The sequence below is a fragment of the Eublepharis macularius genome, chromosome 10 (assembly GCF_028583425.1).
Source record: "Eublepharis macularius isolate TG4126 chromosome 10, MPM_Emac_v1.0, whole genome shotgun sequence".
NCBI classification, from domain to species: domain Eukaryota; kingdom Metazoa; phylum Chordata; class Lepidosauria; order Squamata; family Eublepharidae; genus Eublepharis; species Eublepharis macularius.
Window position 1 is genome coordinate 12,171,797 of NC_072799.1, and position 72,089 is coordinate 12,243,885.

Sequence of the window (72,089 nt, forward strand, 5' to 3'; positions counted from 1 at the left end):
AGTGTGGTCATTGGACAACTATTAAAGGAGGAGGTAGATTGTCTTTACCGATGGAAATAATATTTGGAAAGTTAAAATAAGTTAATAGTGTAAAAACAATATTCTTTTTTTAGACAATGTATTGGTTAGAATAATAGATATAATTAGATAATGGGTTGGAAAGCTGTTGGAAGTCTAACAAGAAAAGGGGGAGGGAGTGGGTGGGGGAAACAGGAATAGGTGGGGTAATAGAATGTATATTAATTAATTTGTATGTTAACTCACCCAATAAAAATTATTTAAACAAAAAAAAACAACCAAAAAGCCCAGTGACAAAGGAATCAATCAAAAAGCAATAAACATATCTCTAGGAATTTACTAAGTAATCTGAATGCAAGGATGCTAAGAATATTTTACAAATGAGGATACAGTATACAAGAATATTAACCAAGGTATCCAAAAGGAAGAACGAAAACAGACAATTTTTTCATACGCACAGTGGCAGGGTCAGTACATATTCCATTGCACAATTGCCCAAGTGGTGATAGTATATTCCAGAAAACATGAGAGATGACTAGCAGGGTTTTCCTCCACAGCCAAAAGAGATCTATCTGGGTGTCCTCCTCTGCAGACGTCGCTTTCTGCTGACGGCAGTTCCGTTGTCGTGAGGGTTGAAAGCTATTCAAGTCCATGTGCCAGTAGGTATTTTGCGCATTGTAAATTTATTTTAGCGTTATATTTAATGTGTGTTTATTCTCTTGAGCCCTGGAGTCTCTGCAGCAGCACGTAACAATTCTATTTAATTTTTTAAAAAATAATAATATATATTATGAATTAAAAATCAAATGTCAAAATTTCGTAAACCCTTGAAAGGAAAGGGGGTGGGGTAGAAAGACTGACAAAAACCCGTTAAAATTTCCAAAAGAAAAAAAAATTACAGATCTCTGAGATCTCTGAGAGATCTCTGTCTTTTGGTGCTACACCTCTGAAGATGCCAGCCACAGCTGCTGGCGAAACGTCAGGAACGACAATGCCAAGACAACGGCAATACAGCCCGGAAAAACCACAACAACCAAAATTACAGATGTTAGCGTTATTCTATGCCAAAAATATACATCTAGAGTTTCCCCCCACAAGAGTATCAACAATAATTTTAAAAAGCCGAAAGGCAGTCATGATGTTCTGTTAGTAATATTCTACATGGATAGAGTAAAATAATATTTTTATTATAATTAAGATACACCAAAAGTTGCCAACCTCCAGATGGCACCTAGGGTTCTCCTCGAAATATAACTGATCTCCAAACTACAAGCATCAGTTCTGCTGGAAGGAAATGGAACTTTTGGAGGGCAGACTCTATGGCAAAGGCCCCCAACCTTTTTAAGCCTACAGGCACCTTTGGAATTCTGACACAGGGTGGTGGAGGCAGCCACAAAATGGCTGCCGCAGGAGGCGGATCCAGTCACAAAATATCAAGGAATGAATTGCAAGGTCCCCTTATCCTCCCGATGGAGTGGGGAACCTAGCAGTCACCTTCCAGGAGTTACATTATTGTGCAGGCTGTGAGTGCCCCTGCACTTTGCACCCCCGTCGGGCCCCAAACTGGCCCAGCATGAAGCACAGGAGCACTTCTGTGACCTGTACAGTGATGTGACTCCTAGAAGTGACATGGTTGTGCTGCACCAAGAGAATACCCCAGGAGGACCATTCCCCTCCCTTTCCCCCTGCCAGCCAGGTGAGTGGTGGAGGGGGGCAGAGGGCTGGAGTAGGGGATCCTCCACCCCCACTGGGGGACCAGCAACCCTATGCATAACTAGTAATAACGCTTCAATATTTTGGGCATAAGTTCTGTTTAACAGAACGCCTTTTAAAATGAATATATTGTTTTAAAATATTTTCTTGCATACAAACAGCTTATCTTCAGTCACACAGTGAAGACCCATGAGTCAAGGGGCAGCTGCTGCAGAAGCCGTTTTTCTAAAATCTGCACAGCTAGTCAGAAGCCCTACTGGGCAAAAGCTCCAACTGGTCCCTTCCCACCCACTTTCAGTTCATGGCAGTAGTGAGAGCTGAACCAGCAGAGTGCTGACTCAGAACTCAGAGCGGGACCACAAGTGACAAATGACACAGGTTGGACACTTGTCAGCTTCCCTCAAGTTTTGATGGGAAATGTAGGCAGCTTGGCAGAATGTTGGACAAGTGACAGTTGAAAAGTCCATTGGACAGCAGTCGGAGAGCCCAGCTGCAAGACCAGGATGCCTACATTTCCCATCAAAACTTGAGGGAAGCTGACTAGTGTCCAACCTGTGTCAGGCGTCACTTGTGGTCCCGCTCTCAGCCACTTAACCACTAAGCTACAGCAGCTGTGTGGTATCACATCCTCACTGAGCTCGCTCCCATCCCCTAAACACTATCCTCCACAGGCAATCTCCAGGAATTACCCAAGCCAGAGTTGGCAACCCTATCTAAAACTCTTCTTTGGGCTGGATATTAAACAGGATGGAGAGGTGGGCAAAGAGAAAAGTGTTGCTGGGCACGAGGAAAGCCCTAGTCTTTGAATGGGAACAGGTGTTTTGGAGATTGCAGAGCTGTCTTGTCCCTGTTTACTCAGAAGTAAGTCCTGTTTATCTGATTTCCTCCCACTGAGTATTGAGATCAGACTGCAGCTTTGATGCTGTCATGTCCGAACTAGTGCGTGAGGTTACCAGTTACAGTAAGGCACGCTGAGAAAAATATTGGGATAAATATTTTGCAATTGTTTTGCATAGTCAGTGTGCAAAGCACTTCCCAGTCATTCTTTCAGTAACCCTGGAAGGCAGGCCAGTATTTTCCACATATTGCAAGCAGAAGTGGTGGTGGCAGTTGAGGCTGATAACTGCCATCCTATCTGGTGAGTTTATATTCGAGATTAAATTTGAAGGGGGAATACCTCTCAATTGCTGTGCTTATATCCCTTGCATCTTTCACTCCAAAGTGAAAGCTTTCTATAAAGTATGTCAGAGCAATAGCCAACCAAACAAAATAGGACAGCAAGATTTGAGTCCAGTAGCATCTTAAAAGACCAACAAGATTTTAAGGGCAAAAGCTTTTGAGAGTCAAAGCTCCCTTCATCAGATACAATTAGGAATAGAGATCCCTGAGTCTTTATATCCCAGTGAAAAGGTTGGAGGCATGTTGTAAGGATGCAAAAGTACAAAGCAGAGGTACAATCAGCTTAAACAGATAGGAAACCTAATCACCTGAAACAATCAAAAGAGAGTAATGCTGACAGTAATGTAGGACTATTTATAAAGAAAGCTAAATGAGGGGAAAGAATCTTTAGGAAATTATCCTTATGCTCCTAAAAACACTTTCCTGGGAGTAAGCTTCACTCCATAGACCTGATTATGATTTTGAGTAGTCCTGTTTGGGATTGCTTTGTATATCTGCCCATGTCCTCTGATTTATGGTAACCTTATGAATGAATGACCTCCAGAACGTCCTATCACTGACAGCCTTGCTCAGGTGTTGCATACTGGAGGCCATTGCATCCTTTATTGAGTTAATCCATCTCATGTCGGGTCTTCTTCTTTTCCTACTGCCTTCCACTTTTTCTAGTATCATTGTATTTTCCAGTGAATCTTGTCTTTTCATAACAGGGTGATAAGTATTATTAATCTCCAGCTTCTTGCTATTTATAGAGCACTGGGAAGTCCTCAAAGCTTTCCATAAACATCATTTTGGTGTAATCCTTACAAACAACCAGACAAAAGCAAGCTCAGGAAGAGCTGCAACTTTGTTTTAAAGAGAGTTCCCCATGTGCTATTTTAGGATATTCTGTTTGTGACATCTTGTTCTATTCCCCGTTCTAAGGCTGGTATTGAATTAGTGTATCAATCTGCATATCCTTGCAGTAGGCTGCAGGTACATGACCATGGAGCGGATGGTGGTTTTGGGATTCAGGGGTCCTAGGACACGGGTTAAGTTTAGGAGGAGGCCACCGTAAGCTGGAAAAAAATTGAGAAATGCCAATAATCCAAACTCAAATACCCCTTTGAGTGAGAACCTGTCCATAAAGCAGAGTAAATTAACTTGAAAGGATGGCAAGAAAGAAATGGAAATACAGCAGCTTCATGAAGTCTGAAAAGTTTTAACTCAGATCTTTTATACTACATCTATGAAATCTGCAGTTATCATTACAGACCTCTTTTCATTGCCAGCTGTCCAGGGAGTGCAAAAATGAGGGAAAGATAATTTAGCTCTTGTCCCTGGCTAGAAGGGCAAAGGTTATAGGAAGATTACAGCCCTTCCAATGGTACCATTTCAAGATCTGCCTGACCTCAGCCAGAAAATAAGCAGCTAGAGGAAATTTGCTGCTTCTCCTCTATCTGGAAGTCTGCTGTCACTGCCAGGGAAACAAGGGGGACGCTGCCGCTTCTGTCAATGGGCAGAGGTTAAAGAGAACACTGGGAAACTGCACCTTCTACCTTCCAAGAACACCAATGAGGGGGAGGATCAGCTGGAATATAAATTACGTCACTGCAGACTGACCTTCATCTTTTGTCTTTTCCTTCCCTTCACATACAGGACTCTAATCTGGAGAACCAGGTTTGAATCCTCACTCCTCCACTTGAAGCCAGCAGGATGACCTTGGGTCAGTCACCGCTTCTAGCTCTCTCAGCCCCACCCACCTCACAGGGTGATTTATTGTGAGGATAACAACAACATACTTTGTAAACTGCTCTGAGTGGGCATTAAGTTGTCCTGAAGGGCAGTATATAAATCGAATGTTGTTGTTGTTTTTAATTATTACCTTGTCTTTTTAGTTTGCAATCCTCTCTAGACTGACATAAGCCCCTTTGAGAGACAATTGTCTGAACAGTGGAATATAAGTATTTTTAAAAAATGCATGACATATATACATTGTTCTCCTTGTATTTCTTTATTAACCTCTTTTCAATAAGGACTGTGTAGCAATATTCAGGACTGCAAATCCATAAAAAAAAGCAAACGTGCTCCAGCAGGGTAGCACACATTTCTCCCTGGTGCTGCCAGCTTGGATCATTTAAAAATTAAAACTGAAGTAGCAGCAGGCCCAGATTTGGAACCAAGATATAGTTACCACTTAGCTTCTAATAGGTAATGGTTACCATGGCCTGTGGGATGTTACAGATGGCGCTACTCAACTGCACACAGATCTGCTTACAGACTGACATTTTCCTACTTTACTGAAAAGTTCTTTTGTTTGCAAGGCTTAATAAAGCAATAAAGACACCAATGTGCAAGTTAAACACTGAAGATGTAGATACAGACAATAGTGCACTCAAAAACAGATTGCCACATTAAAAAAACATTCGATCCCAAATACAATCAGTTCACCCCCAAAGGATACTAGACTCCTTTTGCAATGCTCATGTTATCTTTTGCCAATTAACATATATTTAAGGAGGGTGGGGGAAGTGTCTTGTATCTTGTCTAGAATGTAGGGCCACAATATCCAAGTTGTAACAGGTGTCTGAACCACAGCACAAGGCACTGTGAAGTGTGTAGGGTATAAGCTGGGAGTACAATCAAAATACATTTAGGTTCAAAGCAGAAGTATAAGATCTATTACAACAGTTCTTCCTTTGGCTTGGCAGCCATGGCTTTTTACATTCTTCTCAAGATGATCAAACACAGCTAATCATAAAATAATTTAGATGCCAGTGCTACCAGTTAGAGATGCAAATAACAGGACCGCTGAAATTTCTCCTGGATGATGTTCAGACCGACATATCTACAGATCTCTAGTGGGTAGGATGGAGATTACTTTTATAAGTCGTTTCTTTTTTAAGGTCATATGAACTCGGGGAATTCTGAGGAACCAACACAAACAGCTTAGGAATCTGTCTCCTTGGGCAAAAATTATCTGTGGGTCTCTTCAACCAGTGATGGATGGGCAGAACCTGCGAGCCAGCAGAGTTCTTCAATATGTCCACCGTCCACCTCAATTTGCATTCCCCACTGTCCATTCCCATATTCACTTAGTCTCTGTCCAAGTGTAGGATGAGATGCTGTCCCCTCCTCTGATCTTTCAGGGGACCAGGCACAAGGTGCTTTGAGTCATTCAGCTCAGCAGGCTTCCCACCAACTATGAACCCCCCTGGCATTTGCTTGACCAAGATGACCCCTGGCACTGGCTAGGTATACAATAGATACATCCTTGGCAATACCGTTTGGGATAAAACATAACAAGGATTTCTATTAAGTATCACTGGTGGACAAGTATTAATATCCTACATCACATTCTTTTAAAAACCAAGGTATTTTGAAAAATAAGCAACTGGCCACAATCTCTTATTGTGGAATAAAATATTCAGATCATATGCTAGAGGCATATTAATCAGCCCAATCAGGAAATTAGCTCCATAAATGTTCACTGAAAACTAGGCTAGCAAACCTGTTTTAAAGCTGGGGCTAAGGGAAAGCTGGTTCAAACACGCTTTGGAGGAGGAACATACAACGTGAACATACAAAATAAAAACCTGGTGAGACATACTGGCTACATGACAAGGACGTGACTTCTGTCAAACACAGCAGGTTATCCAGTTTCCTCTGATGTGCAGATCCTGGGGGGAGATTTGTTATCAGAGAAGCTGAACAAGAAATTAACAGCGGGTCTCATTTGCTTGCACCGAAAGGGCTTCTCCATTTTTCTGCATAGTATTCAACTCCACAAGTTTATAACTTGTGTCAAAAGAGATCCTCCAGAAAGAGACTGCAGCTTAAGAATTTTAAAAAATAAGGGGTAGTGTAATCTCATATCTATTGCAACAAGTTTCAGAAGTGACTTTGCTTTTTTGGGTAGTACGTACAAATAATTTTTACTTTCAGAAGAAATGGCAAAATTTGGTTGCCCAACCACAAAGGAGAATGTTAACAATGAGGAAAAAGGGAGGCTAACGATGCCACTTATGACAGGTTTATCCTATAGGTTTAACCATTATGGCTCCTAACTAACATTCCTGGAAATGTAGTTCTCTGAAGTCTTCATCAAAGAATTCCTCATACAGCCAGAAGACTAATTCTCAGAGTTATTAGTAGTGTGCAATGGTGCTCAAAAAGGGGTTTGTGCAGTCCCAAACTACTACGTCTCAAGGACCCCTGGCTTTGATGAAGCCCACATTAAGCGCCACTCTACTAACAGGACTGATGCTACAATTAGTGACGTCCCCCCCACACACTAATAATGCAATTTCTAAACCATGCAAATAACTTGTGAAAAATATAAATAAAGTATTTACAAATCCCTTTGAACAAAACCCAACAAAAAATAAAAAGCACCAATATAATTAGCTAATTCTAAACAGTGCAATCAAGATTTATGAATCTCAACAGCCAACCTTCAAAGGTGACCCACAGCTGTCTTTTAAATATTGTACACAAAGTTCTTCAAGATTCGGCACTTAAACAGAAACCCATTTTGAAGTAAGGTGACAGGGTAGGAAGACGCCATTCCTCCTGTACCCTTCTGGGTGGTACTGTCCAGAAACTTGCGCTTCTTTGCTTACACTTCCATATACCAAGACTGACAGTTCTGTGCACATTGAGACATTTTGCAAGCTCCATGCCTTTATGCCACAGGATAATATTCATTGAGCCAAAGCGTGCAGCAACCTCCAACCTACTTTGCCTAGTTCAACATCATCGTAGGACTCAAGGGAGACGTCTTACTGGGAATCATGCAGAATTAAGAACCCCTACATGCCATTCTGTAATGTAAATTGAGGGATTCTTTGCCCTATTAATCAGGTGGGGTGTTTCTGCGTGAAAGAGAATGGGGACATTAGCAGGCCAAATTGCCAGTTGTCCACTCTGGATATAGAACAGCTCACTAATACTGGGGGTAGGTTTTAAAACTATATTGGCTATACCTATCTTTTAAAAATGAGCTGCAGTAGAGATAGTGGAATTAGTACTTATCCATTAAAACATACTCTAATTTTGCAGTGATTGATGTTTTGAGATTGTGTTGCCCTTGTGGGGTGAAGCCTGACACCAAGTAGCAGAAGTAGTGCAGTGATGGGACATTGCACAGCCAGCACAATAATTTTCAGACCAGTTTCTGATAGGAAGCAAACTTTGTCAGGCTGGCTGGGTTTATTCATTCCCTGAGCAATGCTGCCTCCACTTGTCTTTCCCCATGCACAAAGCTAAGAGTCAATTCAAATATGCAGGGGAAAAGCATCTGCTACAGCCTTTCCAAGATCGTACTGCATCTTATCTGCAGGATCATTTGAATGAACGTGTCTTCCTTAACAGGAATTCCCTGGAAATCTTACGTAACATCAAAAAGGATTCTGCTTTTTATGCTAGCTTTCCACATGCAAGATTCCCCATTTCCCTTGCACTCCTAATGGGGAGTATTTAAAATGCAGTATGAAGTGGCAGCTGGGAGGACTCCGATATGTACTGACCTAGGGATATATGAATCAACTCTAAACCAGATGTTAAGATTGTAGTCTACGCCAAGCGTGTAATAATATTTTCAAGTGCAGCAGCAGCCTCTCATTTTCATGACCCTCCCAACACTCCTTAGCTGCATCTTACAGTGCTGAACCGGCAGCTCAGGAAACAGCTATTCATTTCTGGTTTTCAGGGACAAACTAAAAACATCCTCGAATCTGGGAAAAGGTAGGTTGCAGCGGAGGGGGAGAGAATGGGTATATTTCCCCCTAAAATGGCATGGTTTGCAAAAGGCTAATGTTGTCAAGTTCAGTCCAAAGTCTCTTTCTTGTCTAAGCTAAAGAACTTCTATACTGGCCATCACACTGATGAGGGTCAACAGCTTTTTATGAGCCACAGTCGACCCTGGAACTACACAGTTTATTACCGGTGGCAGAATTTGCCAGCAAAGGACAGTGCGAGGAATTCAGTGAAGACACTTTTGCTCCTATGAGAAAAACCAAAGAAATGAGACTGTTAGGATGTGAATGACTATGGTGTCAAGAGAGGGATTGAGAAGCAAAGGGGTTCAAAATCAACTGCATCAAAAAGGACCTTGAGCGCATGCAAGTCTTCTATCAAGTGCTTAATGTAGTGGTAACTCGCCCAGCCAAACGGGGAAAACCTTGGCTGTGAGCCCAGCACATCATCAGGGACTCTCTGGCATCCCATCATCCTGTGTGCTGTCATCTGTCTCCAGCTCCGCCAGCTGCCTCCTCAGCATATTCACTTTCACTTGAAGTTCCTTGTTATATTTGATGATATTGATCATTTCTTCATAGGATTCATCTAGAAATTTGGAGGATCGGTTCCAACGGAGGAAGACTCCTGGAGAAATAGTTGTGTTTTGTTAAACAGCAGCAGGCGCACCCACTCTTCCTCTAAACATGACAAAACGGCAGGGTAATAAAGTGGATGATACAGCTAATACAGAACGATGATGTACATCGCAATGTCAGTGGCAAGAACCCCCTGGCACTCGGCCTTTCTCGGCATTCTTAGGGAAGAAAACACCCCAGCCAAGTTGTGACAGGTTTTGCAGTTTTCCTTAATATTTCCCATGCAACAGGAAAAGATTGGGTGCAAGAACTTCAAACCCCTTTCTTTACACATCAGGTAAGCATCCCTGGAATCTCCATTTCAAACAAAAAAGATTCAGGTAAAAGGTGATGTAAAAGACCTTGAGCTGCAACCCTGGAGAGCTGCAGCCCATCATAGACCAAAGGTTCGGCTCAGTATAAGGCAGCTTCATGTGAACAGAACTGCTCGGAACTGCTTCAGACACATTATATAGTTCTCAGAACCATTCTATAATCCCCACAGGGCAGCAAGGGGTCTGATGTTAAGAGACAATGGCTTGCCTTAAGCCACCTAGGAAGCTCATGGTCGAAGCAAACCTCTTACAGTGGAATCCTAAACAGAGTTACTCCAGTCTAAGCCTACTGATTTCAATGGGCTTAGACTGGAGTAACTCTGCTTAGGATTTCACTGTTAGTCTGCAATTCAGTCAAGTAAGGTGAAATCACACATGACACGCAGTTCTGAATAGCATTCTAGAACTGTATTTATTTTTCAATGAGAAGCAGCCGCTGGAGGCTGATGTTGAGCCGAGGACCAGGAATGTAGATAAAGGTTCATTCTTGGCCTCTCCCACCACAGTCCCACTCTTCCAAGCTGCTTTCCCGTTATTTTTCCTCCAAGGAAGAAAATTGGCTGACACGTATGACTAGGAGTGGAAAAATAACCAGGAGGAAAAATGTTAAGACACACCGCTGTCTGCCTCCCCACCACTCAAAACGAGCCTCCCACCATTCTTCCCCCATAAAAAATAGGAAAGTTGCAACACATGGACTGATTCTTAACGGCTACACTACACTCTCTCTACATCCCAGTCAGGCCATCATACCTTCCCAGAGCTGCAGACTCTGCGGTGCAACTGAGGGCCAGATCACCAGACTATTGGCCTCAAAGAGAGGATTCTTGAACCTGTTGAGTTCTTCAGGCCGATTCACCCAAGACCACAAGGACATCGTCTTCTGGGGCAGCTTGAGCTTACACCTGGCAGAGAAATCTGCATTACCCAACTGCTCGTTTGACAAACATCACCTTAGTCCTCCCCCTCCATTCACCAAATGAATCCCAAGGTGCCTGACAACGAAAGGAGGAAAGGCAGGCAGATCTTCATAATCACTTCATTGGGCAAACTCTTACGGAGTAGCTGCCAAATTTCATCTGCACCAAAATTCAAGGTGAACTTTGAGGAACACCCGAAAAGCTGCAAGTGAAGTCAAGAGTTTTAACAATAAATGAAGTATCTGAGAGATTTTGTACGCATCCCTGCTTTATACACTAGCGGTTGTTCTGTTCCCACAGCAGGAAAAATGAGAAGAGCACAAGAGTATTTCTCTCTGAAGGGCTGTTGATTCCTTGACTCAGACGGCTGGTGCTTTACGATATCCAGAATTTTCCAGGGCACCCCAGAACCCCACCACCACACTGAGAATGATTCCTGCCTGTCTTAAAAGCAAACCATTATGTAAATTCCAGTATATGGACTACAGTCAGTGACCAATTGAAATATGAGGGAAGGGAGCTGAATGTTCCAAGACTGACACTAGAATATTCTTTACAGGGCTTCAAAATGTGATTACCAAAGTGATGGCCCTTCCCCATTATGTGAACCATTCATTCCAGCAGATTGCAAGCACCAAGCTTCCTCTCGCAAATCCTCTATGGACAGAAACAAACTCGAGAGAGTGACACTTTTACAATCTCTTTGTTCAGGGCAACGGAGAGAAGTTAAAGAAGTGGGGTTCCTCCCCGTTACTTCTCCGATACCTGAAATGGCATGGGCTCACTTTGCACTGGACATTGAGGGCAGGAGAATTATTTTGAGGATGGAAAGAAGCAACATGGCACAAAGAAGCAAAACAAGCAACATGGCACAATTCCACTGTTCTTATCTGAGTGTTGCACTTCATTTTGCACAAGGCGTTTGGGAAAGACAGAGGCGACATGAGTCTCTCACAGCTTCTGTATGAAGAGAGCAGATTACTGCTGTGAAAGAGTTCTCCATCATGTGTGAGAGCACTTGGAGAAGGGGAGTGGGAAGGATCGGTGATGAAAGCTTGTGAAATCACACCTCACACCTGGGAAAAGAGAAGGGCCTCTGCGCTTATTTATGCAGGCGCAAGAACTTTGCTCCATAATGGCTCAGACAGAAGCACACAATGCAATTGGCCTTAGCTTGTGTGTAAATAAAGGGAATAAAAGAAAAGAAAGCAGAGAGAGAAGAGAAAATGCAGAGACAGAATCCCTCATTCTTTGTATTTCCTGGGTAAACAGGCATGACCTTTCAATAAAACCATTCAGTAACACAACAGACAGGTTGCCTCTTGTGGCAGGAAACATCAGAGCACACATAGGAAAGCCAGCTGATTCACCAACAAAGAAGAAACGGCTCAAGAAGAAGAGCAAGACAACCTTGGAAAATGTTCGTAAGTTGTAACATATGGAGGTCAGTTACTAGGTATCATCTTGGATGCCATAGATGAGACGGTGATTCTCCCTCCCATGCAGTAGATCTCCAACTTCTCCTCCTACTGCTGTTCCTGGGAGAGGTATTTGAGTAGTATTTTGGGCCACAGTAAGATGGGGAAGATATACTCTGTTCATAGAAATCCCTTCCATCCATGGATATCCTCCACTGGACCTAATTCATTTTGGACTACAAACTCACATGCCAGTTAACATCCCACTAAAAGGAGGTTTACAGGATATAAGAGCCCACTTTTCAAGAGGCACATTGTCAACAGGCACGCCAAGGGTTCTTTTGGCATCTCCAGCCAAGCAATGCCTTGGGTGGCAACGCGAATACTGAGACTGGGATCTTGTGCATGAAATGCCCATTTCCATCATGCTCTGTCCTGCTCCTACTGGTCTCAACCCCCTCCTCTCTTTGCTCATTTAAATGTGTGTCTTGCACACTAAGCTCAGAATAGCTTGTCACAGTTTTTCCCAAATGCAGATAACTCTACCCTCAAATGGCTACAAGATACAAGAAGTCAAATTAAATTTAAAGAATGACATCTCAGAGATGCCTGTTTAAAATGAAATGAAGGAATATTTATCAGTGCGGTCCTCCTTTCTGAAGGCATCCTACTTCTTATCCGCTATTTGTTGAAGGAACACTGCATAATAGAATGGACTGGGTGGGAGCAAAGGTCAGTCACGGGGTGGCCAATATGGTGTACGGAGTTCTGCCCAGGAGGGACTTTGCTTTTCATGCCCAGCGCTTGGATTTTCTCCCTGACAACTGAAAGATAATAATGAACAAAACAAAGAAAACATCTGTATACTGATCCCTGCAAACACTTCCACTTGCTTGACTAGGGAAGGGCCACCATGGCAACGCTTGAGAAACCGAAAGGATTCTGGTTCTGAATCTAGCTCTGACAATTAACACAGAGCTCGGCATGTACTTTTGCAAATGCTGCAGGTGTGTATAATATTCTATTTGCTTACTGTTGGCAAAGAATTAAAGTACCAATGTCTGATAAGGATGCCCTTACGCACACTTATTCTGTTTCTAAACCTCCAAGCAAAGTGCAAGTCACTGGTGGCCAGCCTGCACAATATTTAGCAAGTCAGTGGGATTTGTGGTACACCTGCAAAAAAAGCCCCTGAGAACCTGTAGGTGCCACTATCATGGAGTCTTGGCTGAACTTTCTGCTGTTGGAACAGGGCATATGTATGTGCTGAACTGCACATCATGGTGTTGGTACAGCACTTTGGATCTGACCCGTAACACCATTTGCCATTAAGGATTTGTGTCTCAGAGGTAAACCACACTTATTGCATTTACCAGGTCCCATCTGTAATGATGTTAGGTAGCAGCTGATTAAAAAAGAATTGTGCCCACAACTCCAGAAAGTCACTGCAGTCAATCAGAGTAGAGAATAATAATAACATTTGATTTATATACCGCCCTTCAGGACAACTTAACACCCGCTCAGAGCGGTTTACCAAGTATGCTATTATTATCCCCACAACAATCATCCTGTGAGGTGGGCAGGGCTGAGAGAGCTCTATAGAGCTGCGACTGAGGTCACCCACTGAGGTCACATGTGGAGGAGTGGGGAATCAAACCCAGTTCTCCAGATTAGAATCCTGCCGCTCTTAACCACTACACCAAACTGGCAAGGTATACTGATACAGATTAAGGCAGCCTTGTATGTCCACAACCAACTAAAGTGTGGTTTAAAAATCTAAAGTCAGTACTCCTCTCAAAGAAGATGCTGTGTTCAGTTCCTCATACATGATGAACAGTGCAACTGTGCATGCCAACTTTCCAATGTCCCTTCTTCTCAACCTCCAAGAGACTCACCTACCTTTCATTTTCGTTGTTGCCCAGGAAAGTGCCAAACTGGGAAGCATAGGAATGTTCAAAGAGCATGAGGAGGAAGTGGTAGTTGAACTCAAAGGAACAAGGGAATTGACGAAGGATTTGCCAGACGCAGTCCAAGAAGAGCAGGAAGACGGGGGCCTCCCATTTCTGCTTGCTATTTGAGTAGGCTGACTGGGCACAGCGCAGCTGAAACGGGTGACCAGCCTGTAGGAGCAAGGCAAAGAACGTTCCATGATGCAAACAGGATGCATCCAAAGAAAAGGCAACAGTTAAAATTATGCAGCGTAGCAACTTGAATCTTTATGAACAACGCGACAAGAAAATTGGCTGGCTTTGCATATCAAACAGAAGTAAAATTTCTAAAAATCTGGAAACCATAGAGAAAAGGAACAGTTTTTTTTCACCACTCCTATGCTATGTATGGACTCTGAACTGTTTTGATTCACTGTTCTTGTAACTGCTTTGAAGAAGGGGAAACTGGAAACGGGACCTCTTGCTAGCTAACCCATTGCGGTTACAATTTGAATGTTTATATTACAGCTTATAAATTGATTTGTCACTGACCAGTGAATCTGGCGATGTATATGTGTAGTCCTGTGATAAGTGTATCAATCTTCATTGAATGTGAATTTCAACTTTGCATTTGTGATTAATTTTGTATGAGCTTTTTAGCCTTCCTACAATTGGATTTACTCTGTGGACATTGAGTGTTGATTGGAACGTTTTTTCCCTCTCCCTGGTGCGGGCTTAGGGGCATACGTTCTACCACTGGTTGTTAAGCAGTTTTTGCTTTATTGTCCACTTAGAGCTTAATTTACTTCACTATTAAAATTTTGTACGTTTGTATATAATTTTGCTAAGTGTCTTTAGTGAGATATTAGTTAGCTGGTGACGGTTATATTGTTTGTGTGTCCATTTTTTGGCAGCTCTCTGCAGTCTGAAGCATACAAAGGTATTTACCAACACTTCCTATCCCAGAAATTGTGAGAAAAGTCTAAATATAAGCAATGCCTCCTCTCTTATCAAACCTAAACTCACACTGTTTTAAAAGCATGAAATCTATAATCTATCATTTAGAATATGATGTAATTCTATTTGGCATATTTATGAATTCATATCTATAAAAATGCCTTAGTTCTCTACAAGCAGATAATGGTGAATAGGCCCAGGACTTAATGAGAAAGCTCTGAACTGCTGTTAACTCTATGCTACCTTAGCACCTGCATCTTAATGCTCGCCATGTGAGAGACTGGGAAAAAAGTAAAAGCTGAAAACTACTTTTATAGTAAACAAAACAGTGTCGTATTTGAATGGAAACAGCTCGAGGACTAGCAGCACATTTGAAGTTAAATTGTGTAATTTTTCACTGGCCTCTCTCCTTCTCCATATACTCTTCTGCCTAGAGAATGTCCAGCTCTTATTTAGCATATTTTAGATCATCTTTTCACCTCCCCCCCCTCCAAAGTCCTCAGGCTTTCATCAACAGAATCCTTAACAGTAACGTGTGTGTTACTGCCCAGATTGGGGGCCCATCTTAAATGGGGTGTAGAACCTAAGCCGTTAGCTTCTTTGCCATGGGAGTGAGGGAACAGAAAGAAGGTATTTTTCTTTACATTTGGGTTGTCCATGCATGAATGTGTATCCAGCAGTTCTTACCTGCAGCCACTCCCTCTCAACCAGAGCTTCAAAGCCACGTATGGTCCTGCATCTTGGATCTAAAATAATCTGAGCCAGAGAAGTCACCTGTAGTGTTGAGTCAGTTCCTTCACTCCCATGGACCAAGACAGATGCTCCTTCTCTGGGGGTTGGGGAGGGGGGAGAACACAGGAAAATTTCATAGGCATAAACTTAGGGCACCAATAGTCAGAGCAATGCAGCACACTGTGGTAGAACTGAGATCTTAAACCACCAAGATCTGGGCCGATTCCAGACGACTAACCTGAAGGTGCTGCATGCCGCCATGTTCTGGATCGCGACGGGGAAAACGCGAAATACCGCATTTTCCCCGTCGCGATCCGGAACATGGCAGCATGCAGCGCCTTCAGGTTAGTCGTCTTGAATCGGCCCCGGTTCACATCCTCACTCAGCCATGAAGCTCAACGGAGTGATTTTGCACCAGACAACACTTACCCTTCTTCGATATTTATAGAACACATTTCTGACAAGTTTCCCAAAACAGAAAAGAATCACATAAAACGTCGTAAGATGCTAAAATACCATGACTAAACATAAACAATTTTTTTTAATGCGAGGCAGAGTTACCTTACAGGATTTTGTTGCCACAAACCCCAGGGAAATAAGTCTATTGATGGCACTCGGTCGTGAGAGCTAAATGAAACCCCTGTGATCGGAGGCAGTGTGCCTCAACAGGAGATGCCAAAGAATTCCCAAGGGCTGCTGCCTTCATGCTTGTAGGCTTCCCAGAAGCAACTGATTAGCTAGTAGGACACAGAATGCTGGAGTAGATGGACTCTGGCTTTGATGGGTACTTTTAACATTCTTACTAAATTTCTGAAAACTGGGAAACAAAGAAGCCTGATTTTTGAGGGGGGGGGATGCCAAGTAATTACCTGTCAATGCACTGAGCAGCCAAGCAGGCAGTGGTCAGAATCTCCTTGATGTGTGTCAGCCAATTGGATGCCTCCAACTTACTCAGCCACCGGTCCATATTATGTGATTGGTCATTGCAGGCCTCCACCAGCTTGATGAGGCTTTCTTGAAGGATATGGTACCTGTAGGGAAAAAGCAAAAAAAAATAAAGAAAGAAATCCAAATAATGACAGGCTATTCCATCCCTTTGTCACCAGGAATCATTTTCCTTGATCAATGGGAAACAAACCCGATCCACATTCCTTTGATACGTAGGGACCTTACGGCAAACCCTATTGGTTGCTGCAAAGAGTGCCATTGCGACATTATGGAAGTCTAAGCAAGTCCCGACGATTGAAAATTGGCTCACAAAAATTTGGGATCATTTTATCTCTGAAAATTGGCTGATAAGATTTATCAGGCAGAGCATTTTCCATATAGTACGAATTTTGTGGAGAAGTGGTTTCCGTTTTTTGAGTATCTAGAAAGTAACAGTTCTCATCCAGGTCTAAAGTTCTTTCAGGTTTTAGAATATGTTTAAAATATTTGTAAGTTTCTGTATTTCATCACTTAGCAAACTTTTTCATAGTTATGTACTAGTTATCAACTCTCAGAAATTTTGTAATTATGAAAGTGCGACAGTTTGAAAATTTTGGAATGTTGTAATTTTGAAACTGGGAATTTTAAAAGTTTAAAATTTTGTAATTTGTTAGTTGTATTTTACATTGTACAAATTCTATTTAATAACTGTATGGAGAATAAGTATTATCAATAAAAAAAATTTTAAAAAGCACCAGCGCCACCCATGATGTAGTAATAACATTGCTGCTGACATAAGACAGTATCTGTGCGAAGAGAGAGAGAGAAAGTGCTTGGGAACCCTCACTGCCTTGAAGCTACTGAATGAACAAAAATGAGGTCTGTGCTGGAGGGGGAAGGCAAAGGCAATTTGTCTATGTGCCCTGTCTTGAAGTGCTCCTACATCTAGGAGGAGTGACTCAAAGCCTACTTGAAACAAGAAGATGGAGGAAGGAACTGATAACGGGAATGGAGAGGATGGAGCAATGGCAACTATGGCGAGCACGAGAGAAAGGTGAGAATAGTAAAGAGGTTGCTTCCTAAAGGTCTTATAAAAACTACAGTATGATCTTATCTACAAACACTTTACTCACACTATTGGGCTGTCTAAAGGTGAGTGGGGTGGGGAAGACACAGGAGACGAAAAGAAGGCAAGAGACGAGATTGGTATCCTAGAAGGATTTAACTTATCAGGAACAGGGGAAAGTTAAAGGCTATAGAGGTCTTAACTGAGGCCTCCCTCTCTATATTGCCTCTGCTACATCCAATATTCCTGGTACTTCAAATGGAGCAGAAGACAGGTAATAGGGAAGACTGAGAGCCAGAGTGGTTGAAATGGTGGCTGAAACACTACCCAGATCACGAGACATCCAGCTGTGAATTTAGTTCAGAAGCGCACCCCTGGAACTGCAAGGCAGAACTGAAAAAGAGCCACCTCCCTCTCTCTTTGGACTTCCTTCTTTGAAATAAGCTTGATCAACACTGTGTGGCTTCTGTCATTTTTCTGCTAACTCATAAAATTCTGTCTTAACTGTCTCTCTTTCCATTCTTGCAGGCATGGATTCCAGGGTGACACAAGAATCAGCAGAGTTACTGACATGGCAAACTACAAAGGAAGCAGCTCCAAAATAAAGAGATTCCCAAGCAGAGCCAACACTAAACTATCAAAAAGAGTCCAGTAGCACCTTTAAGACTAACCAATTTTATTGTAGCATAAGCTTTCGAAAATCAAGTTCTCTTCGTCAGATGCATAGTACAGAAACTGGTCAAATATAGAAGAGGAGGGGAGGAGAGAGAAGATGTAGTTGGGGGGGAGAGGGAGGGTGCAACCAAAACATTCCTTTGCTAGTAAATGTAAACATCTCCTTTTGGTGTCCTTTTAGGGTCAGTTGGCTTGGGTGAGGCTTCAAAGGAGTTTGCCCTGTTAGTTTGCAGCAGTAAAACAGCTAGACCATCCAATTCCTATGTAGTATAAGCCTTCGATAACCACAGCTCTCCCCGCCAGATGCATCTGACAAAGAGAACTGTGGTCCCCGAAAGCCCATGCCAGGCGCCACTGGGCTCCCCCAGACCCCGCCTCTGTAAAGGAAATCTGTTACCTGTGATAATGTGATAACCATTCATAGTCCCTATTCAGTCCCAGCTTGACAGAGTCAAATTTGCATATGAATTCCAATTCAGCAGCCTCCCGTTGGATTTTGTTTTTGAAAGGTTTCTGTTGAACTACAGCAACCTTTAAGTCTTTGATATGGAAACTATATCACTAGTGTTGGTTCAGAATAGAGGGAGCTAATCCCCTGCCTGCCACATACCCTATTCCCTCACTGCTCATGGCCGCTGCAACTGCTGTAAGTCAGGCTACCAAACTCCATTCAGCACTGTGTATGCCGTGCATGAGTCTGCTCTGCAGACCACCTTGTAAGAAAAAAAACTGTTTTTAATGTGTTGCTTTAATCGGGGGGGGGGGTAGGGTTTTACACTGTGGTTATGTACACTGAGTCCCAGGAAGCCCAGGAGAAAAGCAAGTATATACGTATTTTAAGCAATGAAGCAGAAAGAGGGATAAAAAAAAATAAGCAGCAGGCCTATTATTTTGGTCTGTCAAAGTAAAATCTAAAGGAATATATGGAGCACCTTTATGATGAACCAGTGCATTTTGCACAGTATTGATGGCATATGGTAACACTGCCAAAGGTTCTGGGAAAAGGGCTTTATTTTCTTCCACCCCTGCTAACACTAGAGCCTTTTCAATGGTGGCACCTAAGAACTGCGTCACAGAGCTCAGTGCTAGATCAGTTCTTATGCCCTTAGGATTACTGCACTGTGCCATTTACAAGCAGCAAACCAAACGTGATTGCAATACCTTGAAGATCTGCTTTACAAATTCAACATGTAAGGGCACACTAACTAAAAACCTACTGATTTTCAAGTGCTTGGGCTAGATCATCCCCAAATTTCCTTCCATGAACAACAAGCAATTCCCACTTAGATGTTTCCATAGTTGTTCAGCAGGCTAATCACAGAATGTCCCCCAAGATCGATTACTACATTTTTATCTCTAAGTAGCCCAGGATGGCTTACATATTTTCTCTAATCCCCTGCTTATTTTAGCTTCACAGCAGCCCTTTGAAGAAGGTTAAGTGGTGTGTGTGTGATTGGTTCTAGGATGAATAGTCGCTGAATAGGGATTTGAATATATGTCTCCTGGGTCTAAATCCAGCCCTCCAGCCAATTCATTACATGGACTCTCATTAGGATATGTCCATAGAAAGTGGGTTAGTAATTACATTTACAACCATATGCTTTACTTTCAGCAACCTTGTTTCAGCTTCCAATTCCGTGCACTGCAACTTCCGATCCTTAGAAATTGGAAAGATGTTCCCAACAGCAGATCATCTCTCACACTCACCTCTCAACAGATTTGTGAATCCTCCTCCATTGTGGATAATGGGCCTCCTGCTCAAAGCCCCCACCTTTGGCCCGGGCTTGCTGGGCAATGTTCAGAGAACGGGTGTCGATGATGTAGCCACGCTTTCCGGCCCTAAGAGTGGCGTTGATCAGCTTCTCGTCTTCCTTGCAGCGCCTCCCGTTGGTGCCTGTGAGTGGCTGGCTACTGCGCATCATCACCTGGAAAGACAGCAGAGTCGTGTTAGCAGCCATACATTAGTCTGACTTCTGTGGCCAAAGGACTCTATTTTTAATTCTGACATAAGAACATCAACCCAACATGGCAGCAGTAAAGATAAATACACTAGCTAAGAGCAGAACCACAAGTGACAAATGACACAGGTTGGACACTTGTCAGCTTCCCTCAAGTTTTGGCGGGAAATGTAGGCAGCTTGGCGGAATGTTGGACAAGTGACAGTTGAAAAGTCCGTTGGACAGCAGTTGGAGAGCCAAGCTGCAAGACCAGGATGCCTACATTTCCCATCAAAACTTGAGGGAAGCTGACAAGTGTCCAACCTGTGTCATTCGTCACTTGTGGTTCTGCTCTTAGTAAAGGGAGGTCTTTGGTTTAACTTGGCTATTTGGCACCAGTTATTTTCTGTGTGGATGTACATTTGTGTGTACTATGATGCTTCCCTGTTAAAGCTATCTATGCTTTTGGGGTAAAGAGTTCCATGTTTCGGATTACTCTGTGCCAACACTGGACGTGCACCATGTTGGGTTTCCTTTTGCTTTTGTTTCTCTGTTTTTTTCCCTCACTGCTAACACCTTAGTGCTGGGTGCCTCTGGTTTTCATAACATAATGTGATTGGGCATATTTAAATTTTTTCAAAAGGAAGGTAGTGATGTGACGGCACCGGTGATGCCAACAGTGACATCCACGCCTTACCACATAATCCTCTTTATTTCATGGTGAGGCAGACAAAAAAAGATGGCAACCAAAGCAGAATTAAAAGTGGCCTGCAGAAAGGTCGGTGGCCAAAACAAATCCAATCCTTGAGAAACAAACACTCAAAAAGAGAGGAATAAATTGCCCATGTGAAAAAGGCTGCAGATTAGGGTGGGAGAGTGTGACAGGCCCGAAGTCACCCAGCAAGCTACGATGGCTGAGTGCAGATATGAACCTGGTTCTCTCAGATGCTAGAATCTATACTGTTCCACTTTGTTCATGTGAATGCTTTTTTAAAATCCTTAAATTGTTCACAGAGACGCGACAATCTTGAGACTGCTTTCAAAACAATTGAGCTGGTCGCAAAGACCAAATTTGTGTTTACATGAAGTATCATTGCAGTTTGTCAAACTTATTTTCTGTTGGCAGCAGTGGAATCACAAAATTCTCTTTAGGGATTTCCACCACACCTATCCAGACAATCTATTCAAGGGAACACGTACCCCTTTACTGCTACGAGAGAAAAATTTAAGAAACACCCACTCAGAAGACTGCACTTGAGATGTTCCCTCTTTTTTGTATGATTGAAAAAGCAATGTTTTAAACCCAGCAGAGGGAGAGCTGCCAGTGTCCCGAAGGAAGGACTTGCTGGTATGATACTCTTCCCTGAAAGTTATCTACATGGCATCAAAAAGTTAATCTCTCCCCAGAACTCACAATTTTCCAAATGGATGTTTACATCTGGGTTTGTCCCAGGAAAGCACAAGTGTCTAGGTGCGGAATATATTAAAGCATCAACTCACCATCCCATTTTTCTTGTGGTAATAGCTGAGTACTGGGAAGCGTCCACCATGGCGAAATGTGGCAACTTTGCAAAGAGATTCATCATCAATTGATTTAGGGACAGTGACAATTGGCGGGTAAGAGGGACAGACAGAGAAGTCTTTGTTGATGTAACTCAGCCTCCATTCATTTGTCTGGGGGGACAAAAATAATTAAGCAAAATATGGTACCTAGCAAGATGATGGTTTCCTAGTTTATCAATAAAAGGGAATGAGTGTCATTTTAAGCCATCAAGTTTGAGATGCACACATTCTCCAAAACAAGGGCCGTTTCCAGACGGCTTACCTTCTGCCGCTCCATGCCGCAACGCCGCAGCTCATGCTGTGGCAAACACGAAATATCGCGTTTTCTCACGCGATGTTGCGCAAAACTCGTGCAAGAAAACACGGTATTTCGCGTTTTCTCCAGCACGAGCCGCGATGTTGCGGCATGGCGCGGCAGAAGGTAAGCTGTCTGGAAACGGCCCAGATTCTTACTCTGCCAATGGAGATTTCTTTTCAACATTGTTTACTTTTCCCAATTTTGCATGTGCCTACTTACTATGCACTTTCTTAATTAATATGATTATTATTTGTGTATCATCTTTCTCACTGAGACTAATGGTGGATTAAAAGATATAAACAGTGCAATCAAATAACATAAAACGGCCAATGAACAATACAGTAGGACTAGGTTTACAGAATTAGGGAACAATGCAAACAAGCTATTTAAAGCAGGTATACTATTAAAAATACAGAATGTGGATTATAAGGTAAAGACACTGCAGTAAAAGCTGGTGATTCCGAAAATAATTATCACAGTAGACTACAATCCTATTCTATTACAAAGGTGCCAATCTATTACAGTTCTAATCTGTTTTTTAAAATGCTTTCTTAAACATAAGGTTTCTGCAACTAACCATTTCTCTGAGCTCTTGAATGTATTGATTAGTCTTGTATCAAAAATTATAATTAAAAAATAAATTCTGTTGCCTGCTGAGTTAGGGCCACATTTTTGTTTGATTAAAAAGTTTTTTTTTAAATCAATCAAAAACCAAAATAGTAAACAAACTATTGGTTCCTCCTGCCTCGCTTTTCAGCCACCACTGGCTCCCAAAAGACTCCCAGGAATCAAAATCTAATACAAATGTTAATGGCCAAGGCAAAAAGTTCCTAAAGAGAGGATATCCTCAGTTGGCTTTGGGCACAGGGAAGGGATGCCTGGCTGCTTCCAGCCCTCCATCAATGGCACATTGATAGCATTTGGAAGTCAGAGGCGAGCACACCCTAGGGGCCCAGCATCAACCACTGTCTGTTGCAAAAAACCTAACAGCACATCTGAAATACTTGCACGTCTCTTTTAAACACTGGGGAAAATAGGAGTCCATATACTTCACCTACATCCCACTGATGAGGTTACTATCCAGGCCTTCTTGAGGAATTGGTCCCAAAGCTGAAGCCCCCCCCCCCACACCGAGAACTGCCCTCTCTCTCTAAACCATGAGTTTTCACTTGATGCTTCAGGTTCCGTTCTTCAAAACCTTGTTAGCTGAATACAGAGTGCACATGTATTTATAAATTGTTTCCACCCTTTCTCCTGCAAAGCAGCAGACAAGGTGGCTTACAATTCATTCACATCCAACAAAATAGTACAATGACAAAAAAAATCTTGCTAATACACATGCACACACCTATTTCAAGTAGGACTTACTACTGAACTGAGAAGCTCAAATTCTTGCTCAGGCAAGAAGGAGTGCCAGCCGTCTTCAATGACTTCAAACATGGGCCGGTAAAAGAAAGGATACATCAGGGTGATGGAATCTAGAGTGGACAGTGCCTGCAGGGAGAAAGATGCACATTGTTTACTGAATGCTCTTTTTTTCCCCAAGAGGCCAATAAGCCACAACAGGCATTCTAAAGCTCTGCTTCATCTTCACTTCTTAATCTATTACTACTGTTGTTTGCATAATTTTTTACTGGTCACAATGACCATCAACACACACACACCTCCTAGCAGCTGTGTTCTCTTTAAGATACTGTGCATGCACACTAGAGATATAAAATTTCTGTTACGTTCTGTTGAGAGACAGCATGCTGCTTACTGCTGTACCTTATGCTACCTTAAAACACCTATCTTACTTTGCTATCTGAGAGGTAGATAACAAGTGTATTATTTGGGCAGAAATGGTCTCAGACAGTTGCAAGAGGACGAGCGCATGTTTACATCTCACACTTTATTACACTGGAAACATTACAACACACCACTTCTGCCTCAAATTAAACATCTTTGAAAATATGTTTTATATTTCTGGAATATACACAGAAGTTATCACCACCCTAATGCAGTAGATTGTAAGCAGCTGTAGTTAAAAAGGAAGAAGCAATCAAACGCTTTGGCAAATAAAAACTTATTTTATTTTGCCGTTTAAAAAGATGAACGGAGAGATGGTGCTAGATGAACATCTCTAGGGAGCATATTCCCTTATCATCTAGATTAGATGGCTATAATGCACTCTTATGTAAGACTGCTTGCGAGGAATGACAGGGAACTTCTGTTGGTCCTGAACATGGCTGTATGAACTGGAACCCACCACAGGGACTCTACAACAGCCACCTTGGCACAAAGCCATTGGTCACCACTGTCTCCAGGCCCATATCAAAGTCCTGATCTGACCTTCAATGTCCTAGATAGCTTTGCATCAGGACATCTGAAGTACCTCCTCCGCTCACATGGGCCTGCCCAAACTGTGAGATCAGCTTCCGGTACTCTGCCCTTTATGCCTTCATTGGCTAGAGTATGGCTGGTGGGTAAATGGACAGAGCTTTCTCAGCTGTGGCCTCCTGACTGCCAAGCGGCAGTCAGGATTCGGTATTCCTAGTTTTCCAAAAGCTTAAGGCCTCTCGATTTGATGCTGTTTCCCCTCTGTGCTATTGGTTCATCTTAGTCCCCCTCCCCCTCTCCAATTGGCTTACTGCCGATTCATTATTCTTGCTGTTCTTAGTGGTTAGAAGTGTTATTAAGTTTAATTTTTACTGCTCTTACGTGTCTTTTTAGATTTCTGATGACTACTGCTTTTGAGTTGTCGTGCATATTTTATACTTCATTTATCGACCCCCTTCTGTGCTACCGTTTGGCACTCCACAGTGAATCCAAGAAGGTTTACAGAAACATACCTCCAATACAAAGCAGTTCAATAATCTTAACATTTAATATCCCAATGTTAGAAAACATCCTAAAACCAACAAACCCGACCACTGCCCAACTACCTGACTGCTAAGCAGGACTAGGTTTCAGCCTATCACATATAAAACTACCTTTTGGAGCAAGGGAACTTGCATTTGTTAATATAGAATATGTCAATTATACACACACAAAACACATTTTAAGAATCAAGAGAGGAAACAGCAATGCTTGGCTCCATTCTTAGTCAAGCTTCCCCTTCCACATATATCTCACCCAGGAACTAGGCACCACGCTAACCTCTAAAAGCTCCATCAGGAGGAACAAGACCTTTGGCCCACCCTGCCAACTCCGACAGACCATCTTACCTCAATGGAGCTAGCTATGTTCAGAGACTCCTCCATGCCAGGAATGTCAAGCTGAATAATCCGCAGGTCTTTGCATTTGATAATGATGGTGCCCAAGGAGCCAAGAAACCTGCAGCGATAAAAGGCAGGGACATTCAGGAGGAGGATAAAGCAGCATCTCTGGAAGCCTCCAAACTCAGCCATTTACAGCATCTCGTTGCATTCAATAGGGAATGGGAAGTGAGGGGGGAAAACAGACAAAGCACAATTTAGCTGGACAAAACCCTTCATTCAAAAGCAGCTGACTAAGAGCGGAACTACAAGTGACAAAAGGCACAGGTTGGACACTTGTCAGCTTCCCTCAAGTTTTGATGGGAAATGTAGGCAGCTTGGCGGAATGTTGGACAAGTGACAGTTGAAAAGTCCATTGGACAGCAGTCAGAGAGTCAAGCTGCAAGACCAGGACGCCTACATTTCCCATCAAAACTTGAGGGAAGCTGACAAGCATCCAACCTGTGTAATTCATCACTTGTAGTTCCGCTCTAAGAAACACTAAACAAAGGGAGGAGCTTTGAGTTACTTTAGCAAATATGGATAGAGTGCTGGACTAGGACTGAGGAGAGCTGGGATCGAATTATCACTGTCCTGTGGAGCTCCCTGAGTGACCCTGGCTGGTGCTATGTCTCTCTCAGCTTAGCCTCTCTCACAAAATTGTAGTGGGGAACAGTGGAATGTTAAGCTGCCCTCAGCTCTTAAGAGGAAGAGTGGAAGTTCTCAAAGATAACACAAAAGGAGAGGGGGAGGCACATGTGTAGGATAGAAACACAGGGAAGGTGCTTAACACTTCCTGTAACACATCAATTCACTACTGCAAATGCCACAGACCTCCTTACTCCCCACCAATGACTGCTTAGTTGGGCTTATTTCCTATCCTGCAGCACAGGTGGCAGGAATGGGGCTCAAAACACCTAGGAGGGGGAAATGTGCAAGGGAGAAAAGAGAAAGATAACCATCTGGAAATATAAAGAGCTGTATAGGACGACAATGAAGGTCCATCCTGCAGCTTCCCTTTCTTTACCTTCTCTAGAGATGTGAAGGTGTGAGTGGGGGGAAATGATGGGAAAACACCTCCTCCTCCTCCAGCCATTTTTCAATTTTTTCTGACTGAAAAACTGGGAAAGTTTAGGGAGCACAGAAAAAAAGCCTCCTATGAAATAGGTATTTTCTACCTTTGACTGTTCTTTTTTCCTATCTTTCAGATAGCAAAAATTAAGATACAAGGAGAGAAGGTAGAGGGTATGTTTGCCATATTTCTTGTAGAAATTGAAGGCGTTTATGTTTTTTTATTCCATAAATATGCCAAATAGTAGAGTTTTATATGCTAAGTTATAAATGACATGTCATTCAGTCAGAAAGTTTAGCTTTGATATGAAAATGCTACATATTAATTCAATTTTTCCAAAAAATTCTTTTTCCCCCCAAGGGGAAAAAACCCTTGGGGTTTTTTCCCCCCAAGGGGAAAAAACCCTAGGGGGAAAAAATTCTTTCCATGGCTTCAAAATTTCTGTAAACTTTATATTTCTAATGTTCACATAGTTGACATGTCTAACCTTTTCTCCAAAATGATAAAAGTTAGGAACATGCTACTATAATGTAGAAAAGAAAGAGACATACAATTAGGAGACAAAGAAAAAGGAAGAGATGGTGCTGAACTCTATACTGTTCCTCAGGATGCATGCAAGAGAAGATGCTAATATATGCTTCTCATTGTTAATGCAAGCTGCTTCAGGCAAAGCCGACTGTCTGAAAAGTAGGAGACAAACATACAAGTAAAATAAAGGAACGCTAGATAAAGGAGTCAAGAGACAGATACTGATCCCCTCTGAATTTAATGGGTAAGATGAGGAGAAAGTGGGATAAACAGCAAAGCAGATAATGGCTATGATCATTTTAAGCCGGATGAAGCCGCAAACAGACTAGGAAGAACTAGAGCTGCGGGACCAGTTTCCATGGTGAGGGAGTGGTCCAGACACAGTGCATCAGCAAAAGTGGATGAGGTCAGCCTGGGCTCTGGGGATCATACTATGGGCTGTCAGGCCAACAGACGCTTTTTGCTGTTACGCAAGATTTCTTAAAATTGTATCACAACATTTCTCCAATACCCTTCCCTACCAATAAATCCTCCTCCCTAGTCCCTTCAGGAAATTAAAGGGACCAATGTCTAATTTATTTAAAATGTCTTTGGCTACTCATAGCCTGCTTATCTTCCCAGCAGGGACTCAAAGCAGCTTCCTACCTCATTCTCCCACCTTCTGTTTTCTCCTCAATAACCACCTTGTAAGGTGGGTTAGGCGGACTAGCCCAAAGTCACCCAGAAACTTTCCTTGGCCAGGGAGGATTCGAACATGGCTCTTTCAGATCCTAGTCTGGCATAAGCACAACCCCATGATGGTAGAACAGCATGTACTGGACCACTGAGCTGTGAAACTAAGGCCCTGTGGTATTCCTGCTTTGCACATACCACTGAGCTATGAACCTAGATCTTATGTTCACAAAGTATGCATGCTGTCCCTAAGTTACGGCTCAGGAGCCCTGTCATCTTCTGGGCCCCATTCAAGGTGCTGATGTTGTAACTCATAAAGCCTTTCATGGCTTTCTAGAGTACCTTCTTTATACCAGAGGTACCCATGGGAACCATGGCGCTATAGTATCATACCTTCCATTTTATTTACACTCTGATGTTTGTGCATTCGAACAATATTTATATATAGTAGCTCCAGAGCGGATACTCCCAGGGGATAGCGCAGCCAACCAATACATACAGGGGAGAAAGGGGGAAACAGAGCATGTTTGCAACAACTCCCTCCGCTCAGAATACTGTGATGGTCCATGGAAGAATACAACATAAGAGGCAGGTGGGAGAAGGGAAACCGCTTCTAACCCCATCTGCTTTTGCCAGCACAACAGAAAAAAGATTTAATGATGCAGCCACGTACTTGGTCTAACCACCACCACCACCCCTTTCATCTAAGCACATCTCACATAAAGGCACAAAGATTAATCTGGCATTTTTAGATTGATATTTTATATAAAACCTAAAGAGTTTTCATGTTATTGCTTCTAAGGTGAATGGGGAATTCTACTTTGATTTAGAGGATCCAAGCTTACCATGCTTTGTCATAGCTATTGAAAAAAAGAATAATTAACTCTTTCTGAGTCAAACCAGAGGAAAAGAGAATTTTTCACAGTTATTGCTTTTGTACATTAGACTTTATAGACAGGTACCAGCAGCAAACTCAATAGCATCACAAAGAGACCCTATGTGTGTATATTATGTGGATTTAATCCTTCTAGTTTCCCAAGGAAATCAAGATACAAGTCCTGCATTTAAAAGGCTTTCTGAAGTTACTGTATCCTTTCCACACCTCAGTATTATGTAAAAAACTGTAAGCAAGGGACTTCAAACACCACTCCCCAGGTATACTGACTTCTTGTCTACAAGCAGTAGGCATCAAAGATCGAAGCATCTGAACCTACCCGCTATAAATTACTTCCAATCTCAATCCAAATTAAGTGAAGGTGACCAATTAGAATATAGATGTACGTGTCCATATTAATTAGCCAAATTTACACTGCATGCTAACTGTAAGGATATAAAGGTAACCCCGAAAGAATTGCTCTTTGTGGGCTGACACTCTCTTCATCCTAGGAATGATATTTTCTTAGTTCCTTCAGGGGCTTACAGGTTCTTTGTAGGCGAACACTCTTGAGCTTGCTTGACTCGCTCTATTTTTCCTTGGGTTGTCTGTGCCTCTTTGTACGTGCCCTTCTGCATCTTTTGTTCTGCTCTCTTTAGAATTTTCTTTCCTGAACTTACTTTTCTACTTTACTCTTAACTCATTTTCTATTGCACACGAGTTTTGACTGTTTTAGTGGTTCTTTGTGTTTGGCCTGTGCATCTCTCTCTTGCACACGTCACTTTCAAAGAGTCTGGTGCCATGCTTCCTACCCCGGCACCTGTGATGCTAAACTTTCCTTCTTAACGTGCACCACCAAATTTGGAAACTCAATAGTTGTCTAAGTGGTTCTTTTGAAGTTGGTCAGGCAATGCTAAATCCTCACAAGAGCAAGTTGTAACACAGGAGAATTATAAGATTTCTCTCTCCTTTGTATGTTGCTGTTTCCCCCGGATAATCAGGATGATATCCCATTCCACAGGATCCCAGTATACAAAGGAAAAGATCACAGTGTGAACATACACCCAGTGTTGTTTTTGGTTTGTACTTTGGACATGCTCAGAGGAATGCCTCTACAGGCTAGAGAACAGCAGCACCTACTTTTCTTGGCACCCAACATTTTTAGAAAATGGATGGGTCTAAGAGGGGCTCTTGCTCACCAGGATTTCTGATTAGCTCTTGAAGATCTGATTAGCTGGGAAGATTAAAATAAAATTGTTTCAGAGACAGCTGCCACTGCAGTGTTGGGTTTTGTTCTTTCGCACTCCTTTTTCCCTGTGTATTTTTTAAATTATCTCTCTTCTCCCTTACACTTGGACTTCCTCTGTGTGTCTGTCTGTTGCTCTGCCTCCCATGGCCATTTTGTGGTTGGCCATGCCTCCTTCAGCAGTCATTTTGTAGTTGTGTCCAACACCCTGTTTCAAAATTCCAGGCTCAAAGAGGTTGAAGACCATTGCTTTATGTCCTCACAATCCAATGACAGCACCTTCCCAACTGCACCATACGTGTGCCAGGTACAAAAGTAACTACCCCACATCTTTGGCTTCTCCTACCAGAGAAACTGTAAGGGAAAACAAACCCTACTCACCTCCTCGGATTGTCATTCAATGGCCAGGATTAAATATATTTAATTTAATTGGTTATTTATTTACAATGATCTACTTCCAAGTCAATGGGAAGGGATGAGCCAGAAATGGAACCAATTAACTAAAGATATTAACAATTTGTTTTTTAACACAATCCCTCAAACCACCTTTCAGCACAGTCACATTTTTATTTCTCCTTTCCTCTAAAGGAGCTCAAAGAGTCATTCGCAATTTCCTGCTTTGCATTTTACTCCCCTAACAACTTTGTGAGGTATGTTAAACAGAGAGAGAGAGAGAGAGAGAGAGAGAGAGAGAGAGAGAGAGAGAGAGAGAGAGAGACTGGCCTAAAGGTTACCCAGTGAGCTACCCCCAATCTTAGTCTAGTATTCTAACCACTAGATTACAGTCCTTTCTACCTACTCTTGTTCATCTTGACAACAGTTCCCTGCAAGACCCTTTTAACAGAGCTACAAACATAGCCAGTTGATGTTGTTACAAGGAGGACAGCACTCTACTGCCATTTCCTCATCTTATTCCCACTCAAGGAAATTGCAAAATGGTGCGGCAGGATTGTAACCAGACCTATTGTCCTGTTTCAACACTGCTTCAAACTGCTTGCTGTTCTTCAGCAGGAATGAAAGAAATGTGTGCGAGACAGTAGGATGCTAGGAACAAACTGAAATCTCAGCAGGTTACAATTCATTTCTTCTACAAAGTTATCCAAAGCAAAATAACTCTTCTTAACCCCCACAAATCAAATGCCGCACCCATGCTTACTTGGGGTTTGAAATAATTGCCAACATAGGACCCATCCACAGAAATGATGTTCTTACAGATTTAGGACAAAAGAAAGTATTTCTTCACTCAGCACATTATTAACTCATAGAAAGGATTGTCACAAGATGTGCAGATGACTACTAGTCTTTAAAAAAAACATTAGACTAATTTGTGAAAGGATATTAGCCATGAGAGCTAAGTGGAGCATTGAAGTCCACAGGAAATTTTATTTATTTGATTTTTAGCCCGCCCTCAAAATATTAGGGGCAGAAGACAACCATGCCCTGCTTGAGAGCACCCAAGGCATTTGGCTGGCTGCTCTTGGAAACAACTAGATTACTCTTAGGTCTCAGTCAACATTAAAATCCTTAGGCTCTTATCAATCCAGAGTGTGCAATATTTGGGGGGGGGAGGGAAGGAAACAAGATACCATCTTCAAAACTAAGATAAGCAAGCTATATCAGAAACTGTGCCTGACACCAGAACAGGCTGTCAACAAGTGAAGTTTTTTCCAACACAATCAGGCAGCAATAGGAAATGGTTCCCCTACAGACTTACACTTGTTAAAGTCGCATTATCTTTTCTCTGTAAGAGGCAGTCTCCTTCATTGCACAACACGGTTAAAGGAAAAGCAGGGCCATTTAGTTAAGGGAAATGTTATTGGGGGTGCCTATGTCACAAAACACCCTTGGCCCAAAACCCAGCAGAACGCTAGGCGTGTTACAGCCACACTTACTGCAGTGGGGCTTTAATTCATGGATAATTATCCCAGCTTACCATACAGGGTAGCTTTAATGACTGCTGAGAGATTGTAAGTCAAGCACCTGAATAATTATTTTAAAAACAGTGTTTTTTATCCCCTCTACTGATTTTATCCCCTCTACCAAAACACTTCAATCTGGACCTTGGGGGAAATGATACATTTCATGAGTGGTATCCAGTTCACCCACCCTGGCCCCCCTACAGAAGCAGCAGCATCCTCACCGCTTTTCAATAGAATCAATGTTGGAATGAAGAAGCCAAAGCTCTTCTACGTTGTCCTGCCGCCGCGAAGAGAAAATCAGGTGATGCCCGGTCAAGCAGAGCGTTCCTTCCACTAATGGATAAAAAGGGCGGTGAAGTATGACGTTATCAGCTCGAGGTGTCTTGATAAGCTCAGCAAACTCCATAGTTTCCCTCAGATCAGGCACAATGTTCCTGTAGCCAACCAGTACAAATTTTAACTTGCCAAAAAGACGCAACCTGAGTTCTTGGCAGCTTCCACAGAGGCCACGACTCTTCAGATTACAGCACGAGTCAGATTACAAGAGTCAACTGTTTGGCAGGTGTCATCACTGCAAGATCCCAGTTCTTACTGGTTAGGATAAGGCAAGACCGGGAAATCTGTTGCTTAGGAAAGAATGAAAATATTAACATTAATGTAGTTTTAAAGAAAAGCAGAATAACCTATAGATATGGAGAAGACTGGGGAAGTAACTTTCAGGGAAGGGAGAGGAGGGGAAAGTAGAGATGTCACAATCCAAGGTGCAGTGAAGCTGTGGTTTTGGGATGTCACAATCCCATCTGTCCCCAGGTGTAGGAAAGGGTCAGGTGAGGGCATTCAGGTGTGGGAAGAGGACGGTTACACCCAGACCCCTATCACTTACCTCTTTTAAATCTCTAAAAGGCTTAAGGACTTCAAAGAGGATTTAAAGACTGTATGTTTACTCTTATTCCCTCTTTTAATCTCTGCAAAGGGGAAGGAAGAGACTAAAGGCTTGGCTACCAGTGTGGTGAGATTAACTAATCCCACAAACCAGTATTGGAGCAAGTGGATTACATCCCTGCACTCAACCACTGACAGCAGGTGCAGAATAAATCTCAGATTTCTGACCCAGCAGGAAGAGTCAAGCTATGAATAGCCTAACTGGAAAGGTTATCCTTGTTTTAGATTAGATTTGGGGTTAAGGGGACAGGAGAGCATCAACTGATAGAAAATAGTATTGCCTGAGGGGATTAATTTCCAGCACTCAATAACAACAGGTTGAGTAACAAGGAAGAAACAGATATTGTCTCCCTTTTTGCTAGAATGACAGAGGATTATGCCTGGGTGATGGGTCTAATGACCCTCTATGGAAATACAGTGGGAAAGATAGGGGAGCTACGAGTGGGGCAGGAACGGGGATGGCTGTTTTAGGAATATAAAATGGGAAGTAACATTTTATCGAAACGGAATTAATAAAGAAACCAATACCCACCTCTGCAGAAATAAGGGATGAAGGGAGCAAATAAAAGGGTTCAACCCCCAGCTACCAGAGTGGGGGTCGCAGTCTCCATGGGGAGCGGAGGCTGTCACAAGAGCCTGGCAGCAACCCTTTGCTGTATAGAAAGCGGGGTGCAACTAGTCTATAAACCAACTAGTCTAGCCCCCTCTGCCAGCCAAAGGGAACCCCCTTGGCATCTCTATGGAGCCTCCAGCCGACGGAGGGAAAGCTCCAAATCTGTACCCCGGATGTGGAGATACCAGAACAGGCAACAGGCGGTGAAAAGGCTGACCAATCCACTCCCGCCAATTCCACATGACTGTTTCCAGCGCCCAATCCACTTCTCTAGCAGATGAGGGCGGAAATTGAAAACTAAACCGGAGAGGGGAAATGGGGGGGAACCACACCCATAAGGGAGACTCTCCTTTTGCCCTTACCGGAAAATGTTCTCGGAAAACTGCCGGCTGGGTACACATTCCTGAGCACGAAGGTTCCCCCCCTCCCCGGCAAAGCAAACAAATGACTATCTATGGCCCCTTCCGTTCCTTCATAGTAGTCTACTTGAAAACAAATCTACAATAGGTTTTAAATCCGGCGACTGCTTTATTATTGTTGCTTTACCACGGCAACTACCTTCCAAAGTTTGGAATAAAATGCTGTTAATCCATATGATATCACAAGATTCGTCTTTAATTTAACCTTCCTGTAGTCATTGCGATGTGGACACAAGAAATTATTTTTAAAAATATTAAAAGGGCAATTAGAGTCACACTTTAATTTGACCTCAGCCCTACAGAAGAGGGAAGATGCTTCTGAGCATGCGTGCAAAGAGCCTCTTCCTTGACTTTGTCTACTAACATAGCAGCTTGTAACGCAGTCCCTCGCTCCGGAACCATTAAAGATGTTTTCCAAGCAAGCCGCAGCTTCTTATGCCGAAGGAAGGGGGAGGGGACCCGAGGCAACGTCATCTTTCCCGTGGGGGACCTTGGGAACTGTAGTTTTGTCTGAAAGAGCAAAGGAGGCGGGAATCCAGTTTTAAACGGTCTGAAGAGAACTACAATGTGCTGCAGTTGGGGAGTGGAGGAAAAAAAACTGTGATAAATCAGATTTACATTTCGAGATGGCTCTTCTTGGTTTTGTTTTCAGACATTATTAGCAACATCACGATTTGGTTAGCTGAGGGGAGGGGATTTCCCCCCCCACACACACACACACACTATTCTTGCATAATGTCTCCAACTGTGGGCAGCCCAGATGCTTCATAGAAGCCTACAAATGAAACATTATCCCTTTCGGGGAGTGGGTAAAAGCAGGATCCAGATGATTTTAAATGGATCCTCATGAATTCATAAGATTTTTACACTGGAACAAAACAAAAAGGCTGTCATATTTTAGATCATGTCCTAGTCTACAAACAGCAACAAAACAATCATGCATCCACCAATTTGTGGTGCTACCACAGCACAAAAACATGCTAAAAAGGCACGGATCCTCATGGATCCTATTGATTTTTACATGGGGCCACCCAAAACACACCATACAATACTAGATCATGTCTATTGACACAAACTGGACCAAAAAAACCAGCCATCAACTGCTTCGTGGCACCGCCACGGGGCAAAAACATGGTGCAACAGCACGGATCCTCACGGATCCTATTGATTTTTATGTGGGATCATCCAAAATCCACCATATAATAAAAGATCAAGTCCATTGCCAAAAATGGGACCCAATGATTAAGCTGTCCACCCTTCGTGGCACCGCCACGGGGCAAAAATATGGTTCAAAAGCATGAATCCTCACAGATCCTCTTGATTTTTGATTGGGGCCACATAAAATCCACCATACAATACTAGATCAGGTCCATTGCCACAAATGGGACCCAATGATTAAGCTGTCCACCGCTTCGTGGCACCACCACGGGGCAAAAACATGCTAAAAAACACGGATCCTCATGGATCCTCTTGATTTTTACATGGGGTCACCCCAAATCCACCATAGAATATTCGATCATGTCCATTGCCAAAAATGGGACCCAAAGATTAAGCTGTCCACCCCTTCGTGGCACTGCCACGAGGCAAAAACATGGTTCAAAAGCACGGATCCTCACGATTTTTAAATGAGGCCATGCAAAATCCACCATACCATACTAGATCAGGTCCATTGTCACAAATAAGACCCAAAAATTCAGCCATCCACCTCTTCGTGGCACCGCCATGAAGAAAAAACATGCTAAAAAGCCACGGATCCTCATGGATCCTCTTGATTTTTACATGGGGTCACCCCAAATCCACCATACAATACTCGATCATGTCCATTGTGAACAAAAAAAAGGACTGGGCCCATAAAATAAATAACCCCTTCTTAGAGTCAATAATCAACGTTTGGGACCACACCAGACTCAAACTTCTGCCACAGGTTTCAAGATTTTCTTCCTTTATAGAACAACAATGGTTCCCGCCAGGGCAAACTAAAACCTTCAAAAACATATGGCTTCAGTCAAACATGACCCGCATTATACATATAACAACAAAACAAGGAATCATAAACAAAACAGAAATTGAACAGAAAACAAAACATAAGATCCACTGGTTCACTTACTTTCAACTTTCCAGCATGCTACAACAACTAAAAATACAGGAAATATTCAAACAAAACCTGACCGAATTTGAACTTTTACTAGACACCAAATCATTTAAACAAAAAGGTTTAATCTCTAAAATTTACAACATCCTATTATCCCTTAACCCAATTGACACTTTAAAATGTCAAACAAACTGGCACTCAGATTGCAACATAGATTTAACACAAGAACAATGGGGGGAAATTTGGACTTCAAATATATTAAACACCAAAACGATTACATCTCGAATTCAAAATTACAAAATAATTCACAGGTGGCATTTAACGCCAAGAAAACTTTCATTTATAACCAAAACAAACTCCCCACTTTGTTGGAAGGAGTGCGGTGAAATAGGAACGTTCAAACATTGCTGGTGGGGATGCCCTAAAATAGAATCTTTTTGGAATGAAATTTTAGATTATATTAAAGAAACAACGGGCTATAAAATTCCTTTAGACCCGAAGATCATTTTTTTAAATTTATGGGATACAATTGAAATCCCACAAATCAGAAAAGACCTCATTGGCAATCTCTTGGTTGTGGCAAAGAACTTGCTGTCTTTATATTGGAAATCCAAAATAATCCCCACAAAAGATAAATGGTTAGAAAAAATTTGGGATCACTATGTACAAGAAAAAATATATGATAAATTATATCAAACTGAACATTACCCAAGGGAAACTGATTTTAATGACAACCATTAAATGACAAATGGCAACCATTTATTGAATTTATTTCTATCACAGATCAACATCCTCCCAAACATTTACTTTTTGTTACTCAAGATTGAAGTAATAGCTCCCAAAGAAGATCTAGTTATATAAACCTTAACAAAGCTGACTTATTGACTATTATCTGTTATCCTTGTTTCTTGTTCGAAGCTATAACCAATCGTGATTAAGTATTCCTGTACATAATTGTATATAGTTAACTATTACTTTGTTGTTCTTTGTTAACTCTGTTCACTGATTTTAATGTTAATAAAAATATTACTTTAAAAAAAAATCATGTCCATTGCCAAAAATGGAACCCAATGATTAAGCTGTCCACCCCTTCGTTGCACCGCCACGGGAAAAAAATATGGTTCAAAAGCACAGATCCTCACGGATCCTCTTGATTTTTACATGGGCTCACCCAAAATCCACCACACAATACTAGATCATGTCTACTGCCACAAATGGGACCAAAAATTCAGCCATCCACCTCTTCGTGGCACCGCCACGGAGCGAAAACATGTTTCAAAAGTACAGATCCTCACGGATCCTCCTGATTTTTACGTGGGCTCATCCAAAATCCACCATAGATGAAAAATGGCAGAGGAAGATATCAGATTTTGTTTGGGCAGGCAAGAAGCCTCGAGTGAAAGTGAAAGTTTTACAAGATGCAAAGGAAAGAGGCGGAATGCAACTGCCCAACCTGAGACTTTATCATGATGCAATCTGCCTAGTTTGGTTAAAAGAGTGGATGACACTAAAGAATAAGAAACTATTAGCCCTAGAGGGATATAAAAAAATTTTTGGATGGCACGCATACCTATGGCATGACAAAGTAAAGGTCAACTCGATGTTCCTGCATCATTTCGTACGGAGAAGTTTATACATAATCTGGAAGAAGTACAGAACTTACCTACAAGAAGGAACTCCCTTGTGGGTGGTTCCGTATGAGGTGATAGACCCGAGAGCTGTTGATAATGAACAACAATATTTAACATACAAAGATATAACTAAAATTGAAGTATCTAAACTTAGAATAAAGACGCAAGAGGAACTATCACCTAATTATGATTGGTTCCAGTATAGACAGATCAGAGACTTATACAACTCGGACTCTGTAAAAGGGGGCATACGAACAGAGAACTCGGAACTAGAGCAGACCCTTCTTAAAGAAGACAAGAAAAGAATATCCAAGGTATACCAAGTACTGTTGAAATGGTATACTGAGGATGAGATAGTTAAAACACAGATGGTGAAATGGGCTATAAATTTCAATAAAGAAATAACAATGGAGGCATGGGAATACTTGTGGAAAACTACAATGAAGACAACGACATGTACTAATATTAAAGAGAACATTTACAAAATGATCTATCGTTGGTACATGACACCAAAGAAGATTGCGCTAGGGAACTTGAATACTTCTAATAAATGCTGGAAATGTAGGAAGCATGAGGGCTCCCTCTATCACATGTGGTGGTCGTGTGAGGTAGCTAGGCAGTTCTGGGGGGAAATAATAAGAGAAATGAGTGAAATTTTACAGTTTCAAATAAATAAAAACCCAGAACTCCTGCTGCTAAACTTGGGAATGGAGGGAATTCCAGCCCATCATAGGACGTTGATATTTTATATGACTGCAGCAGCTAGACTTTTGTATGCGCAGAAATGGAAAGTACAAGAAGTGCCAACTATTGAAGATTGGATTTACAAATTGCTGTATATGGCTGAAATGGACAAGATGACAAGAAAACTGAGAGATCTGGACTCAGGGCAGTTTAACACAGACTGGGAGAAGCTGAAACAATATCTGGAGAAGAAGTGGGAGGTGGGAGGAAAACTGTGGCAGTTTGAGAACTACTGAAGTATAATAAAAGTATAAAAGAGAGGGGTGACTTTACCGGGGGAGGAAGAGAAATGTGAATTTATAAGCAGTTAGATTAATTGATTGAGATATATATAGATAGGTAAAGGTTAAATGATAGAATATTGATAGAGAATAATTAATGGTAAGGCTTAAACATGAAGATTGAGTAATTAACAATATTTTCTTTCTTTGATAAGATTTATATGCACCAAACTGAATGCATAGAAGAGTTAAATTGATTGATTATGTGATGAGTTATATAGAATTACCATAAAAAGATGAAATGAGTAATATATAGAGAACAAATCAAATTGTTTGATTTAAATGTGGGAAATTTTTATGGTTTATGATATATAGGTTTATGATATATAGAAATATTCAAAACTGGAAAATGGGATAAATTGTTTATCTAAAGACGTACAGTTTGGGTGTATAATAAGTAAAGGAGTTAAAGATGTACTGCTTAATATAATGGAGAATGTATATTTGTTTTAGACAGAGGAATTTAATAGAAGTAAGGGAAAAGGGACAGAGGGTGGGAAAGCTGCTGGAAGTCAACAAAAGGGGGGGAAAGGGAGGGGGTTAGAAACGAAAAATTAGGGGAAAATTGAATGTAATGTAAAAATAATAATGTTCTAACCCAATAAAAAACTTTAAAAAAAAAAAAAACAAAATCCACCATAGAATACTCGATCATGTCCATTGCCAAAAATGGGACCCAGAGATTAAGCTGTCCACCCCTTTGTGGCATCGCCACTGGCTAAAAACATGGTTCAAAAGCACAGATCCTCACGGATCCTCTTGATTTTTAAATGGGGCCACACAAAATCCACCATACAATACTAGATCAGATCCATTGGCACAAATGGGACCCAAAAATTCAGCCATCCACCTCTTCGTGGCACCTCTTCATGAAGAAAAAACATGCTAAAAAGCCACGGATCCTCATGGATCTTCTTGATTTTTACATGGGGTCACCCAAAAACCACCACACAATACTCAATCATGACTATTGGCACAAATGGGACCCAAAAATTCAGCTGTCCACCACTTCGTGGCACTGCCATGGGGCAAGAGCATGCTAAAAAGCACGGATCCTCGAGGATTCACTTGATTTTTACACGGGACCACCCAAAATCCACCATACAAGATCATGTCCATTGCCACAAATGGGACCCCAATATTCAGCCATTCACCGCTTCATGGCACCGCCATGGCACAAAAAGTAGATTCAAAAGCACACATTTCATGGATCCTCTAGATTTTTTAATGGGACCGCCCAAAATCCACCATGCATTCACAGGTCGGCCTTGGCATGGCCGACCCGGCCACCCAGATCCATGCTATGGTAACATCAAGAGTTGACTACTGTGATTGGTGCAAAACGCTGCGGTGTGATGGCTGTCAGGACTGAGTGAGCAGGAGTATGAACATCACCCCCATTCTTCATTCACTCCATTGGTTACCTATCAGCTACCATGCTCAGTTCAAGGTATTGGTTATCACATACAAAGCTCTTCGCAGCCTTGTCCCAACATATCTATGGGACAAGTTCACTCTCCATGCAGCTTTGCTCATACGAACAGGGTCTCGTGCAGGTGCCAGCCTGTACATGGGTGAAATCATCATCTACCTTTACAAGGGCTTTCTATGTGGTGGCCCCAACCCTGTGGAATGGCCCCCCATGAGGAGGTCAGAAGATCCACCACCCTCCTAGGTTTCCACAAACAATGCAAAATCTAATTATTCAAAAAGGCTTTTTACTAAATTCGGAGAGTTGGATTCACCTCGAGTATGGTCTGCTCCCTTTGCATTCCTCTTCCTTTGACAGGAAGAAAAGAATACTACCTGTGCCACCACTGTCCTCAACTGCCTTCTAAGAGCTTCATAGTTCTCTTTAATTCTTGCAATGGTATTCGTGGCCGTGTTATTAGTTCCCACGTGAATCAGCACAAATGGGAACTGATCAGTCAGTCTGATCAGTTTTGGCAGTCATTCTGTAATATCCTGAATTCTGGTTCCTGGCAAGCAATACATCTCTCGGCTTAGGGGATTTGGCCTGGACACATGACGTCCTATACCCCTGAGCAGAGAGTCCCTGATGACCACCACCTTCCATTTACTTCCATTTCCGGGTGGCCCCATGCCTTCTTCACTCCCTCCTCCAGGTTTTTGTGGTTCTAATTCTACTCTCATCCCCATCACCATCTCAAGCACCTCAAAACAATTCTTGGGCTCCAGTGGGACCGCATGGTAGATTTTAGGTCACCCCATATAAAAATCAAGAGGAACCATGAGTATCCATGCTTTTGAACCATTTTTTTTCTGCTGTGACGGTGCCGTAAATCTGCGGATGGCTGATTTTTTTGGTTCCATTTGTGGCAATGATTATGGTTTTGGTCTGTATGCTGGACTTTGGGTGACCTCATGTAAAAATCAAGAGGATCCATGAGTATCCGTGTTTTTGAACCAAGTTTTTCTTCCATGGTGGTGCAACAAAGAGGCGGATGGCTAGATTTTTTGCTTCCATTTGTGGCAATGGACATGATCTTGGACTATATGGTAGATTTTGGGTGGTCCCATGGAAAAATTAAGAGGATCCATGAGGATCCGTGCTATTGAATCATGTTTTGACCTGTGGTGGCGGATGGCTGAAATTTTTGGTTCCATTTTTGGCAATGGGCATGATCTTGGACTGTATGGTGGTTTTGGGGTAGACTTATGTAAAAATCAAGAGGATCTATGAGGATGTGTGCTTTTGAACCAAGTTTTTCCGGCGTGGCAGTGGCACAAAGAGCTGGATAGCTGGATTTTTTGGTGCCATTTGTGGCAGTGATTATGATCTTGGACTGTATGGTGGATTTTGGGTGGCCCCATGTGAAATTCAAGAGGCTCCATGAGGATCCGTGCTTTTGAACCATGTTTTTGCGCAGTGGCACTGCCACGAGTGTTGGATGGCTGAATTTTTTGGTTCCAGTTATAGCAATGGACATGATCTGGGATTGTGTGGTGGGTTTTCAGAAGAACCATGAGGATCCGTGCTTTTGAACCAACTTTTTGTGCTGTGGAAGAGCCATGAAGTGATGGATGGCATGGTTTTAAGAGCTTGTTTTTGTGCCGTGGCAGTACCATGTAGCAGTGAATGGCTGGATTTTGGGGTGCCATTGTGGTGGATTTTGGGTGATCCCATGTAAAAATCAAGAGGATCCATGAGGATCTGTGGCATGTTTTTGCTTCATGGTGGTGACACGAAGAGGTGGACAGCTGAATTTTTGGGTCCCATTTGTGGCAATGGACCTGATCTAGTATTGTATGGTGGATTTTATGTGGCCCCATTCAAAAATCGAAAGGATCCGTGAGGATCCGTGCTTTTGAACCATGTTTTTGCCCCGTGGCAGTGCCACGCAGAGGTGAACGGCTGTTTTTTTGGGTCCCATTTGAGGGAATGGACATGATCGAGTATTCTATGATGGATTTTGGATGACCCCACGTAAAAATCAAGAAGATCCGTGAAGATCCGTACTGTTGAAGCAAGTTTTTGCCCCATGGCAGTGCCATGAAGCGGTGGATGGCTGAATTTTTGGTCCCATTATTGGCAATGGACATGATCGAGTATTGTATGGTGTTTTTTGGGTGACCCCATGTAAAAATCAAGAGGATCCATGAGAATCCGTGGCTTTTTAGCATGTTTTTTCTTCATGGCGGTGCCACCAAAAGGTGGATGCCTGAATTTTTGGGTCTCATTTGTGCCAATGGACCTGATCTAGTATTGTATGGTGAATTTTGCATAGCTCCATTTAAAAATCGTGAGGATCCATGCTTTTGAACCATGTTTTTGCCCCTTGGAGGTGCCACGCAGCGGTGGACGGCTGTTTTTTCTGAGCCCATTTGTGTCATTGGACATGATCTAGTATTGTATAGTGTATTTAGGGTGGCCCCATGTAACAGTCAAGAGGATCCTTGAGGAGCCGTGCTTTTGAGCCATGTTTTTGTTCTGTGGTGGTGCCAGGAAGAGGTGGATGGCTGAATTTTTGGGTCTCATTTGGCCAATGGACCTGATCAAGTATTGTATGGTGGATTTTACATGGCCCCATTTAAAAATCAAGAGGATCCGTGAGGATCCGTGCTTTTGAACCATGTTTTTGCCCCCTAGCAGTGCCACGAAGGGGTGGACAGCTTAATCTTCGGGTCCCATTTTTGGCAACGGACATGATCAAATATTCTATGGTGGATTTTGGATGACCCCACGTAAAAATCAAGACGATCCGAGAGGATCCGTGCTTTTGAACCATGTTTTTGCCCCATGGTGGTGCCACGAAGCGGTGGATGGCTGTTTTTTTGGGTCCCTTTTGTAGCAATGGACATGATTGAGTATTGTATTGTGAATTTTGGGTGTCCCCATGTAAAAATCAAGAGTATCCATGAGGATCCGTGGCTTTTTAGCATGTTTTTGCTTCGTGGTGGTGCCATGAAGAGGTGGATGGCTGAAGGTTTGGGTCTAATTTGTGCCAATGGACCTGTTCTAGTATGATATGGTGGATTTTACATGGCCCCATTTAAAAATCAAGAGGATCCGTGAGAATCCGTGCTTTTGAACCATGTTTTTGCCCCGTGGCAGTGCCACGCAGTGGTGGACTGCTGTTTTTTGGGGACCCTTTTGTAGCAATGGACATGATTGAGTATTGTATTGTGAATTTTGGGTGACCCCATATAAATCAAGAGGATCCATGAGGATCCATGGCTTTTTAGCATGTTTTTTAATGGCAGTGCCACGAAGAGGTGGATGGCTGAAGTTTTGGATCTCATTTGTGCCAATGGACCTGATCTAGTATTGTATGGTGGATTTTGCATGGCCCCATTTAAAAATCAAGAGGATCTGTGAGGATCCGTGCTTTTGAACCATGTTTTTGCCCCCTTGCGGTGCCACGAAGGGGTAGACAGCTTAATCTTTGGGTCCCATTTGTGCCAATGGACCTGATCTAGTATTGTATGGTGGATTTTGGTGACCCCATGTAAAAATCAAGAGGATCCATGAGGATCTGTGGCTTTTTAGCATGTTTTTTCTTCATGGCGGTGCCACGAAGAGGTGGATGGCTGAATTTTTGGGTCTCATTTGTGCCAATGGACCTGATCTAGTATTGTATCGTGGATTTTGCATGGCCTAATTTAAAAATCAAGAGGATCCGTGAGGATCCGTGCTTTTGAACCATGTTTTTGCCCCCTCCAAGTGGTAGCTGGAGATCTCCCCGAATTACAACTGATCTCCAGCCTGCCACAGAGATGAGTTCCCCTGGAGAAAATGGCTGCTTTGGAAGATGGACTCTATGGCATTTTACCACACCCAAGTCCCTCTCCAAACCCCACCCTCTCAAGACTCCATCCCCAAAATCTTCAGGAATTTCTCAGCCTGGAGCTGGCAACCTTAGACACTGCCTCTGAACATGGAGGCTTGCCCCCAGGGTTTTTTTCTGGGAAAAGAGGTGGCGGAACTCTCAAGAGGGAAATGAGGAAGATTCTTTGAAATCATATTATTTGCAAGCACTATTGCCGAGTATTTTCAAGAGGTGCCGGAACTCCGTCCCCCCGCGTTCCCCCTGAAAAAAAAGCCCTGCTTGCCCCCATTTCACCATCGTGGCTAATGGCCATTGATAGACCACAAGGACAGAGGACAAAGTCTCTGCCACTGAGCCAAGCCCCTCCTTCTTAGTTGGCACGAGCTAAACTGAATTTGGTGAGAATTAGTTCCCAGTAAGTTGGCATAAGATCGAGCTGTTGGCGATGACTACAGCAGCTCTGTCTCATATGGCCCCACTGCTAAATCTTATTTTCTTGGGCAACCTCCATTCACCCCATCTGAATCCCATCGTCCAGCAACAAGATTGCCAAACATTTGAGACATGAAACTCAATACTTCTGAACTTGTGCAAAATGTACTTTAGGGGGAAATGCATTTCCCTTTTGAACGAGAACCAGAGGGTATTTTAAATTCTGGACACCCCCCGCCATTGTTGGTATGCACTGTGTGCCTTTCACCCCAGTGAGAAGGAACCTTTAGAAGAAACTGATGCCCCACGTCCTTCCCAAGGGGGATATTTCATGTCTGTCTGTTTTAAAAATAAATCTTTTGAAACCAACAGCATGGGATGTTCTCCTCTTTGTATCTGAAATATTTGGCCGACCAGTAATGAAGCACGGGTCTGTTTTCTTTGTATTAAAACTGATGATGTCTTTGGAGCATTAAAGGTCTCTGACATGTGAAAGAATTTTATTGGATTTTATTGAGTGCTCCATATCATGTGATCCAGTAATCGCTTGGGGGTTAGATTCTGCAGTTTTTTCCTCCAGCGTAAAGAGACGGTCAATCGGTGTAACAGATCCACAGGACCCAACCCTTTTTTCTTATTTTTGTGTAATAAAACAATTCTGTTCACCCTTTTTTGTTGTTATTCTGTCAAACTGATTTCCTTTTCAACGCTTCCCACGTTCTATGCTGAAAGCAGTGTTAACGGTATGTGCTTTGGCTGTACACTGTTCTTCCAAGTTGGGCATTTTCATGCTTTTTAAAATCGTTCTTTGGGGATATAAGCAACCTGAACTCCCTCAGTCTATTGTGCAAAATTCTGTGTGTGTATTGTTACTGTCTGTATGAAGACACAGTTTCCCTTTCCCCCTTCAGCCTAATTTAAGACTGTCCTCTCTTTTCTCTCCCTCCACCCTGCAACAGGTTTTATTTTTTTCCACACCGCTTGATGCAATTCTGCTTTGGGCTATTATTAATGCCACAGCGTCTTAATGTAACATAAGTGACCTTCCAAGGTTATTTTGCCTTATCCCTTTGTTCTCTTTTCCATTTTTGGTAATGATTCTGAAAGCAACTTTGCTGAACTGCTTAAGGGTTTCTTGGAAAGTCCCAATCCGTGCCTTGCAAGGCCATTGGGAAATTTGTCCTGTGTTCTTGGTGGCGAAGGAGGTGGGGTTGCCAGCTCAAGGCTGGGAAATTCCAGGAGTTTGGGGGGGTGGAGGGCACAGGAGGGATGTCAGCAGGGTATTATAATACCTTAGAGTCCATCCTCTATGATAGAACTCACCATAAGCCACGTTGCTTAGGCGGAATGGAAGCAAATACAAAGCCATTTATTCTGTTCAGCCTGTCAGAGGAAAAGTAAGGGCTTCAGTAGGTGAAGGGAGAAAACGATGGGAAAACAGAAATGTCTCTTCTTTTTTCACTGCTCTTGTGCTGATTTTTACAGAGACCAGTCGCTTTACTACTGGGAGAAACAAACTAGGGACTCATTAGACATTTTCATAAATCCTTGCCAAATCCTCCCCTCCAAATACTTAGTCTGCATGTCGGGGTGGGGTCTTTAATTTACAAAGAAATGTTTTTGCATACTTGGGAGTTCCTAAGTACACACACACAAAAAAACCCACAACCCTACAATATCTGTGGGTGACCTGGTTTTGCTTCTTTCTATGAATTATTTTATTTTAGGTATTTGTATCCCACTTTTGTCCCCAGTGCAGCCTGCAACATACTTCTCTCTTCCATTTTAGCCTCATAACAACAACCCTGTGAGGTAGGTTAGGCTGAAAGAAGACTGACCCCAAATTGAGCAGAATGAATACACATTCCAGTCTGGTTCTCCCAGATTCTAGTTGGAGTCCAGCCGCTACACTGGCTCTCAAGTTCTGAGTGGCTTGAGCATCCCACCCGCCCATGTTTTCCTCATCACGTTGGATCCAGCGCCAAATTTCCACTTGCGCTAGAGCACTTCTGCAAACAGAGACACAAGAAAAAGACTACAGTAGCTGCTTGCACCAAGTCAGACTTATTGTATCCTCACTTGCATTTCCACTTGCGCAAGGCCTTGTGAGACAAATTTCAGGACACTAGCATATATAGAAGGAAAGCCCAAGGTATTACACAAAATCTTACACAAGCTGAAATCTGCCAAGTCGATGTTCTACAGATGAACATGCGTGAACCTGCCTTGTACTATGTAAGACCCTTGGTCCACCAAAGTCAGCATTGTCTAGTCAGACTAGCAGTGGCTTTCCAGGGTCTCAGGCAGAGGTCTTTCACATAACCCACCGCCAGATTCTTTAACTGGAAACTCCAGGATGTAAATCTGGGACCTCCCACTGAGCCACACCCCCTCCCCAAGGCCCGTCTTGTGCGTATAGCTGAAATCAAGCCATCTTGTACCTTCTAGAGTACGTTCATTCCTCATTAGGCCGTTGTAGTGGTTTTCTCTCTCTTGGTTCATCTACAAAGTTTTTTTTTTTTACCAGATAGGTGGAGATCTCACCACCTTGATGACCTTGAGAGTGTGGCTTAGTTTTGATGGCTTCTGAATGTGTAAACGCCCTAGGCCTTTTCTCTGGGTGCCTCATCTAAGCCATTTTATGACTTAGATGTAGTGATCAGATAAAACACAATGCAAAATTAATTTTATAGGAATCACTCAAAAGAACACTCCCTTTTTTTTCTTTCCTAGAGTTTATACGATCTTGGCTAGTTTGCACTCCTGCCTAGCAAGTACTGCTATAGAGTTGGTATACTATTAAACCTCTGGTTTACTTTGAAGGGATTACTTATGATCACAGGTAACAGCCACCCTATCTTGGCTGAAGTACTTCAGCCAGGCTCAATATACAGAAATCTGCCGTGTCAACTTGTATACAGAATCCAAAGGTGAGTATTCAAGATTATCATACCGTAATCACCTTTAACCACACTGACAGTTGGCATGACTGATGAGTGCTCAATGGGTAAATATTTTCCAGCTGTTCAGTGTTGACCTATACTATTGGAATCTCTGTTGTTAAAGAGACTGGCATAGAACAAGTCATTCCAGATTAGGGATGGAGTAAACTTGCAAAGGAGTCTCCATGTGGTATAGATTAACCCTTTCCATTCCATTTTTTCATTCTCGCAAAGAAAGCTTTCCCTCCAAATGTTCCATACAATAAGAAACCATCCTATGAACAGTCCTCTACCAGCTACACAACAGATTTTTTGGCATCGCATCACTGTACCGGGGGGGGGGGGGGGAGAATCACTTGTCTTGCTGATATTGAAAACAGAGCCACTGCTTTTATTTGTTGTAAAAATCTTGCCCCCACCCCTGTATTTATACTTTCTCTAACTTCTTGCTCTATTCCTACTTTCACTCTCTAAACAAGTTTTACCTTCCCTCTGGGTCCACCGATCTCTCAAAGGGCCATAGAAACAACCTGCTGTTAAGTCAGTCTTGCACTGTTCCCTTCATGCATGCACCCTGTGTCTCTTTTCCATAGTAAGGCCCACCACATATGGCTACACAACTATGTTGTGAGGGTATGCTGAAATTGCAATTTGCCAAAGCATCAAGGTAGGTCTGCTTGCAAACGCAGCTTCGAAGGCATTCTGCCTCAATAGCTGAACTGTCATGTAGGCAACTATCGAACACATCTTCCAGTTGCTACTGTTTTCTAAGGACAGGCCCAGTTTTCTGACCCTGACTTTGATACACGAGTGAAGTAGGACTCATGGAAAAGTTTTGCTGCCTTCTCTCCCACCACAGCTTGCCCTGGGAGGTTAGACTTCCAGAAACACCACCAGGAGCCTGCAGCAGAAGTGAGGCACTGTAATCAGAAAAAATAGTTAGGATCCAAGCCTCTCTCTGTTAACTCATTTTCCCTACACTCAAGCACACTCAAGTGACAATATCAGTTTTGTAAGTTTTTTAAAGCCTTCCAATGTACAGTTGCAAATAGGGATGGCTTATTGTGATGCATGTGGTCCGATTAGGAGGCCTCAGACTGTTGGGCTAAATTTGCATTACAACAAGGGGTTAACAGTCATAGACCTCTTGGAGAAAAGCATGTTCAGCCCCAAGGAGATGCTCTAATTCTGGGAAAGGATTTCTGAATTAAGCATGTTCTGACCCCAAGATAAATGTTTCAAGTTTCCACCAGCCATGAACGTTCTAGAAGGCTTCATTCTGCCAGTTGAGCTTGGGCGTACCCTTGCCAAAACCACAGCAGACTCCAATAGGAAATGCATTTGGTTTTATTGAATTGAAGCAAAGAGATCTGACTTATCTTTGAGAGAAAATAGCTTCCAGAAAACATCTTTAGACATTAAGGCCTGCAGTACCAAAAAAAGCAAGCCTTCACTATACAGTATTTATATCATATACAGGATACAATAAATTAATATCTACATGCAACATACCTATAGAAAGTTACAAACACACTGTAAAAATACAGTTTTCAGCTTATTTTGCCTTTTGATTTTTTATACAAGTTTTAATTTACATTTTTACATATTTTTGTAAACGTTTTCTTCCTTTATAAAAAAAAATCAGCACACACCACACATTATCACCATTCACATCTGTACTTCAGCCTAGACAAATAGCTACAGAATTTGTGGCTACACCCTAATTTCTGTTGCCCCTTCATTTCTACCATGGCATCGCTAAGTACATCATCATACTACATAGTACATTTTCTTCTTTTGCTCACTTTGCATATTTTTTTAAAATACTAAGTAATGCAACCATACAGTCTGTGCTTTAAAAGAAAATTGCAAGCAATTAAGTGTCATTACAACCACTTTGATCAACTTCACATTTACCAACACTTCTGCATAATCAATTGCTTTTCCGCTAACGGCTTTCATTTAAGCATGCAAACGCGTTATGATATGGACTTGCTTATGATAATGGAAAAATACTGGAATAAGCTACAGGAGTTAGTAGTTAAGGGAATGTAAAATTTACACTGAATGCCAATCTTTCTCATTTAATAGTAATGCTTTTGAATGTTAACAGTAAGATTTTCTAAGGCAGGGGTCCCCAGTCTTTTTGAGCTTGCAGGCACCTTTGGAATTCTGACACAGCTTGGTGAGCACAGCCACAAAACGGCTGCCACAGAAGGCAGAGCCAATCACAAAATGTCTGCTGCAGCATACCTTCAGTCACACAGTGAAGATCCTTGTGCAGTGGTGGCAGGTGCTGCCAAAGCAGTATTTTCAAAAATATGCACAGCTAATCAGATCTTCAATGGCCAATCAAAAGCTCCACCTGGCCCCACCCACTTTCTAAAACATTTGACAGGCACCAGGAAAGATGTCAGCAGGCACCATGACACCCACAGGCACCACGCTGGTGACCCCTGTTCTAAGGAAGCATCAAGATCTCAAAGCAGATCTTCCCAAGTTAATACTAATATACACCCTAGCACATATTAACCAGCTTGTTCTCTGGTTTAGACTCCTCTCTAAATAATCTGAGCATCTGCCCAAACAAATAAGCTTCCTGAAATTGAACAAGCTTTTTAAAAACAGTTCATTTTTAAAAGACTCCTTTCTTTAAAAAAATGCACAACTAAAGTTTAGATTAAGTACTTCAGTCCCAAATAAAATAAAGCACATACTTCTTTGCAGTTTAGCCTTCCCCAAATCCTCTAATTGAGATTTAACTTTGTATACCCCAAGTTTCCAATTCAGCAGGGCAATCCAGCACATTTAAAGCCATCCTGTATAAAAGCACTAAGGGACAGCGTGCCCTTAATGCTTCTTGCTGAAGCCTAAATTAGCTGAACAGATCTACCTTGCTACATTTGACTAAAGCACTAAGGGAAAGTACATTATACCGTTTGGTTACTTCATGAGAAATCCTGCCAAGGTGAAGAGTGCGCTTAGCTACTTATTGCCAAAAGTACTACCATACATTAACAGCTCAACGCAGCACACCAAATCAAAAGAGAGCCTGCCACTTCGCTTTTGGTTTGAGGTCGAAGAAGAAGGTGCTTTCCAGATCACATGGAGAACTGCTAAGGCTTTCTTCACCACAGCTCATATCTTCACAGGAGTCCTCACTAGAACCGAAGAAGGTATAATGCTTAGGTTAGTCAAGGCAATAATTTTGTCAAGAGATACATAAAACACACAAGATTTTTTAAAAAACAGGTATTCAGAGACAGATGAAAGAATTCAATTCAAGATACCCAGGAACGATAAAATCTACTTTTCCTAAGATCAGCTCACATTCACATTACAGTAGGAGAGTGAGACAGACGGCATGTTTTGAAGAATTGTGGAAGGGCTGGTTACACACACATTCACAGGACTGTTAAGAGTTAATCCCTCTCAGAACCAGAGCTGTGAGTGGCAGGCTGCTCCAAGGCTTTGGATTGGGTAGCCTGGGCTGGAAAGAGGAGCGTCTGGCACAGCAGTGCTTTCCCTCAGTCCTCAACTGAATCAGGACGTCTCCTCGGGCAGTTATCCACCACATCCGACCAGGGATTTCTCCTCTCTCTAGAACTGTCTCCCTGTTGAACTGGGAAGGGAGCATCTCTTCTCTTTGACAAGATCTACCCTTTTCTCTTTGGCCCGTTTGGGAGTCTGCACTTACTACCAAAACCTCCTGCCAACTTGCCCAGTTCTCCTGCCACTGTCTTCAGGGAAAACTGCTTGCCCCGAAGACTCCGTCTCTCAACTCCCCACATACGTACTCACATTTCATTCTCTACCTTTCTCAGCTCAGCTACCCAGTCAGTCGCCTTGGAGCAGCCTCCCATTCACAGCTCTCTGATTCTGAGAAGGAGCCACTCTTAACAGACCTGCAAACTGGGTCTGTAACCAGCCCTTCCAGGCATCTTCAAAACATGCAGTCCATCACAGAGAGCTTTCAAATAAAAATGAACACCAACTTCTTTAGAGTTCCTAAGGATCTGCTAAAAATGTGTAATGGTCATTAATTCCCATCAACCCTAATAAAAATCAGGTCACAGCAAACTGAAGTCCTCCTCCCCATAACATATTCCAAAAAAGGACACAATTTTCAGAGTGTTTTATTAACAGCCACTCAGCATATGACTCAGAACGAGATCCTAAGTATTTCTGACTATTATTTCCAACCGCAAATAGGGAAAGTCATATCGTTAAATGCTCCCTCAAATAAAACTGCCTCATATAGTCAATAGGCCCAGCAGACAAGAAAGGTTTATTTTTACTATACCCTGGCCTTTCCTCCTGGCTCAAGGTAGCTTGCAAATCATAATTAAAGCATTGATTAAAAACAAACCCCCAAATATTACACACACACCCAAAAGGCCTGCTGTTCATACTCCATCAAAAGCCTGGCAAAGAAGCAAGACTTGCAGCATCTCCTGAAGATCTCCAGCAAGGGGGGCCCTGCTTACGTCTTCAGGTAGGCCATATCGAGGAATAGGACCCGTGAGGGTTAACGCCCAAGTTCTGGTCACCCTGAGCGGGGGACCAGCCAGCCAGAGGACTGTAGTGGGCACACAGGAAATGTATGGGAGACGGTTCTTCTGCTATGAGGGCCTCAAGCCACTAATGGTACCAACAACTGAACTCAAACTGGTTCAAAACTGTACCTGGTTCAAAATGGGGAACGTTTGATCCCATGGGCTAGCCCGTCACTATTATCAGGCTGCCACATTCCAAACCAGCTGGGTTTTGGAGTTGTCTTCAAGGGCAGCCCAACATAGACTGTGTTACAGTAATCCAACTGCGAGGTTACAAAAGAATGGATCAGCACTGCCAGACCAGCAGAGTTCAAGAAAGGCGAGTTGGTGGACCAGATGCAGCGGAGAGAAGGTGCTGTTGGCCACTGTGCCAACCTGCTTTTCAGACAGAATGGCAGGTCCATGAGCACCCCAAGGCTGATGGCACAGCCCTTTTCTTGATGAGTAAATTTTATGCTTGTGAGGAGAGTTTTAATGGGGAAAAAGTTAAAAAGAATGACCTCATGCATCCTGAAATGATAACTGGAGAATAAGTGGTTCTGCCACATCAGTATGCTTCAAGCCCACGTTGGGGCTTGGAGCCAATTTATTTTAAGCACTAGCTATTCCACATGCTGCATTGTTGTACCAAAAGGGCATCTTTCAACCATGCAATCCAGGGCAGAGCATTAACCCAGAGGCTTGAATCACTTACATGTTTGAAGCAATTCTAATAAAAGAGTCAACCATCGCTCAACAAAACTGTGGCGATCAAGAACAGGCTGGCCATGTAAGTTCTTCCATTATAGAAACTGGAACCAACATTGGTAGTTTAAAAATCCTACTAATATGGGACTTGCTCCCAGGAAAGCCATCTTAGGACTGCACCATCAGGCTCTCTAAAGGATCCTACATGTAGCAACCTGACTGCAGCTGCAACCTGGGGTAACGCCTCTGAGCCTCCCCATCATTATTTGTACCACTTTTTTTCTGCATCAGAATCTTTATTCAAAGCGCCACAATTTCTATAGCCAGGCACATAAAATAAGAATTTCAAAGATATATTCTGCTTTTCAAGTTGTATTTTGGAAGGGTTTTGTCCAGAACTCATAATTTTTGGATCAAGGGGAGAACTAGTCATCAAGAACTTAATTGTGACAATCAGTGATAAACACTGTTTATTGGTAATCATTTTAACAAAGATGTTACAGAGCATCCGTTATGAGTACGATTCAAAGTCTAATCACTTTTGCTTGAAAAAGGGATTGAAATTGCAAAAAGGAAAGCATTTTGGGCAATTGTCTCATAGCTTGGCCTCATTCCACTGGTGGACCCAGTTGCCAAAGATTCAGAGCATGACAAGCCAAACTCTTGAGAACAGCACTGTGCCAAACCAACTAACATGGCACCATGCTAATTTCTTCAAAATGTCTTCTGCTAGATCTCAAGGTTGCTTTCTCTAGCCTCCTTAGCTATGGAGTGAAAAAGTGTTTGCAGAAGTCATCTAACTCTATGGGAAGCTGTCTTCAGTTTTAAATATAAAATTGTGTACTACGACCAACTCCAGCCTCCTGTCTGCTCACAGCTGGCTAAAAGCTGCCTTCCTAAAAAAAGGGTCTTCGGCATTTAAATCTGTTTTCAAAGCCAGTAATGGGCTATGAAATTTCTACTAATAGTCAGCAGAAGAGCGAAATCCTTTTTTGGGCTTTTGGTCAGCAGCTCCTAGACATTTAATCCAAGGATTACAGTTGTGCCAATTGATTCACCACAGCATGCAGTTATGCCACCACACAATGTAGAAAGCACATGATTCTATACACAGCAGCTTTTAAAGCCACATTTTCTAACTGGGTAGACGCACCCAGGTACAAAATATATGCACATTGTGTAAAATGTGATAGGTGCGTGTTCATGTATTGATCACCTGTATCTTTAACAAGAAAGCTGGGAGCTGATTTTCAATTGACTGCTCCCAATAACTGTAAAAGCAGCAGTAATCGGCCAGGGATGATTCTCTCTGGCCAATTTCTGGTTGACGCCATAGCAGTTTCTGTGAGTCTTTCAAAAGAATCCACCTAGTGCAGTTTTCTTTTGGAAGAAACCCAGGAACAGGGATTACTGATCTGACCTGCAAAGCACTTGGTGTTCTCAAGCAACACGGCACACTCAGGATCACTTGACACAGACTTATTATGCCCGGTTGTTTATAGATCTCAAATATGAACTCCAGCTTTGTGAAGGTAGTACACACCAGTATGCCATAGGAAAATCTAAAAAGAACGACCAGCCCATAGGTGATAAATACACACGAAGCTGTCTTACACCATGTCAGACCATTAGTCGTTCAAGGTCAGTATTGTACTATTGTCTACTCTGACTGGGAGCAATTCTCCAGTGCCTCAGAAGTTATGCATTACTTACTATCTTCCAGATTTAACTAAAGATGCTGAAGAGTCAACCTGGAACCTTCTGCATGCAAAGCCACAGCCCCTCCCCATTTAAGCATTAATGCTTAAGCTTATGTTATCTGGTTGTCACTCAATAGTGAGTGAACGGTGTTAAAGGTGCTCAACATAAAGCCGTTTTAATGTTGCCTTACTGACCCAACTACCATTTTCCCTTTCCATTTGGTCTACATAGAGCTATGGAGAAAAAGATGGTTACTCCGCACCATGGCTTCTTCTAGGAATAGGCAACTGATCATGTGACTATGTCACTGAGAGGTGACTCTTAAGAGACAGTTGTGTTGATGGGTAAAAAGTTTCACAGCTAACAGGCCTGTGTTGTTGGCTTTGAACTAAAAGAATGAGCAGGTTTTCTGGGCTCATCTAGACATCTTTCAAAACTTTTGAAAATTTACTTGGACTTTTTTTGAATTTGGGTTTTGTCCTGATATTTAAAATCAATTGTCTTCTAACCAGGGTAAACACTTCCATTTCTCAGCACCAGCCCGCCTTATTCTCTTCTCCCCTTTCAACTTTTTTTAGTTTTCACTTTTCAGATAAGAGTCTTCCTCCCCTTTCCACTGCCAGCCCCCTCCCCCTGACTACAGTAACCACTCTCGCTGGTGCTTTTCTTCCTCCACTTTTTCCTCCACTTCTTTATGCCAGTCATCTTGTCAGCTTCTCCTCTTCTCCCTGAGCCCACTAGCAAGTCTCTTTGTACTTGTGTTTTTGGTACCGTAGTATATTCTGCTTTCATTCAATACATGAGGTTTTATCTTTCTAAAGGCAAACCAACCAATGCTGCTTAGCCGTTAACTATCGTAAGTCCTTATACTGAACGGTCAGAAAAGAAACTGCATTCAGCAAACTGAACTGGCATTAAATAACTCAACAGCTGTCAAAATCTGAGGCAGCTATTCAAAGAGGGGCTCATGGGATTTACATACCTCTCACTTTCATCAAAGCATCCAGCCTCAGGAATGGTGGGCAATTCAGGAACACTATAGTAGCTGTTTTGAAGGTTTTGGGCGGTACGTCTTGAAACAATCCAAACTAGCTTTTTATGATCTGGCTTACAGCATGCAGGAGAAGAGTAGTCGGCTAAACATTTTGACACCAGCTCTCTCCAGTACAGCAAATCACTGTCACTTATCTTTAACAAAGAAAGAAAGAAGTTTTTAACAACAACAACATTTGATTTATACATCACCCTTCAGGAGGACTTAACATCCACTCAGAGCAGTTTACAAAGTATGTCATTATTATCCCCACAATAACAAACACCCTGTGAGGTAGGTGGGGCTGAGAGAGCTCCTAGAAGCTGTGACTGACCCAAGGTCACCCAGTAATTATCATACTGTTATTCAAAAAAGAGGATTGTAATAAATCCAACACAGTTATAATCCTATGTGCACTTATTTGGTGGTATGCCCTCACAAACACAGTAGACATCCAAAGATGCAGAGGATCAAGCTGTTGATGGATTTCAAATACCTCATTAATTACCCTTGCCTAAAGCAAATATGCAAGTTCCAATGGAATTCACATCAAGTAAGACTGTGGTTCAGGTGATATGCTAAACAGGTAAGTATAGTGTCAGGTAGCCCTACAAATATGCTGGAATGTCACCTGTGCTCAATTCTTGCCACAGCTTATTTGCGGGTTCTCACATGATGACATAGCTGCTCTCACCCCCTCAGCCACAGCACATCTAATGCTGAGCTAGCAGAGATCTTACAAAGTCTTCTGCAACCGATACTTGATTTTTGTAGGGAAGAGAATATTTTTAAAAGATACTTGGCCATCTTCAGAGTGAGGCCAGACATATTTAAGCCACATCAGCAACTTTCTGTCTAGGTGACAGGGAATGCTGGCAACTGAACAACCTCCGCTATCAAATATGTTGCCATGGAGACGAGTTGCTGAGAAGCAGCAACCAGAACTCATTTCCACTTGTGGTATCAATAAAAGTCTTGAGGCCTCATCTCTGCCACTTCCATCTTTTCTTCACAGTCACCACGACACCCAGCGAGGTGACATCACTACATTCATTCCACCATCTAGAGAGCTCTTAGTGCTTTTCTATTTCTGAAGTTTGCCTTCCAGCATTATGATGTTTGCCTTTCAATTGGAAGATTTCCTTCAAGACCCTCTTTTTGTCCCCCCCCCCCCACCTTGGGCCCTGGAATCTTCAGTGTAACTAGAAATGATATAGTCGTGGTTTTTTTTTTTACCTTTGAATGCTTCTGAACACGCATGACAATCTCAAACAATTCAATCGATTTCAAAGTCTGTACTTCCAGAGTGAGAAGGCACAAGGCCAAGATGGATGGCTGAGAAAACAAACACATTTAGTTCAGTAACTCATCATTATATTTTGAATCCTAACTGCCACAACGATCATTTACTTACTTTTGCTTTTGAAAAAACTAGTCGGCAGTTACAAGCTTTGAGTTGTGCTTCCAGTTTGTCAAGATTCAGCAATTCTTTCCTATAAGGAACAAGATTAAGAGTCAAGTTAGACAAAGAAAGCTGCTTATTTAACAAAAAGAATCCCACTGTGTGTGAGCACATAAAAGGGAACACGTCAACCAGGACTAGGGAGTATCTACAGCCACTACAGGTAGCTAAGGACTTCTAAACAAAAGGGGCGTAGAGAAGAGGCAAAAGGCTACCAGGGAGGATGTGGCCCTTGAGTTATCTATTGAAGAATAGGAAAATAAACTGATCCATCACTTACCTTTCCGAGGTATGACAGAGTACAATAGTATGGTACAAGTGCAAAAAGGTTAAGGCAGTAGTAGCTTTGAAGTCAAAGTGCAGTTTTTCTGAGATTATTTTTTCCATCCGCTTCAGGTCGGACACAGTGCATTTGCATTGGCTAATGCGGATAACATCATGGAGGGATGGAATGTTGCATTCCTCTTTAACCACTCGAGCAGCCAGCTGGAAACAACAGACTCCAATGCATGACAAATGCTTAGGTTTCACCTAAAAACAGGGAAAAGAACACTGAAGAACAACTATCACAGCAGCAGGCAATGATATGCAATGGATGGCAAATGTAGCACAGTACATTACTGGTCTGAGTGTTCATCTAGCATTCCATGCGTTATGTTGAAATTCAGTTTTTACAGTGATAAGAACAAGGCCTTTATGTTAGAAAGCTAGACTCCTGCAATACTAAAACAAACTGCAGCCAACTCAGACCATAACCTCAAACCCATTTATGCTACTAATTATGACGAAGGGTATTCAGCAGAACTTCTGCAATAGATTGGCACCGAGCATCAGGATTCTATTGGTCACATTAAAAAGGACATGACAACAATCAGAGTTGAGATCAAAGTAGCAAGAGGCATAGCAGGAGACTGGACAAGAAAAACATGGGATTACTAAACACACACACATGGACTAATGTTTAACAACCTGGGATGTCCTGTAATGAACTCTCTAATTCTCAACACAATTTATCATGTTGTGGTTCTAGATCCCCAGAAATCAATCATCTTATCGCATTTGAACAGCAAAGTTGGTGCCAAAATCTGTGAGAGTCCATACTCAAGACAACAGGGATACAATCTGATAACAACAGTTTCTTCTACTTTCAGATACCTTCATAAGTGCCAAAAATCTGTCCAGAATGTTGACAGCCAGAACAAATGTTTCCATGGCAAACCCAAAGAAGTTGGTCAGACTCCAGAGATCTTCTACTTTTGCATTCCTCAGTCTTGGACATAAAGTGTTTTCATTCTGTAGCAAGACAAACATTAAGTTCATTAAGAGCAGAAAAAGTCCCACCCTTCTTCAGGGCAGAAGAACAGGGATACTCCCAGACATAGCACTGAACCTCAGAAACATGCTGAAAGGAGGGAGAAAAACGCTGAAGTCAACAAGTAGAGAGCTCCCGCCTGCCTTCAGGCTTCAAGAAAAAGGCAGGGGCTTTCCCTGACCACACTGAACCACACAGACACCATAACATCAGACAGAAGCCTTGCTGTTTTTAGGGTGGATCTGAAATCAGTGCACCTCAAGGAGAAAGTCCTTACCACTCTCCTTGACAGAGAAGGGGCATGGGCAATCAAATTCAAGGCATGCCCACATTTACGGATCCCTGCCTATATATTCTAATACAGGCGTGGAGACAACCTCTTTCAACTGGGGAAATGGGGGGTGAGAACAGGAAAATGATCCCCCTTCCAAGCTGCCTGGGGGCCAGAACTACTCCCACACTGTCAGCAACATGCCTAGGGAGAGTTCAGCCTCAGATTGCAGACCCCAAGAGACACTGCTCCTGCTGGCCAATGAGAGCTCACACACAAATGAGGCACACCCTGCTTTCAGCCTGGCAGGCTCTCCTCCTATAGGAATATGAGAGACTGATCTCATGCGTTTGCTTCATTTTTCCAATAGACACTTGCAGAAGACGGCGCACGTAGCTTACGGCCTGGCTACAGTCACATGTGGGGGCAACACTGACACGCAGTGGGGGTCTCTGGCCTTCCAAAGCCCTGCAGTCACACAGGCTGAAGTACTTCCTTAATCATTCTTTTTTCACATTCAAGGACCAACATCACAAAGCCAGCCTCGAACTATTCAGGTTCTTAAAGAACACAGTGCCATGAGACAGGCTATACAAAAAACAGCCATTAGGATTAAGAGATGGTTCCAACATGAACAAGCGTTGTGTATTTTTAATAACCTTGTATGGAGTATTATTTCTGCCATCAGATGTCAACAATTGGTACAATCCAATAAAAGGCGTCAAGTTTTGTTTATCTGAACGGGTCAGTCACATACATACTAAAGCCTCTGTAATTAATCTCCATGGGATGTAGCAGAACTTAATTTTGGCTTGATTGTAGCTTGTGTTGAAAGAGTTGGCATTTGCTGAAAACAAGAATCTCTCCTTACCAAACAAAGGCAATGGGGCGAGTAACCCCCTGCGCTTCTGACCATTTCCTCACATAATTCTGCCACAGCTGCTGCTCAACCACCAGTCCTTGTCCCCAGGGACCTACAACTGCTCACCTCTGCAGTGCACTCGATCAGGCTCAGACCCTTCTCCTGAGGCTGGTACTTCCATTCCTGATCTAAATGGAGCTTCAGCTGCTTGAAGAGCCAACTGCCCATCTGTTCTTCTGCTCCGGTATCCTTCATCTTAGAAAAAAGAAAATATATATATATGTAAATTCTCTCAGAGGGAGAAGAAATATGTAAAACAGTACATTTGTTTATAGCTATTAACGTATGTGTCATAAACATCCATTTAAGCCTTCTGCCTTCACCAGCCATATTAAAAAAGCTAACAATTCTTGACAAATCTTACCAACATATTTTTGGAACCACTTCACATATCTAATGTAGTATATTTTTTTTACCACAGATGTCAAAGCCATTCAGTGAGAGAGAAACAACAGAGATGATGAATCCTGTTTCACACTGAAAACAATAGGAAAAACTCCTCCCCTTCTTTCATAGGGTTCGAGAGGCTGCCGAGGGGAGGAGGGGAAGTGTAGAAGAGCAGCTGTCACGTACACACTGTGGCAGCAATTTCCATATATGACCAAAGGGGGGGGCAAAGAGAACGAATTAATGCATGCATGCACACACACAGAGAAGCAATCAACTGCAACGTATTCACAATCAAGCTGCAGACCAATGCGCGCTTACTTGGAAGCAAGACCCGCTGAAATAAGACCCACCATAAAGACACCCAATTGGGGCTAAATGCTGAGTAAACTACAGCTCAGAGGATTGATCTTGTAAAACACTTCAGCCCTTGTGCCACCACCTCACCAATTCTAGCTTCCAGATGACCACCGCAAAGCACCTCCCAGTGTCTTCTCTTCACCTTTAGCCTAGCCAGAGACAACCCCAAAAAACTTTTTGATCATGTTCTTCAGGAGTGTGCATACCTCACTCTCTTTGCATAAAGGACGTGCTGCTGATTAACACGCACTTACCCATTTCGTGCCACGCAATCTTTGCTCAATAAATAACCCACCTCCCTCTCAAGAGTCACTAGCTTTCCCCCCTCTCAACATGTCCAAAAATCACCAAGCTTCCACCACTGCAAAAATCCTATCTTATTAGCACTCTCCAGAATTCTAGGCAAGAGTCTACAACTGCCACCTTCAGCCAACCTTAAAATCTGGATAAAGCCTCCCTAACCTCTGTCAGCCAGTCACAGAAAAACAAAAGTCCACTGGCACCTTTATTTATTTACTTATACCCTATCTTTCTTCCCAATGGCAGGACTCGAATCCAGTTGCACCTTAGAGACCAACAAGATTTTCAGAGTGTAAGCTTTTGAGAGTCAGAGCTCCCTGCTTCAGAAACCATCCAATTTATATGAAGAAGGGACCTCTGACTCTCAAAAGCTTACACTCTGAAAATCTTGTTGGTCTCTGTAATGATTTCAAGAAATGGGTGCATGTGTCTTTAAATGTTTGGTGAGATAGGTGAAGAGTGGGGGGTGAGAGAGAGAAATGAGTGAGTGATATGATTGGTTGATGACAGAGTGGGCGGAGTGAAGGCAGTTTTCAGTTACTGAGGGAGAGAAAAAGTTCAGTTAGGGCAAGAGAGGCGAGCTGTGTGCAGCCTGAGTGTGTTCATGTATTTGTGAGGGAAAGGCAACCTGAGTGGAAGCCTGAAATGAGTGTGTGTGTGAGACTATATATTCATTCTATTTGAAGCAGGCAAACTGTGTGTGCGCCTGAGAGAGAAAGAATTGAGAGTGAAAAGAAAACAGGCTGGCTGTGTGCTGTCTGAGGAGTTCTCTGTGAGAGAAATACAGAGCCTAGAGAAAGAGGCTAACTGTGTGTGAAGCCTTACAAGAGATCGGTGTGAATGAGTTTGGATGAAGCAACTAGAAGAACTAAGAACGACTTTTATGTAACCAATACGCTTCTTAAAAAAATAAACCTTGTTTTGCTATATCCCAGAGTTATCTCCCATTCCTATCCTCAGGGCCACATAGAACCACGAAGGAGCCTGACGCTCAAACACGTTACGAAAGGGAGAATTTAAATAAAACATTTTGGAATAATATATTCCTGGTGGCAGCTAACTACCCAGAGGGTGTGAAGGGAAAGATTAAAGCAAAATCCACCCCAAAGAAAGTGAAGATCATAACAGTCTCTAAGGAGCCACTGGACTCTAAAAACTGCTGTTCTACTGCAGACCAACACAGATACTCACCTAAACTTTCTTCCCTGTGGGGACCCCATGGTGGCTGACATAATTCTCTCCACCATTTTATCCCCACAACAACTCTGTGAGATAGGTTAGGCTGAGAGTTTATGACTGGCCAACTTTACCCATCCAACTTCTATGGCAGAGCGGGGATTTGAACCTGGTTCTAGCAGACACTCTAACCACTACACCACACCAGCTCTTTTAAAGACCAACATTTGTTTCAAGATGAGCTTTCACAAGTTGAGGCCCAATTCTTCAGATATGCAACAGAAAAATCAAACTGGAAAAACTTACGGGGCAGAGAATCAACGCTTGGTGTGAATTACGGATGTAGCAGCCTGAATAGCCCAGTTCGGCCAGAGCTCATTAGGGCTTGCAAGCCAAAGCAGGTCAGCCACCTAAGTAGTTGGATAGAAGACCACCAAGGAAGATTGGAGTTACCATGCAGAAGAATGCAATGGCAAACCACTTCTGCTTATCATGCCTTGAACACTCCAAGGTTGGGGTCACCTGCATCAGTTGCGATTCAACAGCACATTCTACTATTACAAGCTGATGTTCTAAAACAAATGACAAAAATGCCCGCTGGGAACAATGGGAGATGACTGTAGATCATTGGATAAAGGAAGCCAAGAACACCAACTAACAGGGGTTCTGCTGAAAAGATTTAGAGAAACCTGCTTTGGGTCCTGAATGACAACCCCCAACACCGTCTTGGCCACAAGCTTTTACTACAGCATCAGCTTTCATCGGTTTATGCTGGAGGGGAGATCTTGTTCCTCTTTTAAGATGCCAAAAAAACTCCCGTTTTTGTTGGAAAACGCTCTCGCACGTCTTCTCCAGAGTCACCTGCTCCTCTGGGCCCTCAACCCTTTCCTTTGTCATCCAGGGAGATTCATCTGGGATGGCCTAGTTGCAATTAACTACCCTGTACTGTCTGCTGCTGTAACTATGATCCGACTGGGTAGTTTCTATATCGTTTAATAGGCCAGTTTTAGAACTGCTTATGCCGTTTCAGCATTTTTTCAACCTTGTATTGGATTTCTGCTGTTTGACCCAATTACATTTATGGACACTTACACTATTTATCAAAAAGAGTCCAGTAGCACCTTTAAGACTAACCAATTTTATTTTAGCATAAGCTTTCGAGAATCAAGTTCTCTTCGTCAGATGCCTGATACAGAGACTGGTCAAACACAGAAGAGCAGAGGGAAGAGGCAATTAGGGGGGGAGGGGGAGGGAGCAATCAAAACATTCCTTTGCTAGTATATGTAAACATCTCCTTTTGGTGTGTGTATATCAGTTGGCTTCAAAGGAGTTTGCCCTGTTAGTTTGTAGAAGCCAAACAGCTAGACCATCCAATTCCAATGCAGTATGGGCCTTCGGTAACCACAGCTCTCCCTGCCAGATGCATCTGACAAAGAGATCTGTGGTTCCCAAAAGCCCACGCCAGGTACCACTGAGCTCCCCCAGACCCCACCTCTGTAAAGGAAATCTGTTACCTGTGGTAATGTGATAACCATTCATAGTCCCTATTTAGTCCCAGCTTGACAGAGTCAAGACAGAGTCTTACACTATTTATTGAAATGGACTGTACTTATTCACCTGGTGTAATCCCCCTTGAGTCTCAGTGAGAAAGGCAGTCTATAAATTACGTAAACAAATAATTTGTATCCCCAGCCTAAACTTTCGTGGACCAAAGCTCTGGAGGTTTTAGCGCCTGTGCCTGTAACCACAACAACAGGATCTCACCGCACCTGTTCCGAGGCGCGGCCCCATTACCAATCCAAAACAAAGGGAGAAAAACTCTCCCTCCCCACCCACTCAGTCTTTCGGGGCAGGGTGGGAAGAAATCCCGGTTCTCTGCAAGCTCCTTCCGTCCTCCGCAAGACAGACACCACAACAAGGGTTGCCAATTCCAGGCTGGAAAATTCCAAGCGATTTGGACAGAATTACAATGCAACAGAGTCCACCCTCCAAAGCAGCCATCGTCTCCAGGGAAACCAGGGTGGATTTGATTTAAATCAAATTGATTTAAATCACGATTTAAATTACTAGTTAGTAAGGCTTGATTTAAATCATAGTTTTCTACATAAAGACTAATTCTTGCTGGTATAACTTTAATATGCAAGTAGATGCCTGCCTTACCGATAGGTAAAGGAACTTCATTAAAGTATTCCCAAACTGGGTCTCTTTTATGGCCTCCTGCTATTATAGGTTTTTTCCTCCAAGGAAAGAATGTGATAAACCTCAGGTCATACACACAAAAGATCCAAAGACTTGTGCAGTATTGTGCTCAAAAAGTTTCACTTTCATTTTGTACTGCTTGCCCCTCCCTCCTCACACTTAGTTTCTTCTTGTGCAGATCTATTCCACTCCAAACAATCAGAAAAATATTGTTTCTATTCACTGAACTTCTTGAAACTTAGCACTGGAATGGGTTGATTCTGTCTTCATAGGTTTGTAGAACAATAGGATTAAGGTCTTTTTCTCAACTCTGTTCATGTTATAACGTTTTTGCTGTGAAGAAGAGGCATGTGATCTCTACTGAGCTGACACAAATTCAGTTTTGAGAACTGCAAAACCAAGCATCTGTGATAATATCTTGTAGGCAGAGAAACTGCCCAATAATCTTACAAAAACCTCTGGAAGAGCATGACATTTTGAATGGAATAATGGAATTTATTTACCAAAAAAATTAAACATATACAGCCTTATTCTACATAATTAAAAACTAATCTTTATTTCATGATGGAATAACCTTTGGATGTTAATAAATTTTCCTCAAAAAGCATTTTATTTTAAAAAATCCGATTTAAATAAAAAATCCGATTTTTTTGATTTTTTTAAAAAAATCATTGATTTTTATCCACCCTGAGGGAAACTGATCTCTGTCACCTGGAGATCAGTTGGAATTCCGGGAGACCTCCAGCCACCACCTGGAGGTTGGCAGTATTACATTTAAGCAGCCATTCTCCCCTGGGGGAACGGATCTCTGTCGCCTGGAGATCGGTAGCAGTTCCGGGAGGTTGGCAACCCTAGCCTCAGCCCGCCCCGCACAGCCGCCTCCGCCGCCCCGGCTCGCACTCACTTCAGCAGCGCCCCGTCTTGCTTCCTTCCCAGGGAGAGGACGGAGGAGGAAAGGTCGGGGGCTAAAGAAGCGGCAGCAGCGACGGAGGCGGCCGAGCCTGACAACAGCGGCCAAGACAGCTGCGGCGGGTGCCCGTCCTCCTCGCCGCAGGAGCCCCGCATCCAGCCGCTCCTGCCCCTTCTTCAAGCCCCGGTCTTCCCCCGCCCCGCCGTCAGCGAGAGACCAGCGGCGACAGCATCTCCCAGCTCCGGACGCCTCCGAGGGGCAGCCGAGCCAGAAGCGCCTCAGAGACTCCTCAAAATGGAGTCGGCCCGACCAAGACCCGCCGCGGCCCCGCCCCCTTCGTCACGTGACCCGCCCGCAACCGCTCCTCCTGTTGCTTTTGTTTTCCTCGCTCCGCTCTTTTCCGCGCGGAAAGATACCCCATTGAGCGATGTGGTCCCTTCAGGGATTTTTTAAAAAATGAATCTTCCCTTTTTTCCTCTTAAATCATAATGTCCCAGAACAGGGATAACTTCCTCTCGTGACTGAGGCGGGCTCGGCCGCCTTCGCTTCGTGCTGTGTTTTTGTTTTCGGGGATTACTTTCAGGCAACGGAAAGGCGGAAGGAGACCGAGGGGTAATCACTTCTTTAAAGGGACAGGAGGGGGCGGGGGGAAGTCTGTTTTGAAAAGTCCGCCCGAATATCTCCGCCTGCTCATTGGCCGGCGGGGCACGAGCGCTTGATTGGACAGAGGCTAGGGTTGCCTCGCCAGGCCTTCCCGGATGTTTTTGCGGCTGGAAGAGTTGGTGTTGTTGTCGGGGAGGCCGGTGACGGCAAAGCTCGCAGCTGACCAATGAGAAAAGATTTGCCTTCCCCCTCCCCCTGCGATTCCCTAGGCTGGTTTTTCAGAGTGATTCTCTGTATGTGTGTGCCGGCGCGCGCGCATGTTTGTGCTGCGCGACGGTCCTATCATTTACCTGAGGGAAAGATTTGAGATTTTCAGGGCATACGCTTTCGAGAATTAAAGCTCCCCTCCTTTCAGCTGTATCTGCAGAAGGGAGCTATGACTCTCGAAAACTTATACCCTAAAAATCTTATTGGTCTCTAAGGTACCACTGGACCCAAATCCTGCTGCTGTACTGCAGACCAACGCAGCTACCCGCCTAAAACTTATTTACCTGAGAAGAGATGAAAATGGATAAGCAGGGCTTTGGCCTTAGCTGTACAGGGCCAAAGTCTCCTGAGACCTTTTTGAAAGTGCCTGTTCTGTAGTTGAGACCCGAACTCATACCAATGCCCAGATTCGTTGTGCAGTGTTGCCAAATATGCTGCCAAACAGAAGCAGATATGCTTCCGTCTTTAACAGATGATCCACAGAAAGTTACTCAACGGATGCACATCTTTCTGTTATCACCTGTTGAGTGTGTTATGGCATAAGGCAAATAATGTAGAAAAGAGCAAGAGTCCAGAAGCACCTAAAGACTAACAAAATTTGTGGTAGGGTATGAGCTTTTGAGAATCATAGCTTACTTCTTCAGATTACAGCTTAGTATCTGAAGAAGTGAGGTATAACTCACAAAAGCTCATACGCTGCCACAAATTTTGTTAGTCTTACAGGTGCTACTGGACTCTTGCGCTGTTCTGCTGCTACAGACAGACTAACACAGATACCCATCTTGAGCAAAGAATGTGTTTTATGAGAGGGATAGTTGTGTTAGTTTGTTACAGCAAAATAAAACTCCATTGGCTCCATATCAACAAGCATTATTATTAGCTAAATAAATCCAAGCTCCAATAGTAAATAGGGACCCCCCTCCTTTTGTAATTTTCCATATACAAATTTCCAAAATGATTTCCTCTTCACGTATCTAAAGAAGTGAGCTCAGACTGACAAAGCTTCCTGTTGAAATAAATGCTGCTAGTCTTTATGGTGCTATTGGAGTTTTGATTTATTTAGCTAATAATAATGTATCCTATTTTTACACCTGCATGCTCAATATTTTTTAAGAAGTCCTCTTCTGAGGCTGCTTTTAACATCCTTTGACATGCTAAACCAACTTAAACTAAAAGCCAGCAGCTCCAGGTCCAAAAGAAAACAGCAATGCAAATATTAATGAGGTTGCACTGAAAATGGGGGGAAACCCGCTCACCATGGGTACAAGTTTTAAAATGCCAGCCAAAATGGAAGCAAGACCAGGAGCGATCAAACAGAGTAATTAGTATAATTTAAAAACAGAAGTGAATATAAACAAGAGAGCAACAGAACAGACTGAATTAAATACTTAAGAAATTTTATAATGGCTCTGTCTGATGCCTAAATGATCAGTACATTTGGACGATGGTGAACCTCTGTGGGGAGGGAGTTCCAAAATTTGGGCTGCAAGAAAAAAAGGTCTGACTCTGATGCTTGCCTGTCTTGGTTCAGGAAGTCTGGGAACACATAGCAAGGATCCTAAGTAAGGTCCACACATTTCTATGAGAACAGGCAGAACTCCCTGATCCCAGACAAAGTGTTGAAACCACCCCAGTTCCATTCTCACTGTGCGAATCAGCATGTCCAGGCTAGTCAGCCCAGACGTTGATTGAGAATCATTATGGTGGTTAAAGGCGACCCATTGATTAAAGTGTGATATTATCAGGAATGCGAATTGTGATGTGAAGGCCCCATTAAAAATAGTTTGTGAACCAAACCCCCTACCTCTGATTCAACAGAAGCTATTTCTCTGCAAGAGTATTTAAGGAATTTGACATAAATCTGTCCAAGCATGGAAAAGAGATCTAGGAAGCTTTTTTAAAAAGAAGGCAACATCATGTTCATTTGCAATATTGTGTATATTTTTCTTTGTATTCTGGGAATTGTACTTTCAACCTGATACATTAAGTATTTTTGGAGCCAAACTAATTGTAACATCATGAAATCTTTTTAAGAGCAAACAGCAGCCATAGGGTTCTCGTTTCAGGTCAAGGAAGAAGGTTTCCCATGGTCCCACTTCAGTTGTCTGCCCCCCCTCCTAGAATGGCTATTTGCCCTGTGGGTAAACACATGAGCTCTATACTGATAACTGTGTGTTTCCTTTGTAGGGCCAAAAAATCTCTGGGAGCAAGCCTGAGACAGTGGGGGAAATAAAAGAGACAATTATCATAATCACACACACCCCTCACAATCTGCTGGTCCAGTTTATATTGGGCCCCTCTGCAGCTGCCTTTAACTCTTTCGAAGTCTCGAAGTCTCAAGTCTCTTGACATTACTTCCGTTTTGTTCCCAAGTCCCATACATCTTGACGGCTGCTCAGTTCTTTCCAACGAAAGCCTGTAGCACTGAGAATTACTTATTTTGGGCAGGATTTAAGGTTGCAAAATAGCAAAAATTTGACAATAAATATGTGTCCTGCCAAGTAAGCAGAAGCAAGAGCTGAAAAATCAGTAAATTTTAGATTCTGCCAATCTGTCTTGACTTTGCTCCTCCAACCAGTCAGGCAGTTTTTTGAAATATATTAGCTACCCCAGCTATACTGCCCATACTTTCAAATTAGAGCAACGTTTAGTTTTTTTGGATGGGACGGAATAGTTAACCTGTAGGAATTTCTGAGAGCATCTTCACACTTGCTTCTAAGAAAGAGCCCAGCCTGGAAAATTTTAGTTCTAAAGGTAAATATTTTGAAAAGTTATGACTCACACAAGTTGCTCAGCAATATTACCCACTTCCAATTTTTTTTTGTGGGTGTTAGTATGTTTTAGGGATAAATACTGTGTGTTTTCACAAAGCAACACAGTATTTGTTTTGAATAATATGGTTATCGATTGTTCTCGTTCTTACCTTTGTTGCTGTGCTGTGTGGGCTGTTAAGGAGCAGGCAAGCTGTTCTGTGGATTATTACTACAAACCACCCCCATGCAGCAGTTTTGTCTTCATGATGGTCACCGGGCTGGGTTATTTTATGCAATAGCAAAACAAGCAATAGTTGAAAAGCGTTATTACTTTGCACTGATGCAACGTCAATTTGGAGATTTCAGGGCTCTTGGAATTTAATTAAGGCTTTGTAATTTGTCTGCAAGGCAATTACTTTTACCAGGCAAGACCAAGCCTCAGAGCAGTTTTTAGCCATGGAAATAATAGCTGTGGTTTATGGAAACACAGTTCCATGCCCAAAGGTGCTGATGCACTAATAATGGGAACAGAAAAGAAACTGAAGCATGCATTTATTTCCAAGATGACCAGCCGGGCAGCCTTTGAGCAGCTTTTGATTTCCCGCTTCAAGGGAAACATGCCAGCTGAGCAATGGAGACTGGGGTGTTTAATTTTGGCCTGGGTTGTGTAGGAAATCAGCAGAGATTATGCAGAGATTGAGCACTGGAAGTAATAAGAATAGATACACACTCCAGTGTAGCTCTGTAAGAATACTTTACTAAAAGGATAAAATATAGGGTTACTTTGGAAGAAAATAATAAATTGGTAGGTAGGTTACATCTTGATAGAAGAAAGAGAGAGAGATGAACTGAGCAACAACAACTAAAGACTGGACTGAAAGCAACAGAAGACTGAACAAAGAGCAATAAAACTTCAGTATATAGCATCACTTAATTGCCCCCCTCCAATAAACAAGTTGCCCAATAGAAAATCCTAATTCTACTTCATTATGCTTAGAGACTCCCCTTCTATCACCGGAATCCTTGCTGGAAGCCCTAGTGGTTACATGCAAAGTAAGTTTACTAATTAAATAAGTAACACAAATAGTTTAACTCTTTCATGACTGAAATGGAAACACTTGCTAATTCCCAGCAGGTTGAGCCCAGGGAAGTGGTACATGTTTGTTTTGCTTCTTCATTAGGTAGGCATCCGTCTGGAAGATCAACCCCAAAAGGCCTTTGCAATGATACAGAGCCCTCTTAGGGGAATTTGTATTCCATTGTAATGAACATGTCTGTTATTTGTAGGAAGGAGGACATGACCCACGGATTCTTCAGATGGAAGACCGAGAGCCAAACTACAAGTGATGAATGACACAGGTTGGACCCTTGTCAGCTTCCCTCAAGTTTTGATGGGAAATGTAGGCAGCTTGGCGCAATGTTGGACAAGTGACCGTTGAAAAGTCCATTGGACAGCAGTCGGAGAGCCAAGAGGCAAGACCAGGACGCCTACATTTCCCATCAAAACTTGAGGGAAGCTGACAAGTGTCCAACCTGTGTCATTTGTCTCTTGTAGCTTGGCCCCCAGTCTTTCCCCAACCAAGCTGCTGAAACTGGGTCATTATGTTACCTGCAGTGGTGCGGGGAGTGCTTTGGCTGGATTTAATCCAGCAACTCAGGGTGAAGAAATTGGCCACTGTTGATTCATTCACACAACCAAAAAGCTGAACTAACATACCACATATGATACAAGTTCCTGGCTCTCCAGATTGTTTATTGGCTCATGTATAAGCCAAAGGCTTTACGCAATCATCAAGGAACATGAATTCAAAGGTATGGAGAGAAGTCTGTGGGGAAATGGGCTATAGCCCAGTGAAGCACCAACCATGCATGCAGAAGGCCACGTACTCAACCCCCAACATATCAGGAAAGGTAGCAGGTGCTGGGAAAGTCCGTTCTTTGCCTGAGGTCCTGGAGAAGCAACGCTGGGGTTATTTCCACACCGGGATGACTCCCTGTTGTGTATTTATTGCTGCTGCTGTGAGTTCAAAGGCATTTATAGCACTAACAGATCATCCATGCATGGTTGTCATTCCTTCCTTCCCCTCCTGCAGCCTTTTTGCCTGTTTTTTTAAAAAAAATTTGCTACAGGTATATCACTATATCAATTTGCATACTGCCAATGGGGGAGAATGGCAGAAAGCCCACCAGTGTGGGGAAAGGGTGGGGCAATTGGAGGGGAAATTATGCTGGATGTGGATGGAGAGGTGGAAATCTCTCCACTCTGTGAGCAAACCTATGAGGAGTTGGGGTATGCAGGGCTTTTTTCTGGGAAAAGAGGTGGTGGAACTCAGTGGGTTGCCCTCAGAGAAAATGGTCACATGGCTGGTGGCCCTGCCCCCTGATCTCCAGACAGGGGGGAGTTTAGTTTGCCCTCCATGCCGCTGAGTGGCGCGGAGGGCAATCTAAACTCCCCTCTGTCTGGAGATGAGGGGGTGGGGCCACCAGCCATGTGACCATTTTCAAGAGGTTCCGGAACTCCGTTCCACCATGTTCCTGCTGAAAAAAAGCCCTGGGGGTATGTGAGAGCCACTAGGGATACCACGGAGAAGACTTTTGTGTGGAGCCTTCATTGCACAGTGGCAATAAAGGCACAACAGGGAATTGACCTCCATAGGGAACAGAGCTGAATGGCTCAATGAACTGATTCAACAAATAGCACCTTCATATGTTCAAAATATCATAGCACTCAATCAGAACCAGGGTTCACAGTTCATTTTCTGTCACGGTGTTTGTCTTCTTTCGAAAGAGACAACGAAAGTCTTACCCTGCACAAAGGAGGAAGATTATCACCACTGGTGCAGCAATAATGATAATCATACAAGTTGGGGACACTCCTCAAGAAAGTAAGATAAAAAGGTTTCTTACTGAAGCCTCCCTCAGGTTAGAAAAACCTGAATGAGCAACCCCAAAGGCTTGCTGTGAGGAAAGACGGGTACGTTTAGGGAGGCGGCAAAAATAATGTTAGGTTCACCTGGAACAGCACCAGATCTACATGTGACCATCAAGATTTAAGCTGATAAAGCCTGTGTGGGTTTTGCACGCCCAGCATTTTAAAAAAATTAATGTGGGATGATTCAGAGGAAGTCAAGCCTGTTTTGCAAATATGTCTGTGATGCAATATACTGTCAAGACGTCACAAGCCGTGAAGAAAATGAGACTTCCTAAGTATTTCATGAGAACCTTATTCCTTTTTCCTCCATGTGAAATGCATGTCCTGTTGTAAGGGCCCATTATCCAAGAGCTGTCCTTGGAAACCTCAGATGATTCAAAGAAAAAATGTGGTAAGGTAAAGGGAAGCTGTGACCACAAAGGAACCAGCTGTCTCCAAAGATACAGCCTGAAGGCATACTCCAGAATGCAAAGATTCAACTTTAGTGACCAACCCCCCCCCCCCAAACTGTTACATCTCCTTTGGGGCACTCCATGGAATGAAGAATTTTGCTACAAGACAAGGGCAAATGTATAAGGCAGTGAAGAACAATTTAGCCCTAGCTGGTTTTTGGCTGAAGAGCTGGAAAATCATGTCTGAAGGGAGCTCTGACTCTCGAAAACTTACACCCCGAAAATCTTGTCAGTCTCTAAAGTGCCACTGGGCTGAAATCCTGCTGTTCTACTGCAGACCAACACGGCTACCCGCCTAAGAAACATCATGCAGCCCAGGGTTTATCCTTCTGGCAGGGGGGGTGGACCCAGCAGTTACCTTTTCCTCCCTCCCCTCGTGCTCTTTGCGCACACACTTTGTGATCAACTTGGTCATTGCAAGCCCTTTTTGATCCTAATTTGACACACTATAGAAGTGATCAGGGCTTTTTTTCAGCTGGAATGCGGTGGAACGGAGTTCCGGAACCTCTTGAAAATGGTCACATGGCTGGTGGCCCCGCCCCCTGATCGCCAGACAGAGGGGAGTTCAGATTGCCCTCCGCACCATGGCACAGAGGGCAATCTCAACTCCCCCCTGTCTGGAGATCAGGGGGCGGGGCCACCAGCCATGTGACCATTTTCTCCAAGGGCAACCCACTGAGTTCCACCACCTCTTTCCCCAGAAAAAAAGCTCTGGAAATGATGGTCCCAAACTCTTCAACGTTGTCATTGGAGTGTTGTTGAACGGCTCGGAGCAGGTCATAATCCTTCAGCAGAAACTTCTCCACAGAATTATGAGGTCCTTCCAGTGTGAGAAATAAGTCCAGAAGGAAAAAAA

General features: G+C 42.8%; 2 protein-coding genes across 2 annotated transcripts; both read right to left on the reverse strand.

The window, feature by feature from the left end:
* Window positions 1–4,891: 4,891 nt before the first annotated feature.
* Window positions 4,892–33,245, reverse strand: LOC129337017 (myotubularin-related protein 9). The gene is made up of 11 exons (XM_054990461.1): window positions 33,038–33,245; window positions 31,785–32,189; window positions 25,223–25,331; window positions 23,385–23,510; window positions 21,656–21,829; window positions 19,926–20,143; window positions 16,420–16,581; window positions 15,506–15,647; window positions 13,833–14,053; window positions 10,349–10,500; window positions 4,892–9,270 (listed from the first exon to the last, which is right to left on the reverse strand). The coding sequence occupies exons 2-11, from the start codon at window positions 31,967–31,969 to the stop codon at window positions 9,092–9,094; spliced, it is 1,668 nt and encodes a 555-aa protein (XP_054846436.1). The 5' UTR covers window positions 31,970–32,189; window positions 33,038–33,245; the 3' UTR covers window positions 4,892–9,091.
* A 15,034-nt stretch (window positions 33,246–48,279) lies between these two features.
* LOC129336684 (cyclin-G2-like) lies at window positions 48,280–64,539 on the reverse strand. The gene is given in 9 exon segments (XM_054989968.1): window positions 48,280–50,004; window positions 50,006–50,111; window positions 54,877–55,082; window positions 56,164–56,262; window positions 56,342–56,420; window positions 56,670–56,920; window positions 57,545–57,682; window positions 58,961–59,089; window positions 64,221–64,539. Coding segments are annotated over 8 exon segments (1,077 nt in total). The 5' UTR covers window positions 64,221–64,539; the 3' UTR covers window positions 48,280–49,935.
* Window positions 64,540–72,089: the final 7,550 nt, after the last annotated feature.

Coding starts and splice junctions, on each gene's coding strand:
- LOC129337017 (XM_054990461.1), bottom strand. CDS start 31,969: ATGGAGTTTGCTGAGCTTATCAAGACACCTCGAGCTGATAACGTCATA. Junction 15,648..16,419: donor GCTGCTCAGTGCATTGACAG/GTAATTACTTGG, acceptor CCCAACCCCCAG/AGAAGGAGCATCTGTCTTGG. Junction 9,271..10,348: donor GAGTCTGCAGCTCTGGGAAG/GTATGATGGCCT, acceptor CTATTTCTCCAG/GAGTCTTCCTCCGTTGGAAC.